Genomic DNA, 72,089 nt, shown 5'->3' with positions numbered 1-72,089 from the left:
ACACAGATGGGATCTCTCTAGCCACAGAGCCCTCACTACTCTGGCCAAACACACCAACTTTTACATCTATAGCTCTAAAGCCAGTACTGGCTTGTCTCCAACGCAGAACCAACACAATACGATGGCCAACAACAATCAGGACTCGACATCTGCTCCCAACAACGCTCCAATAGCTAGTCAAACTTAATGCAAGAATTCCAGTGATTAGAATCACTGCATGCCAGCACAGAGCTACCGCTTTTCTCTGCAAATACTGTCCACACCAAGTGATCAGGCACTCCGACGAATAGTACAACAGGCTCTCCTTCTGGTTGTGGGCGTGTGCCCCTCAATGGCCGACATAGCCTTATCCACACAGATCGTAAAGAATGCACTTTTCCTTTTACCTTTGACACAGCCAACAATCTCAATTTTCCCACTTTTGCCACATGTTCTTTCTTGTAGTCACTCTATTCACCCCTCACCTCAGAATTCAGCTTTATTTCCAAGCCACAACTGGTGTGACACCATTACACGCACAACAGCTCTTCAAGCCACACTGGCTCCTCACACGGTGGCTACCACAACGCTCCACCATTTAGATAACTCCTCATGCGTCCACATGTTCTTCACAGGCTTCAACCTTGTCAAACATCAGCCATAGCCGAAACCCTCGGCTCCGATACCATGACAGAAACAGAAACAGAAACAGAAACTTGAAGACTCTATGAAAAAGCTTAATATTTCATTACTAAATATAATTATTTATAGATACATACGCAGGAGAATCAATAATGATCTCAACAGATTTGAACTGATGTTTTAGCGAGTCTGGCCGTCTCACATTAAATTAGATGACATGGGAACAGTGGGCGGCGCCGTTTGCCACAGTCGAGATTAATGTTCTAACAGTAAGAATAGGAAATCGATAGCGTAGTTCTCACTTGCCATGGAAATAGATCATAAATCTGCGCATTGAAAATCACCGAGGTGTAACGAAAAGAACAGAGGAGAATTCCTTAGTGGTAGACAAAAATCACTATAAATCTAGAAGCCAAGGTGCCTCGTAGAGGCAGATAGCTTGCAAAGCAAAATGTGAAGAGACTCCCCTGGCCTTGGGCACAAAAGATTTAGAGTCGCAAATAACTCCCTCAATAAGGTGCTCAAAAAAATCAGATCAGTCTGAAGGGAGACCCCACGTTTGGAGAGAGCATTCGCCTTCAGGGTATGTTCCCGGAAAACGTGAAGAAAGGAAATGTCAGAGAAAGTGGACAGCAGTGTTGGTAATTGACAACAAATTAATGTAAATGTAAATTTGGATAAATTGTATTAGTTATTGACAAGTCAGTTTCATACCGAATCAACAATTATGTAACTGAGGAGGCTCATATAAAACTGATGAAGGCCCAAACCATTGTGATGGAGAATCATTTCATTGATTGAATAGAAATTCCAATTCCTTGCCTCGTGGATGTTTCCTTGACACTCTGTCAGGGTTTTACCACGTAAATCCTATGTTTTTACTTGTATGGTTATATTCAGTTTTCATTTTCTTTCTTGTTTTGTAACCTCCCGTAACTACAAATGGTATCAGAGCAAGGTTTTTTGAGTTGAGTTTGGAGTGTAGGAGTGTTGTCCATGGCCATGAGAGGCTGCGTGCGTGTGGCAACAAGGCAATGTCAAGGAGGGTTCAATACTCGTCGTGGAGTGCTGAAAGACAAATGTAAACGGTGGGTGCGTGAAGACCAGAGCCGGTGGGTGCGTGAAGCCAGAGCCCGTGTCTCTGCGTGGACTGGCGAGGAGGCCCTGTCCAGAACCGAAGTGGAGCCGTCATGGAGTGCTAAAAGACAAATGTCGAGGAGTGCTGCTGTGAATGCCGCCAGCCCTCTATGCTGCCAGACCACCGCCACTGTCTGCCTGTGAAGCCCCCTGCGAGCTGGTCAAGGAAGTCAGAGCTCATGTCTCTGCGTGGACTAGGGAGGAGGCCCTGTCCAGAATCAGAGCAGAGTGAGGAGCTGTTGTTGGCCCAACCGTCAAGCAGAACTGGAGCGAGCGTGCTGTGCGTCATTACTGGCTTGTCAAGGAGCCTGCCGCCAAAGGTAGAGCCGAGTTGAGAAGGCAACTCGCCTCGTGGGTTCAAATGCGAGTGACTCAGATACCGCTGGTCAAATTCCTAGGCTCTAGACAAGCTCGCAACGACCCCTTCTCGACACAGTGATGAGATATAGCATGAAATGGAGCTCCGGGCAATTGTTTTTTTTTTTTCAGTGAAATAATTTGAAAGCAATTTTTCCAGGAAAATTTTCTAGAAATTTGTTAAAGTTGATGGGAGAAGAGTAGGGTTTTTCATTAATTTGAAGGAAAGAAAAACAAGGGGTTTTCAATAATTTGAAGGAAAGAAAAACAAGGGGTTTTCAGTAATTTGAAGGAAAGAAAAACAAGTTTTTTTATTTTACTCTGTTGCAGGGTTTCTCTGTTTCAAAAAAAGGGGGCATTTTTTTAAAATAACAGAATCCAAAAAAAATTCTGAATAAGGGAAACCAAAAATAAACCCTAGTTGAAAAAAAGGAAACCCTAGGAGGAAGGATTTGTAGGAAAGAAATGGCCAAGATGTTGAATGCAAAGTTCGAGGTGGAGAAATTCATCGGCAAGGGCAACTTTGCTCTATGGAAACTAAAAGTTAGGAATTTGCTGGTGCAACAAGGGTTGCACAAAGCTTTGGATGGGACAAATAAGAAACCTGCTAGCATGAAAGATTTGGATTGGGAGGACTTGGATGTCCGAGCTCTCAGTACCATCAGGTTATGCCTGGCAGATGAAGTTCTCTTCAACATTGTTGAAGAGAGTACAGCGCCAGGTTTATGGGAAAAACTGGAAAAACTATATATGACAAAGTCGTTAACCAATATAGTTTATTTGAAAAGACAACTGTACAGTCTTTGAATGAAGGAGGGTTCAAAAGTTGCAGAACATTTGAATGTTTTTAATACACTTATATGCCAATTAGCAGATATGGAAGTTAAAATTCAGGAATAAGACAAAGCTATAACCTTGTTGTGTTCTCTGCCCGAATCATGGGACCACTTCGTAACTTCAATCAGTTTGAGCAATGCTGATTCTTTGAAATTTGAATCAGTTGTGGGAGCTCTCTTGTCTGAAGAAGTACGAAGAAAATCCAGTACTGAAACAGCAACATCAGAAGCCATGATAGCTAGAGGACGATCAAAGGAAAGAGGATAAAAAACAAGGGGGTATTCCAGATCTAAATCAAAGGGAAAGAAGTGTAAGGCAAAATGTTGGCATTGCAATAAAATTGGACACCTGAAGAAAGACTGTTGGAAATGAAAAGAGTTTGATAACCCAAAGAAGGAAGAAAATCAGGTTGATTTAGGTATGATAAACGAAGTTTTATCTGCTGAATAATTATGTATGATAGATGAAACTTCACCTGTATGTAATGTCTCTCAGGGTTTTGAAAGTTGGTTGTTAGACTTTGGTGCTTCTCATCACATGTGTCCACACAAAAATTGGTTTACTTCATATGAAGATGTAAATGGTAGTTCTGTGTTTATGGGTAATAATGTAACATGTCAGACTGTTGGGATGGGAAATATCAGGATTAAAATGTATGATAACACAGTTAGAACATTAACTAGTGTTAGACATGTACCTGAATTGAAGAAAAATTTGATTTCTTTAGGAGTGTTGGATTCATATGGTTATAAGTTTACAGGTCAGAATGGAGTGCTGAAAGTCTCTAAAGGCGCCCTAGTTGTTATGAAAGCAGAAAAGGTCGGAAATATTTACAGACTCAAAGGAAGTACTCAGGTTAGTGAAGTAGCGATTGTGTCAGAAAAAGAAGAAGAAGGTACTCGCCTTTAGCATTAGCGATTGTGTCACATGAGCAATAAAGGTCTTCAAATACTAATGAAACGTAAATCTCTTCCCGATCTGAAATATTTGAAGTTGGATTTCTGTAAACATTGTGTGTATGGAAAACAGTGTAAACAGAGATTTAAAACTGGAAATCATAATAGTAAAGATATTTTAGACTATATTCATTCTGATCTGTGGGGACCATCTCTTGTTGTATCATATGGAGGTGCTCTATATTTTTTAACGTTTATTGATGATTTCTCCCGTAAAGTTTGGGTCTTTATGCTGAAAAAGAAAGCTGATGTATTCAATATATTTAAACAATTTAAAGCAATGGTAGAGAAAAGAACATGCAAATCAATTAAATGTTTAAGAACTGACAATGGTGGTGAATTCACTTCAATAGAATTTGAACAATATTGTAAGGATGAAGGAATTGTTAGACACAAAACTACTGTTTATACTCCTCAGCAAAATGGTGTTGCTGAACATATGAATCAGACTCTTATGGAAAGAGTCAAAGGCATGATCAGTAATGCTAACTTGCAAAAGGAGTTGTGGGCAGACGCAATATCCGTTGCTTGTTATTTAGTTAACAGATCACCTTCAGTAGCAATTAATTGTAAAATTCCTGAAGAAGTTTGGTCAGGTCAGTCTTGTGATTATTCACATTTAAGGATATTTGGCTATGATGCTTATGCTCTTATTCCTAAAAATCAATGTTCAAAATTAGATCCAAAATCGAAATGTTATGTCTTTGTTGGGTATGACTATGCGGTGAAAGGATACAGGTTGTGGGATCCTACATCACGGAAGATAGTCATTAGTAGAGATGTAACATTTGATGAATCTTCTTTTTTAAAATCAAATGTTGAAAGAATTGAACAGGAACAAGTATCGCCAAATCAAAAATTTAGTTGGAGGCTAGACCTTTTGGTGACAGTCAAAAGGAAGAAGAGACTTCTGGAGAAAAAAGTGTTGAAGATACAAAGGAAATTGCTGAAGTTTCTGAACCAGTTCAGCAACCAGTCACTCTAAGAAGGTCTACAAGGGAAAGAAAAACTCCCAAAAGGTATGAAGATTCTGCTTCATCTTTTGCTTTGATTACTGAAGATGGGGAACCTTCTTGTTATTAGGAAGCAGTGGATGATACGGATAGCAAAAAATGGAAAACGACTATGGAAGAAGAAATGGATTCCTTAGCCAAGAACAATACCTGGGATCTTGTAGAACTTCCTGAAGGGAGAAGTGTTGTTGGATGCAAATGGGTCTTCAAACTGAAACGGAAAGTTGATGGAAGTATCGAAAGGTATAAGGCGAGACTGGTAGCAAAAGGGTATTCTCAGGTTGAAGGTATCGACTTTCATGAGATTTTTTCACCAGTTGTAAAACTTGTTTCTATTCGTACTATGTTGGCACTAACTGCATTACTTAACCTTGAGTTAGAACAGTTAGATGTTAAAACAGCTTTTCTACATGGTGATTTGAATGAGGAGTTATATATGGAACAACCAGAAGGTTTTGTACAAGGTCGCAACAGAAGATTAATTTGCAAGCTCAAGAAATCATTGTATGGTCTGAGGCAGTCTCCCAGACAGTGGTACAAGAAGTTTGACTCCTTCATGGTGAGCCAAAACTTTATTAGAAGTGAGTATGATCATTGTGTATACTTCAAAAGTTTCAATGGCATATTCATTATCTTAGCTTTGTATGTTGACGATATGCTTATTGCAAGCAAAAGCATGGAAGAGATCAACAGGTTAAATGCTGAACTCTCTAGGACGTTTGATATGAAGGATCTTGGAGCAGAAAAACATATCTTGGGCATGGAGATACACAGAGACAGGAAAAATGGTAAGCTTTGGTTATCATAGCAAAAGTATGTGGAGAAAGTACTTGAAAAGTTCTGTATGAACAATGTGAAACCTGTTAATGTTCCATTAGCTTCCCATTTTAAGCTTTCTTCGGTTTTGAGTCCTAGAACTGATGAAGAAAAGCAGTGTATGTCTCATATACCATATGCAAATGTTGTAGGCAACTTAATGTATGCGATGGTATCTAAAAGACCTGACAATTCACATGAAGTTGGAGTTGTCAGCAGGTTCATGGCAAATCCAGGTGAATAACATTGGCGAGCAATGAAATGGGTGCTTCGATATCTAAGAGGCACAAGTGACCATTGCATCATCTTTAATGGTAGTGAAGGATCAGTCTGTGGATATGTAGATGCTGATTATGCAAGTGATTTGGACAAAAGAAGATCTACTACAGGTTATGTCTTTACTCTTGTAGGTGGAGATATTAGTTGGATGTCAAAGCTTTAAGAAACAATTGCGTTGTCCACTACTGAAGCAAAATATATAGCTGCTTCAGATGATAGTAAAGAAGTAATCTGGTTAAAGGGTCTACTTGATGAGATTGGAAGGACGCAGGAGAAAGTGAATGTACTTTGTGACAGTCAGTGTGCTATTCACTTGGCTACAAATCATGCGTATCACAGCAGAACCAAGCACGTTGATGTAAGGTATCATTTTCTGAGACATGTGATCGATGGCGGAAAAGTAGCTCTTCAAAAGGTCCATACACGGGAGAATTGTGCAAACATATTCACAAAGCCAGTTACAGTAGAGAAGCTGCGATGGTGTTTAGCTTCTCTTGGCTTACAGAAAAGATGATGAATGGGCATGGGCAAGGGATTAGGAAAATTGTTGTCAAGGTGGAGTTTGTTGGTAATTGACATCAAATTAATGTAAATGTAAATTTGGATAAATTGTATTAGTTATTGACAAGTTAGTTTCATACCAAATCAACAGTTATGTAACTGAGGAGGCTCATATAAAGCTGATGAATGCCCGAACTATTGTGATGGAGAATCATTTCATTGATTGAATAGAAATTCCAATCCCTTGCCCCATGGATGTTTCCTTGACACTCTGTTAGGGTTTTACCACGTAAATCTTGTGTTTTTACTTGTATGGTTATATTCAGTTTCATTTTCTTTCTTGTTTTGTAACTACAAGTAGGGCTATGATATTTGGCATCCAATGGTTGAGGGAGAGATGGAGGGAACTTCAAGACAAAAATTCCCATGTACCGAATTGATGATAGTCTTAGAATCCTCAACAATCTTGACCTTATCAATGGCTAACCATATAACACATTGTAGAACTCCCTACAAAACTACAACTTCCGCTCCACAATTAGATCCGATCCCTCCATACAGAAGAATCAAATGTGCAAGCACCGCAAAGTTTGATGAGAGCTCCACGACCACATCAACCCTAGTAGAAGCCCCATCAAAGAAAACAATAGGGAACGAGTCCCTAGTTCCTTGAAGGTAACAAATCGGGCGAGAAAGTCTAGGAACCCAAAAGTCAATCTCATTAAAGAATACAACGATCTTGAGACAAGTTGCCAAAATATTTGGGGGCTTGTTTCAAAAATGCAGACATACTTGAACCACCAAATACCCCAAAATACATATAGTCGGAAGCTTATGTATGCTTTCAGCCGAAATGACCAGTATAGGAGATGCTCATAAGTGGGTTCTCTAGTATGGATCTAGCCATACTATGATGATTATTCATATTAAGAAAATGGTTAGATTCAACAACACCACCATCCCTAAAGCCTGTCAAAATTCAAGTACAATTCCCTAATTAAATTATTTAAATTGTAATTGCAATTAGATAATTTCAATCAACCAGAAATGTATGCTCTGTAACCAAAATGACAATGCCAATTTGTGGTCTTTGAAACTATTGCCCGACTCAAGATAAGCATGTTCTATTTGTGCAACGCATGCATAGTATGAATATCAAACTATGCATTAACTCAAGTTTCTATATATTTATAAAGTTTTTAAAACATCGACAATCGTTTGAAAACATGTTTCAAGAGAACCCATTGATAAATTAAAATATATGAAAATTTAAGCTATCATGTTTAAATGAATGAATTTCAAATGATATATAATATTTACAATAAGAATTAAGAAGGGGTATTATGACCATGATTATGATTATGATTTTTAAGTAGATTAATAGGTATATTTATTTTGGAATATAGTTTTTATTAATTTTAATTTAATTATTAATAATTATTAAATAAATGGAAAAATTTAACTTTTATATAATATTTTTAATTATAATTATATATTAAGGATTAAGATTTATTTTAAAAGTAGGTATCTCGTTTTTTTCATTTAATTAAACTAATTAATAAGTTGTAATTACATATTAAGGATTAAGATTTATCTTAAAAGTAGTTAATCTTTTTTTCTTTTTTTTTTAATTAATTAATTAAATATCATATCAACATGAATTACAGTTTTTTGGACCTATGATATTAATAAACGATGGACTCATAATATTGTAACAAATTTTATTTAAAAATTAAAAATATCCATAATCAAATAAATGAATTACCATAATTAAAAATATCTATATATATATAACTTTACAAAATATCATATAACATTTATCTATTCATGGATTTGTGACCAAATGTAGTATATAATGAGAGTCACATAATAATAATCTGTGTGACTTTTAAATTTAAGTATATGGAAGATAATAAAAACAAAAAATTTAAATAATTATTAATATAATTTATTATCGAATATATTATTTATTAATGTCTTTTAAAATAAAATAAATAAAATTATTTTATAATATTTTTAAATTTACGTAATGGGATATAATGAACGAGTCATCACCTTAATGAGGATGATTTTGTCGCATGTTATGTATTAAAATGGCAACGCGGTAAGGGCGGGATTAATGTTTTTAGGTGGATTATGTCAGGCTAGGGTAACTCCAGAATGAGCGGGAGAGAAAATTGATGATATTATTCATTAGCTAACTTATATTTATATACATAAATACAACAGATCAGTTCATCTTCTAGATGACTGTCTAGTTCACCCATCCGTTTCGGATTAGGTGTCAACATTCCCCCCTTAATCTGAAGGGATGTTGGTGAGTCCAAGCATCGTTCTGAATCTTTCAAGCTTTTCTCTTCCAAGCGCTTTGGTGAAGATGTCTGCAATTTGCTCGTTTGTGGAACAATGACGGAGATGGATTGTTTTGGCCTCAACATGATGTCGGATCAGATGATATTTAGTATTGATGTGCTTAGTACGATCATGGAACTTTGGGTTCTTGGCCAACTTTATTGCAGATGTGTTATCAATCATGAGTGGAGTTGATTGTATTTGTTTTACCTGCAAATCTTCAAGAATTTTCCTGAGCCACACAATTTCTTTCATTGCTTCAGCTGCTGCCACATATTCTGCTTCTGTTGTGGAATCTGCTAGTACTGATTATTTGCGTGATCTCCAGGAGACAGCTCCCGATCCAAGACTCATAGCATATCCTGAAGTAGATACCCCAGTTTCTTTGTCTCCATCGAAGTCTGAATCAGAGTATCCAATCAAGTTGAAGTCGTCCACCTGTGTATACTTGATTCCAAGGTCTTGAGTTCCTTTCAAGTACCTTAGAACTCTTTTTGCAGCAGACCAATGTCCCTCACAAGGCTTTTGCATAAACCTGGAGAGGATTCCAACAGCAAATGAAATTTCTGGTCTGGTAGTAGTGAGGTAGATGAGACTTCCTACAAGCTGTCTATACTTTGTTGCATCCTCAAATTCCTTTCCTTCAATAGATGTGAGCTTCAAGTTTTGTTCCATTGGAGTACAAAGGGGATTGCACTCTGTCATGCCAAATCTGTTTAACAAATCTCCAATGTATTTCTTTTGAGAAAGAAATATGGACTTTGGATGTTGGGTTACTTCAATGCCAAGATAGTAATGAACATAGCCCAAATCAGTCATTTCAAAAATTTTTCCTAATTCTTTCTTTATGGATGCAATATAGCTTTCATTGTTCCCTGTCATTAAAAGATCATCTACATATACCACAAGATATACAACTGTTTTGCCAACTTTCTTGACAAATAAAGTTGCATCATCAAGATCAAAATGATTGAAGTTGAGTTTCAGAAGATGTTCAGTTAGTTTTTCATACCAGGCTCGTGGTGCTTGTTTGAGGCCATATAAGGACTTCACAAGTTTGCATACTTTGTGTTCATGTCCTTTCACAGCAAATCCTTCAGGCTGGGACATAAAAACATTCTCTTTTAGATCTCCATTCAAGAATGCAGTTTTTACATCCATTTGATGGAGTTTCCAACCGTTCTGAGCAGCTAGTGCAAAGAGTGTCCGGATGGTGGCCCATTTTGCTGTGGGAGCAAAAGTTTCCTCATAATCGACCCCTTCCTTCTGTGCAAAACTTTTTTCCACAAGCCTAGCTTTGTGCTTGTCAAGTGAGCCATCAGCTTTGTACTTGTTCTTGTAGACCCACTTGCAGCCAATTGGTTTTGTTCCAAATGGAGGATCAACCAGCTTCCAAGTGCCATTCTTTATGAGGGCATCATACTCCTTCTGCATCGCTTCTTTCCATTCATCATGAGAAGCAGCTTCTTTGAAGGAAGTTGGTTCAAAATCTGTAGACAAGTTCAATTCACAATCATAAGTAACATCCATATCAACAGGTGAATTAGAGTTATCTACATCACCTCCATTTTGTCGGTTTGTATTTCTGGTTCTTGTTTTTCCAATTTCATCAGGATGAACACTTTCAAGTGTCTTTGTCAGCCATTTTGGGGGACCTTTCTGAGATCGTCCAGGCTGCTCTGTTGATTGAGTTGGGTCTGAATCAAGATTGAGTCTCCCAATTCTATCAATTACATCACTTAAAGCATCATCCGTTGTTGGAGTGTCATGCAGGGGAGATTGTTCTTCAGAAAAAGATTCCACATGTTGATCTAGTATAGGAATCCCCCCTTCAAGATTTGGAATCTGATTATCAAACCCTTGAAATGATTTCGGTTTTGTGAATTTATCCAAGCGATCAAGTTGCCGCTCAACAACACTGTTAGATTTGGATGATTCAAGAAAAATGAAATCTCTAGATAAAACAAACTTTTTATTTACTTCATCATAGAGGCGGTATGCTTTAGATGTGTTTGAATACCCCAAGAAGATACACTTACGACTTCTAGCACCAAGTTTGTTTCTATGTACCTTTGGTATTAAAGAATAACAGGTGGAACCAAATATCCTGAGATGTTTTACCGAAGGAACATGTCCATACCACAATTCATAAGGAGTCTTGTTTCTTATAGCACTAGATGGACATCTATTCTTTATATATGCAGCACATAGAATAGCATCAGCCCAAAACATTGTCTTTACATTTTTGAAGAAAAGCATGGATCGTACCATATTCAAAATTGTTCTGTTCATTCTTTCAGCTACACCATTCTGTTGAGGATTATAAGGCACAGTTGTTTGATGTTTAATCCCATGTTGGCGAAGATAGTGTTCAAATTCATTTGATGTATATTCTTTTCCATTATCAGTGCGAATAGACCCAATATGAGATTGTGCATCATTTTCAATCCACTTATGAAAATTCTTGAATGTTTGAAAAGCATAAGATTTGTTCTTCAATAAGTAAACCCAACACATTCTGTTGTAATCATCAATAAATGGCATGATATATTTATTTCCATTTGCAGAAGGAACAAGCATTGGACCACATAAATCTGAATGAATAAGTTCAAGCTTCCTATGTGCTCTTGAATGTGAATCATGAAAAGACTGTTTGCTATGCTTTCCTAGAATGCAAGCATCACATTGTTTATGTTTTCTAGGAATTGTAGGCAAACCAGCAACACCATTTTTCTTCAACAAACGGAGACTATCATAGTTTAAATGTCCAAATCTAGCATGCCATAATAAACTTGATGGAAGTGTACCTTCTTCATGATGAGAAATATATGAAAAATGTTGTGCATGAGCAGAGGTTCCTTGCAGTTTAAGAAGTCTTTCTTCTTCTATACCCCTCATGACAAGTGAGTGGTCAGATGCCTTTCTTACCTCAAGCTTGCCATCAAACATATGAATGGAGTGACCTTGCTGGCGGATGTGGACCAGGGACAACAAGTTTCTTTTGAGCTGTAAGAGATATAGAACATGATCCAGAAGAAAGTCTGGAAGACCAGGCAGTTTAAGCCTGATTGTGCCAAGCCCTGATGGCTTGATTTTTGACTGATCTGCAAAGTATACTGCTCCATCAACATTGTCAGTGAAATCTTCAAAAAAATCTTTCCTATGAGTCATATGACAGGTTGCTCCTGAATCAAGCAACCAGTCATTTTTCGAAGAAGCAAGTGAAGCATTAAACAAGTCTTCATTTACTCCAATGTTACATTGTGCCTCAATATAGTGAGCGGATTCAGGTGCTTTACCTTTGTGTGTGTCATCAGTTTTACCTTTCTGTTGATTTCTTCTCTGCTCAATCTTGTCCCATGGTAGCTTGCATGTAGAAGCATCATGTGATCCATTTCGTTTGCAGCGAATGCAATGGAGATCTACCTTTTCTGCTTGAGAATGTCTGCCCCCCCTGCCTTTGAAGTATCTTCCTCTTTCTCTTGAATGCATACTGTAACAAAAATTATTTCTGCTGATAGAAAAATAATTTTGCTGATAAAAAGAACTTCTGCTGATAAAAAAAACTTCTACTGATGTACAGTGAAAAGAGCAAATACTTTTACTGTTTCTTCAAAGCCCTCCAAAGATCCTCATAAATTCATAAAAAATTTCAATGTATTGTAAATACACCAGCATGCAATCAACGCACATACAATCTCAGTTGCAACGTATATAAATTCAACGCACAACATCATATACCATTCAAGCCAGCATAATCTATTACTGTAAACGCACTTGTTTTTCTACAAGGCCAAAAGAACTTCTCCACAGAACCGAATCACCACAGGATCAAAATCTGAAAGAGATCCTCGCAACACAGCCACATGTACAGTGTTAAGTTGACTTGACTTTTGTTGTCAACACACTGCATCTCTGCGCCATTCAACTGTTCTTGAACAAAAGCGACATCAATTCATTTACATGCACTCTACCCAATAACTATTTCTTCATAAAAAAAACGACTTCTCAAATTCTGCCAGCCTCAACTCGCAGATTCCATCACTCCACAAAATACAAATTGCACAAAATGCAAACTGCGTCTCAAATACAAATTGCACAAAATGCAAACTGCGTCTCAAATACAAATTGCACAAAATGCAAACTGCGTCTCAAATAGTTGGTAAACTCAAATCTGTAGCATAGCTTGGCTCCTTAACAAACTGCGCCACTGTCTCACATTAAAAGTCGTGCGGATGCAAAGAACGATGTATATACTAACTATATTTAATAAGAGTTTGTTTAATGCACACAGCATTGGCATTACAATGAACAAAAAATTGATAAAGGTTTTCTACCTTCATTTATATGCTGATCAGCATAACTCCATATTAAGTAATCGGTTTCACCTTCAGAGTTCAACCCAAACTACGCTTTCCAGATAGCAGGTAGCCTCCAGATTCGTCACAACGATTGATATGCAGTTCTGTCGGGCTTTGGGAGAAGAAAAGCGGCTATGGCATATGCCTTTTAGAGACAACTTCAAACTTTTAAGCAGTCAAAAACATCACAATGAGTTGGACAAAGAATGGTGACTTTAGAACCACAGTGGGCAACAACGAATTTCCTTTTAGTGCCCCGTTCCTCCATCACAACGGCAACATCTCTAACTTTTTGAAATAGTGCTGGCAAATTTTTCAACACTGTATCGACAAAGATACATCAAAGATCTCGATTACAAGGTATTTGGTGTTAAAGAACTTGAAGCGTCAGGTATTCATGCGCAGAGAGGGGCAACGTTGAATACCTGGTACCATGTATTCATGCGTAGAGAGGTAGCAAAAAAAAAGGTATAACAACGCTTATGCATTCAATATAAAAAAATGCATCAACGCTCAGGTGCATTGCACATTCAGCAGGGCAGAGGGCGCAGTGTCAGGATAGAGGCAGCGCTGGTGCGCCAGAGAACATTATGGGCAGATGCGTTGGCAGTGCTCAGGGCAGAGAATGAAACGCATGACAGAGGCAACGCTCAGGTATGAGCAGCTCTCAGGACAGCAGGAGTTACAACTATTTATGGGTGTTGGAAATAATACTGAGAGGGGGGATGAATCAGTATTATCAGATCAGATAAAACTTTTCAATTTCATACTCAGAAACATATACGCGACTTCAGTTAAGTGAACCCGCGTGTACACGCGACTGTGTCTAAAGCAACTAGCGTATATGCAGAGATCTTATGATTCAGTTAATCTTATCTTCAGTAAATGCATCAGGATATTATTAAGCATATTAACAGTAAACAGATGCAGTATAACAGAATAGATCATCACACAAAAGCCACACACATGAACACCATGATATAAGGTGGAAACCCAATGTGGGTGAAAACCACCTGCTGCAATTTGTCTCTTTCTTCTTTAAGGAGAAACTTCTTTTACAATGTACTGGTGCAGTCTTTTACCAGCACGCAGGCTACAACCTGCAGAGGGCTACAACCCTCTCTCGTTTTCCAACTACTTTTGGAAGGGAGCTACAACCCCCTCAGCTCTTGTACTAGCTGATCCATTTACTAGTACGTAGGTGCTGACCCTACAACCTTCAGGGACCACGTTTCATACATTTTCATACTGGATCCAAGAGTACAAAGCAAACATTACCGCAATACAATCATCAACTTATACTTGCATCATAATTCATTAAACAACCCAATACCGAATCACTGAAACCCTGTCATCAAGAACACAGAACCCAAACCAGAATCTAGAACTCTGCAACAACCACCAGAATCAGCAGCAACCTGAAATATTAACACTTATCATGCATACGCTACTTCACTGTACCAAAACCGCGTGTATACGCGCTTTCTCCAAAGGCAACCTGCGTGCAGATCTAGAAATGATTACTTCTGCCTTTGCTGTCAGATCCGACCCTTGCCAAGCGTCCCGAACAGATAACCAGCAATACCAGATCTTCTCACTGCGTCAGACACCCACAATCCATACTCCTTTGCCTAGTGATCTTCTCCTTATATAGCCTTAGGCCTTGTTCAATACCAAGAGCCAAAACCATAGAAACACAATACCATCAACCTCGAAACTAGGGATCAACACGTCCGTCGAGACATAATGGTCCGAAACCATAGGCACAACTTCCAAGGACTAACCGCCATGGACCAAAGGTACTTTTCCACATACACGCGCTTTTTCTGAAGCCAACCTGCGTGTACACGCGACTTGGTCTTAACAAACCTGCGTGTATGAACTTCCTTGGCAAGCTGTACTAGGATCTGTCTTCTGATTAAGTTGCCATCTCCTGTACCAACTTCTGAGCATCTGTACCAACCTCTGAGTGAGTTGCCATCAAGGACAACACTTGAATCATAATGCAAACAATCTCCCCCTTTGGACTTGATGGCAACCACCACACCAAGTCACTCTCCCCCTTTGACATCAAGGGCAAAGGGTGGACCAAGATATTCTCTTCTTTGGTATACCCTCTCCTGTCCATACTGCTGTCCATACTCCCCCTGAGTACATGCTAAAATCTCCAAATGTGCTCCCCCTTTGTGTATGCCAAAGTGTACCAATCTATCCATCCTGCTCTTGCTGAATTGTGTTGTTCATGCTCCCCTTGACTGTAGGCAAGATCTGCAAAAGATGTTCTTCAAGAAGAACAAAGACTTATACATCATAGAAGACCTTCCTATCACCAAAAGACTCAACATACATTCATCACCCAACCTAGTGGGGATATACCAATATTGACTCATCCACCTAACCATGTGAAGATACATGATAATACATGAACATTTCATCATTCATCCCAGGCATAGTGGGGAAACCAACATAGGCCGTTACATGACCTTGACATCATAAAAGAGATACATGACATAGTGATGAAATATCTAGACCAAGACTTATGAAAGCCACCAACAGCATCATGATCTGTACCATAAGCATCAGCCTGCAATACCATTCCTAAACAGTAAGATGTATCATTTAGCTTCATAGACTTTATCAACACCTTCTAACCATAATGCCAACAATGCATTATTTGAAGAATATTCTCCCCCTGAGTGTAAGCCAACCATGTCTGAACCATTTCCTGAGTCTGTTCTGCTCCCCCTGAGCCTGAGCCAACCATGACTGAACCTGGGTCTGTTCTGCTGCCCTTTCTCCATATACGCGACTTTGCAGCCTGTAACTCGCGTATATACGCGACTTGTCTTCATTATATAAGCGTATGCAGGATGGAATACTGAATTTCACTTTCAGATTCCCCTGTGTCTGTTATGTCAGCTGACTGAGTTATCCCACACCTTTCTGTCTCTGTCTTCTTCAATTCCTGCAACTGTGATGATGTATGGTCCTTTTGTCTTGAATTTTGAAATCTGCTCCTGCATTCCCTTGCTTTATGCCCATAGTTGTTGCATGTATAGCACCTTATATTTTTCATGTTCCTTCTATCACAATCAATTGCTTTGTGTCCATATGCATTGCAGGCAAAGCAATACCCTCTGAAGTACCTGGGATGCGATGATCTTTCTTGAACCATTCTACTTCTGCATCTGGCTGCAACATGTCCAAGATTATGACATACATAACATTCAACATTATTCAGCGGAGGAAATAATCGTCTATCACGTCCATAGTTAGGAGTAAAGGATCTTCCTTGAGGAATTTCTTTCCTTGGTTGTTCCTTGAGCATTTCAGATTTCTCATTAGAGTTTCTTGTCTCACCTTGTGAACTAGATTCACCTTCAACATATTCATGAAAACCAAGACCAGTCTTGATAGCAGGAGATCTTTGACTATTAAGAATATCATCCAAGACTTTAGAACTATCTTGAAATCGTAAAAGCTTATCCTTTTCTTCTAGTTTACCTTTCAAGATATTTACCTCAACTTGATGTTGTTCTTCCTTTTTCAGATACTTCTTCCTTAGGTCTTCTTCAACTTTTCTCCCTTCTTCCACTTGTCGCTTTAGTTTGATCACTTCATGTTCTTGATCTTCAAGATCTTCTTTTAGAGAGAGGATCTTTGATTCAAGTCTCTGAATAGTTGTGCTCTGATCTTTTGCTATATCCTGCAATTTCTCCCTTACCCTGGTTTCTGTCTCCAATAGTTCTTTTAGTTTGGCAACTTCTTCAGTTTCTGCATTCGTCTCTTCATGTGCCATGAGACTTTTAATATCCTCGCTATTATTGGATGAAGCATTCTTCTTCTTATGTGCCATGAGACTTCTAATATCCTCACTATCATTTAATGAACTTTTAATATGGGTATAATAGCTTCTACCATCTTCTTCATATATCTTTTCTTTGTTATGAGGACATCTAGCAGCATAGTGGCCAACTCTACCACATAGAAAACATTTGAAAGGTAGCTTATCTTTGAACCGTCCAGATCCCCGTTCAAGATTCTTGACAAAATTTACCTCATCTTCTTCCTCTGACACTTCGAATGTGGCCTCTGGTGGTACCTCTTGTCACATTTCAAAAGCAGTTAAGATCCCGTGAAGCTGTGACATGGTAATTTTCCGCACATTCTCCTTTTCTTCTATGGCAGATACTTTAGAATCAAATTTAGTAGACAGAGATCTCAAAACCTTTTGAACTAAGACAACTTCCTCAAATTCTTCACCCAGATCCCTCATACAATTCACAATCTCATCCATACGCAGGAAATAATTAGCTACGCTTTCATTACTTCGCATCTTAAGAGTTTCATATCGGATTCTGAGAGTTTGAAGCTTTGCTATTTTTACCTGATCATCTCCTTCGTAGCTTGTAACGATTTTGTCCCATATTTCCTTAGCTGATTTGAGATGCATGATCTTCATAAATTCTGATTGAGTCAAAGTACTCAATAGGACAGTAACTACTTTGGCATTGAGCTCATATTGCTTTTTCTCTGCTGGATCTGTAGGAGTTGCTGATGGGAATTTGTATCCTCCTTCTACGATTCCCCAAACTTCTGCTCCAAGCGACTGTAGATATGCAGTGGTTCTTATCTTCCAGGTGAGTAAAATTGTTCCCGTCAAAGACTGGTGGCCTGATGTGTGCCTCTCTTTCTGGATTAGCCATTTGATGGATCTTTTCCTTCAAGCGATCAAGCTTTCTTTGAAGGACCGGCTCCGATACCAATTGTTGGAAATAATACTGAGAGGGGGGGTGAATCAGTATTATCAGATCAGATAAAACTTTTCAATTTCATACTCAGAAACATATACGCGACTTCAGTTAAGTGAACCCGCGTGTACACGCGACTGTGTCTAAAGCAACTAGCGTATATGCAGAGATCTTATGATTCAGTTAATCTTATCTTCAGTAAATGCATCAGGATATTATTAAGCATATTAACAGTAAACAGATGCAGTATAACAGAATAGATCATCACACAAAAGCCACACACATGAACACCATGATATAAGGTGGAAACCCAATGTGGGTGAAAACCACCTGCTGCAATTTGTCTCTTTCTTCTTTAATGAGAAACTTCTTTTACAATGTACTGGTGCAGTCCTTTACCAGCACGCAGGCTACAACCTGCAGAGGGCTACAACCCTCTCTCGTTTTCCAACTACTTTTGGAAGGGAGCTACAACCCCCTCAGCTCTTGTACTAGCTGATCCATTTACTAGTACGTAGGTGCTGACCCTACAACCTTCAGGGACCACGTTTCATACATTTTCATACTGGATCCAAGAGTACAAAGCAAACATTACCGCAATACAATCATCAACTTATACTTGCATCATAATTCATTAAACAACCCAATACCGAATCACTGAAACCCTGTCATCAAGAACACAGAACCCAAACCAGAATCTAGAACTCTGCAACAACCACCAGAATCAGCAGCAACCTGAAATATTAACACTTATCATGCATACGCTACTTCACTGTACCAAAACCGCGTGTATACGCGCTTTCTCCAAAGGCAACCTGCGTGCAGATCTAGAAATGATTACTTCTGCCTTTGCTGTCAGATCCGACCCTTGCCAAGCGTCCCGAACAGATAACCAGCAATACCAGATCTTCTCACTGCGTCAGACACCCACAATCCATACTCCTTTGCCTAGTGATCTTCTCCTTATATAGCCTTAGGCCTTGTTCAATACCAAGAGCCAAAACCATAGAAACACAATACCATCAACCTCGAAACTAGGGATCAACACGTCCGTCGAGACATAATGGTCCGAAACCATAGGCACAACTTCCAAGGACTAACCGCCATGGACCAAAGGTACTTTTCCACATACACGCGCTTTTTCTGAAGCCAACCTGCGTGTACACGCGACTTGGTCTTAACAAACCTGCGTGTATGAACTTCCTTGGCAAGCTGTACTAGGATCTGTCTTCTGATTAAGTTGCCATCTCCTGTACCAACTTCTGAGCATCTGTACCAACCTCTGAGTGAGTTGCCATCAAGGACAACACTTGAATCATAATGCCAACAATCTCCCCCTTTGGACTTGATGGCAACCACCACACCAAGTCACTCTCCCCCTTTGACATCAAGGGCAAAGGGTGGACCAAGATATTCTCTTCTTTGGTATACCCTCTCCTGTCCATACTGCTGTCCATACTCCCCCTGAGTACATGCTGAAATCTCCAAATGTGCTCCCCCTTTGTGTATGCCAAAGTGTACCAATCTATCCATCCTGCTCTTGCTGAATTGTGCTGTTCATGCTCCCCTTGACTGTAGGCAAGATCTGCAAAAGATGTTCTTCAAGAAGAACAAAGACTTATACATCATAGAAGACCTTCCTATCACCAAAAGACTCAACATACATTCATCACCCAACCTAGTGGGGATATACCAATATTGACTCATCCACCTAACCATGTGAAGATACATGATAATACATGAACATTTCATCATTCATCCCAGGCATAGTGGGGAAACCAACATAGGCCGTTACATGACCTTGACATCATAAAAGAGATACATGACATAGTGATGAAATATCTAGACCAAGACTTATGAAAGCCACCAACAGCATCATGATCTGTACCATAAGCATCAGCCTGCAATACCATTCCTAAACAGTAAGATGTATCATTTAGCTTCATAGACTTTATCAACACCTTCTAACCATAATGCCAACAATGCATTATTTGAAGAATATTCTCCCCCTGAGTGTAAGCCAACCATGTCTGAACCATTTCCTGAGTCTGTTCTGCTCCCCCTGAGCCTGAGCCAACCATGACTGAACCTGGGTCTGTTCTGCTGCCCTTTCTCCATATACGCGACTTTGCAGCCTGTAACTCGCGTATATACGCGACTTGTCTTCATTATATAAGCGTATGCAGGATGGAATACTGAATTTCACTTTCAGATTCCCCTGTGTCTGTTATGTCAGCTGACTGAGTTATCCCACACCTTTCTGTCTCTGTCTTCTTCAATTCCTGCAACTGTGATGATGTATGGTCCTTTTGTCTTGAATTTTGAAATCTGCTCCTGCATTCCCTTGCTTTATGCCCATAGTTGTTGCATGTATAGCACCTTATATTTTTCATGTTCCTTCTATCACAATCAATTGCTTTGTGTCCATATGCATTGCAGGCAAAGCAATACCCTCTGAAGTACCTGGGATGCGATGATCTTTCTTGAACCATTCTACTTCTGCATCTGGCTGCAACATGTCCAAGATTATGACATACATAACATTCAACATTATTCAGCGGAGGAAATAATCGTCTATCACGTCCATAGTTAGGAGTAAAGGATCTTCCTTGAGGAATTTCTTTCCTTGGTTGTTCCTTGAGCATTTCAGATTTCTCATTAGAGTTTCTTGTCTCACCTTGTGAACTAGATTCACCTTCAACATATTCATGAAAACCAAGACCAGTCTTGATAGCAGGAGATCTTTGACTATTAAGAATATCATCCAAGACTTTAGAACTATCTTGAAATCGTAAAAGCTTATCCTTTTCTTCTAGTTTACCTTTCAAGATATTTACCTCAACTTGATGTTGTTCTTCCTTTTTCAGATACTTCTTCCTTAGGTCTTCTTCAACTTTTCTCCCTTCTTCCACTTGTCGCTTTAGTTTGATCACTTCATGTTCTTGATCTTCAAGATCTTCTTTTAGAGAGAGGATCTTTGATTCAAGTCTCTGAATAGTTGTGCTCTGATCTTTTGCTATATCCTGCAATTTCTCCCTTACCCTGGTTTCTGTCTCCAATAGTTCTTTTAGTTTGGCAACTTCTTCAGTTTCTGCATTCGTCTCTTCATGTGCCATGAGACTTTTAATATCCTCGCTATTATTGGATGAAGCATTCTTCTTCTTATGTGCCATGAGACTTCTAATATCCTCACTATCATTTAATGAACTTTTAATATGGGTATAATAGCTTCTACCATCTTCTTCATATATCTTTTCTTTGTTATGAGGACATCTAGCAGCATAGTGACCAACTCTACCACATAGAAAACATTTGAAAGGTAGCTTATCTTTGAACCGTCCAGATCCCCGTTCAAGATTCTTGACAAAATTTACCTCATCTTCTTCCTCTGACACTTCGAATGCGGCCTCTGGTGGTACCTCTTGTCGCATTTCAAAAGCAGTTAAGATCCCGTGAAGCTGTGACATGGTAATTTTCCGCACATTCTCCTTTTCTTCTATGGCAGATACTTTAGAATCAAATTTAGTAGACAGAGATCTCAAAACCTTTTGAACTAAGACAACTTCCTCAAATTCTTCACCCAGATCCCTCATACAATTCACAATCTCATCCATACGCAGGAAATAATTAGCTACGCTTTCATTACTTCGCATCTTAAGAGTTTCATATCGGATTCTGAGAGTTTGAAGCTTTGCTATTTTTACCTGATCATCTCCTTCGTAGCTTGTAACGATTTTGTCCCATATTTCCTTAGCTGATTTGAGATGCATGATCTTCATAAATTCTGATTGAGTCAAAGTACTCAATAGGACAATAACTACTTTGGCATTGAGCTCATATTGCTTTTTCTCTGCTGGATCTGTAGGAGTTGCTGATGGGAATTTGTATCCTCCTTCTACGATTCCCCAAACTTCTGCTCCAAGCGACTGTAGATATGCAGTGGTTCTTATCTTCCAGTGAGTAAAATTGTTCCCGTCAAAGACTGGTGGCCTGATGTGTGCCTCTCTTTCTGGATTAGCCATTTGATGGATCTTTTCCTTCAAGCGATCAAGCTTTCTTTGAAGGACCTGCTCCGATACCAATTGTTGGAAATAATACTGAGAGGGGGGGTGAATCAGTATTATCAGATCAGATAAAACTTTTCAATTTCATACTCAGAAACATATACGCGACTTCAGTTAAGTGAACCCGCGTGTACACGCGACTGTGTCTAAAGCAACTAGCGTATATGCAGAGATCTTATGATTCAGTTAATCTTATCTTCAGTAAATGCATCAGGATATTATTAAGCATATTAACAGTAAACAGGTGCAGTATAACAGAATAGATCATCACACAAAAGCCACACACATGAACACCATGATATAAGGTGGAAACCCAATGTGGGTGAAAACCACCTGCTGCAATTTGTCTCTTTCTTCTTTAATGAGAAACTTCTTTTACAATGTACTGGTGCAGTCCTTTACCAGCACGCAGGCTACAACCTGCAGAGGGCTACAACCCTCTCTCGTTTTCCAACTACTTTTGGAAGGGAGCTACAACCCCCTCAGCTCTTGTACTAGCTGATCCATTTACTAGTACGTAGGTGCTGACCCTACAACCTTCAGGGACCACGTTTCATACATTTTCATACTGGATCCAAGAGTACAAAGCAAACATTACCGCAATACAATCATCAACTTATACTTGCATCATAATTCATTAAACAACCCAATACCGAATCACTGAAACCCTGTCATCAAGAACACAGAACCCAAACCAGAATCTAGAACTCTGCAACAACCACCAGAATCAGCAGCAACCTGAAATATTAACACTTATCATGCATACGCTACTTCACTGTACCAAAACCGCGTGTATACGCGCTTTCTCCAAAGGCAACCCGCGTGCAGATCTAGAAATGATTACTTCTGCCTTTGCTGTCAGATCCGACCCTTGCCAAGCGTCCCGAACAGATAACCAGCAATACCAGATCTTCTCACTGCGTCAGACACCCACAATCCATACTCCTTTGCCTAGTGATCTTCTCCTTATATAGCCTTAGGCCTTGTTCAATACCAAGAGCCAAAACCATAGAAACACAATACCATCAACCTCGAAACTAGGGATCAACACGTCCGTCGAGACATAATGGTCCGAAACCATAGGCACAACTTCCAAGGACTAACCGCCATGGACCAAAGGTACTTTTCCACATACACGCGCTTTTTCTGAAGCCAACCTGCGTGTACACGCGACTTGGTCTTAACAAACCTGCGTGTATGAACTTCCTTGGCAAGCTGTACTAGGATCTGTCTTCTGATTAAGTTGCCATCTCCTGTACCAACTTCTGAGCATCTGTACCAACCTCTGAGTGAGTTGCCATCAAGGACAACACTTGAATCATAATGCCAACAATCTCCCCCTTTGGACTTGATGGCAACCACCACACCAAGTCACTCTCCCCCTTTGACATCAAGGGCAAAGGGTGGACCAAGATATTCTCTTCTTTGGTATACCCTCTCCTGTCCATACTGCTGTCCATACTCCCCCTGAGTACATGCTGAAATCTCCAAATGTGCTCCCCCTTTGTGTATGCCAAAGTGTACCAATCTATCCATCCTGCTCTTGCTGAATTGTGCTGTTCATGCTCCCCTTGACTGTAGGCAAGATCTGCAAAAGATGTTCTTCAAGAAGAACAAAGACTTATACATCATAGAAGACCTTCCTATCACCAAAAGACTCAACATACATTCATCACCCAACCTAGTGGGGATATACCAATATTGACTCATCCACCTAACCATGTGAAGATACATGATAATACATGAACATTTCATCATTCATCCCAGGCATAGTGGGGAAACCAACATAGGCCGTTACATGACCTTGACATCATAAAAGAGATACATGACATAGTGATGAAATATCTAGACCAAGACTTATGAAAGCCACCAACAGCATCATGATCTGTACCATAAGCATCAGCCTGCAATACCATTCCTAAACAGTAAGATGTATCATTTAGCTTCATAGACTTTATCAACACCTTCTAACCATAATGCCAACAATGCATTATTTGAAGAATATTCTCCCCCTGAGTGTAAGCCAACCATGTCTGAACCATTTCCTGAGTCTGTTCTGCTCCCCCTGAGCCTGAGCCAACCATGACTGAACCTGGGTCTGTTCTGCTGCCCTTTCTCCATATACGCGACTTTGCAGCCTGTAACTCGCGTATATACGCGACTTGTCTTCATTATATAAGCGTATGCAGGATGGAATACTGAATTTCACTTTCAGATTCCCCTGTGTCTGTTATGTCAGCTGACTGAGTTATCCCACACCTTTCTGTCTCTGTCTTCTTCAATTCCTGCAACTGTGATGATGTATGGTCCTTTTGTCTTGAATTTTGAAATCTGCTCCTGCATTCCCTTGCTTTATGCCCATAGTTGTTGCATGTATAGCACCTTATATTTTTCATGTTCCTTCTATCACAATCAATTGCTTTGTGTCCATATGCATTGCAGGCAAAGCAATACCCTCTGAAGTACCTGGGATGCGATGATCTTTCTTGAACCATTCTACTTCTGCATCTGGCTGCAACATGTCCAAGATTATGACATACATAACATTCAACATTATTCAGCGGAGGAAATAATCGTCTATCACGTCCATAGTTAGGAGTAAAGGATCTTCCTTGAGGAATTTCTTTCCTTGGTTGTTCCTTGAGCATTTCAGATTTCTCATTAGAGTTTCTTGTCTCACCTTGTGAACTAGATTCACCTTCAACATATTCATGAAAACCAAGACCAGTCTTGATAGCAGGAGATCTTTGACTATTAAGAATATCATCCAAGACTTTAGAACTATCTTGAAATCGTAAAAGCTTATCCTTTTCTTCTAGTTTACCTTTCAAGATATTTACCTCAACTTGATGTTGTTCTTCCTTTTTCAGATACTTCTTCCTTAGGTCTTCTTCAACTTTTCTCCCTTCTTCCACTTGTCGCTTTAGTTTGATCACTTCATGTTCTTGATCTTCAAGATCTTCTTTTAGAGAGAGGATCTTTGATTCAAGTCTCTGAATAGTTGTGCTCTGATCTTTTGCTATATCCTGCAATTTCTCCCTTACCCTGGTTTCTGTCTCCAATAGTTCTTTTAGTTTGGCAACTTCTTCAGTTTCTGCATTCGTCTCTTCATGTGCCATGAGACTTTTAATATCCTCGCTATTATTGGATGAAGCATTCTTCTTCTTATGTGCCATGAGACTTCTAATATCCTCACTATCATTTAATGAACTTTTAATATGGGTATAATAGCTTCTACCATCTTCTTCATATATCTTTTCTTTGTTATGAGGACATCTAGCAGCATAGTGACCAACTCTACCACATAGAAAACATTTGAAAGGTAGCTTATCTTTGAACCGTCCAGATCCCCGTTCAAGATTCTTGACAAAATTTACCTCATCTTCTTCCTCTGACACTTCGAATGCGGCCTCTGGTGGTACCTCTTGTCGCATTTCAAAAGCAGTTAAGATCCCGTGAAGCTGTGACATGGTAATTTTCCGCACATTCTCCTTTTCTTCTATGGCAGATACTTTAGAATCAAATTTAGTAGACAGAGATCTCAAAACCTTTTGAACTAAGACAACTTCCTCAAATTCTTCACCCAGATCCCTCATACAATTCACAATCTCATCCATACGCAGGAAATAATTAGCTACGCTTTCATTACTTCGCATCTTAAGAGTTTCATATCGGATTCTGAGAGTTTGAAGCTTTGCTATTTTTACCTGATCATCTCCTTCGTAGCTTGTAACGATTTTGTCCCATATTTCCTTAGCTGATTTGAGATGCATGATCTTCATAAATTCTGATTGAGTCAAAGTACTCAATAGGACAGTAACTACTTTGGCATTGAGCTCATATTGCTTTTTCTCTGCTGGATCTGTAGGAGTTGCTGATGGGAATTTGTATCCTCCTTCTACGATTCCCCAAACTTCTGCTCCAAGCGACTGTAGATATGCAGTGGTTCTTATCTTCCAGTGAGTAAAATTGTTCCCGTCAAAGACTGGTGGCCTGATGTGTGCCTCTCTTTCTGGATTAGCCATTTGATGGATCTTTTCCTTCAAGCGATCAAGCTTTCTTTGAAGGACCTGCTCCGATACCAATTGTTGGAAATAATACTGAGAGGGGGGGTGAATCAGTATTATCAGATCAGATAAAACTTTTCAATTTCATACTCAGAAACATATACGCGACTTCAGTTAAGTGAACCCGCGTGTACACGCGACTGTGTCTAAAGCAACTAGCGTATATGCAGAGATCTTATGATTCAGTTAATCTTATCTTCAGTAAATGCATCAGGATATTATTAAGCATATTAACAGTAAACAGATGCAGTATAACAGAATAGATCATCACACAAAAGCCACACACATGAACACCATGATATAAGGTGGAAACCCAATGTGGGTGAAAACCACCTGCTGCAATTTGTCTCTTTCTTCTTTAATGAGAAACTTCTTTTACAATGTACTGGTGCAGTCCTTTACCAGCACGCAGGCTACAACCTGCAGAGGGCTACAACCCTCTCTCGTTTTCCAACTACTTTTGGAAGGGAGCTACAACCCCCTCAGCTCTTGTACTAGCTGATCCATTTACTAGTACGTAGGTGCTGACCCTACAACCTTCAGGGACCACGTTTCATACATTTTCATACTGGATCCAAGAGTACAAAGCAAACATTACCGCAATACAATCATCAACTTATACTTGCATCATAATTCATTAAACAACCCAATACCGAATCACTGAAACCCTGTCATCAAGAACACAGAACCCAAACCAGAATCTAGAACTCTGCAACAACCACCAGAATCAGCAGCAACCTGAAATATTAACACTTATCATGCATACGCTACTTCACTGTACCAAAACCGCGTGTATACGCGCTTTCTCCAAAGGCAACCCGCGTGCAGATCTAGAAATGATTACTTCTGCCTTTGCTGTCAGATCCGACCCTTGCCAAGCGTCCCGAACAGATAACCAGCAATACCAGATCTTCTCACTGCGTCAGACACCCACAATCCATACTCCTTTGCCTAGTGATCTTCTCCTTATATAGCCTTAGGCCTTGTTCAATACCAAGAGCCAAAACCATAGAAACACAATACCATCAACCTCGAAACTAGGGATCAACACGTCCGTCGAGACATAATGGTCCGAAACCATAGGCACAACTTCCAAGGACTAACCGCCATGGACCAAAGGTACTTTTCCACATACACGCGCTTTTTCTGAAGCCAACCTGCGTGTACACGCGACTTGGTCTTAACAAACCTGCGTGTATGAACTTCCTTGGCAAGCTGTACTAGGATCTGTCTTCTGATTAAGTTGCCATCTCCTGTACCAACTTCTGAGCATCTGTACCAACCTCTGAGTGAGTTGCCATCAAGGACAACACTTGAATCATAATGCCAACAATCTCCCCCTTTGGACTTGATGGCAACCACCACACCAAGTCACTCTCCCCCTTTGACATCAAGGGCAAAGGGTGGACCAAGATATTCTCTTCTTTGGTATACCCTCTCCTGTCCATACTGCTGTCCATACTCCCCCTGAGTACATGCTGAAATCTCCAAATGTGCTCCCCCTTTGTGTATGCCAAAGTGTACCAATCTATCCATCCTGCTCTTGCTGAATTGTGCTGTTCATGCTCCCCTTGACTGTAGGCAAGATCTGCAAAAGATGTTCTTCAAGAAGAACAAAGACTTATACATCATAGAAGACCTTCCTATCACCAAAAGACTCAACATACATTCATCACCCAACCTAGTGGGGATATACCAATATTGACTCATCCACCTAACCATGTGAAGATACATGATAATACATGAACATTTCATCATTCATCCCAGGCATAGTGGGGAAACCAACATAGGCCGTTACATGACCTTGACATCATAAAAGAGATACATGACATAGTGATGAAATATCTAGACCAAGACTTATGAAAGCCACCAACAGCATCATGATCTGTACCATAAGCATCAGCCTGCAATACCATTCCTAAACAGTAAGATGTATCATTTAGCTTCATAGACTTTATCAACACCTTCTAACCATAATGCCAACAATGCATTATTTGAAGAATATTCTCCCCCTGAGTGTAAGCCAACCATGTCTGAACCATTTCCTGAGTCTGTTCTGCTCCCCCTGAGCCTGAGCCAACCATGACTGAACCTGGGTCTGTTCTGCTGCCCTTTCTCCATATACGCGACTTTGCAGCCTGTAACTCGCGTATATACGCGACTTGTCTTCATTATATAAGCGTATGCAGGATGGAATACTGAATTTCACTTTCAGATTCCCCTGTGTCTGTTATGTCAGCTGACTGAGTTATCCCACACCTTTCTGTCTCTGTCTTCTTCAATTCCTGCAACTGTGATGATGTATGGTCCTTTTGTCTTGAATTTTGAAATCTGCTCCTGCATTCCCTTGCTTTATGCCCATAGTTGTTGCATGTATAGCACCTTATATTTTTCATGTTCCTTCTATCACAATCAATTGCTTTGTGTCCATATGCATTGCAGGCAAAGCAATACCCTCTGAAGTACCTGGGATGCGATGATCTTTCTTGAACCATTCTACTTCTGCATCTGGCTGCAACATGTCCAAGATTATGACATACATAACATTCAACATTATTCAGCGGAGGAAATAATCGTCTATCACGTCCATAGTTAGGAGTAAAGGATCTTCCTTGAGGAATTTCTTTCCTTGGTTGTTCCTTGAGCATTTCAGATTTCTCATTAGAGTTTCTTGTCTCACCTTGTGAACTAGATTCACCTTCAACATATTCATGAAAACCAAGACCAGTCTTGATAGCAGGAGATCTTTGACTATTAAGAATATCATCCAAGACTTTAGAACTATCTTGAAATCGTAAAAGCTTATCCTTTTCTTCTAGTTTACCTTTCAAGATATTTACCTCAACTTGATGTTGTTCTTCCTTTTTCAGATACTTCTTCCTTAGGTCTTCTTCAACTTTTCTCCCTTCTTCCACTTGTCGCTTTAGTTTGATCACTTCATGTTCTTGATCTTCAAGATCTTCTTTTAGAGAGAGGATCTTTGATTCAAGTCTCTGAATAGTTGTGCTCTGATCTTTTGCTATATCCTGCAATTTCTCCCTTACCCTGGTTTCTGTCTCCAATAGTTCTTTTAGTTTGGCAACTTCTTCAGTTTCTGCATTCGTCTCTTCATGTGCCATGAGACTTTTAATATCCTCGCTATTATTGGATGAAGCATTCTTCTTCTTATGTGCCATGAGACTTCTAATATCCTCACTATCATTTAATGAACTTTTAATATGGGTATAATAGCTTCTACCATCTTCTTCATATATCTTTTCTTTGTTATGAGGACATCTAGCAGCATAGTGGCCAACTCTACCACATAGAAAACATTTGAAAGGTAGCTTATCTTTGAACCATCCAGATCCCCGTTCAAGATTCTTGACAAAATTTACCTCATCTTCTTCCTCTGACACTTCGAATGCGGCCTCTGGTGGTACCTCTTGTCGCATTTCAAAAGCAGTTAAGATCCCGTGAAGCTGTGACATGGTAATTTTCCGCACATTCTCCTTTTCTTCTATGGCAGATACTTTAGAATCAAATTTAGTAGACAGAGATCTCAAAACCTTTTGAACTAAGACAACTTCCTCAAATTCTTCACCCAGATCCCTCATACAATTCACAATCTCATCCATACGCAGGAAATAATTAGCTACGCTTTCATTACTTCGCATCTTAAGAGTTTCATATCGGATTCTGAGAGTTTGAAGCTTTGCTATTTTTACCTGATCATCTCCTTCGTAGCTTGTAACGATTTTGTCCCATATTTCCTTAGCTGATTTGAGATGCATGATCTTCATAAATTCTGATTGAGTCAAAGTACTCAATAGGACAGTAACTACTTTGGCATTGAGCTCATATTGCTTTTTCTCTGCTGGATCTGTAGGAGTTGCTGATGGGAATTTGTATCCTCCTTCTACGATTCCCCAAACTTCTGCTCCAAGCGACTGTAGATATGCAGTGGTTCTTATCTTCCAATGAGTAAAATTGTTCCCGTCAAAGACTGGTGGCCTGATGTGTGCCTCTCTTTCTGGATTAGCCATTTGATGGATCTTTTCCTTCAAGCGATCAAGCTTTCTTTGAAGGACCGGCTCCGATACCAATTGTTGGAAATAATACTGAGAGGGGGGGTGAATCAGTATTATCAGATCAGATAAAACTTTTCAATTTCATACTCAGAAACATATACGCGACTGCAGTTAAGTGAACCCGCGTGTACACGCGACTGTGTCTAAAGCAACTAGCGTATATGCAGAGATCTTATGATTCAGTTAATCTTATCTTCAGTAAATGCATCAGGATATTATTAAGCATATTAACAGTAAACAGATGCAGTATAACAGAATAGATCATCACACAAAAGCCACACACATGAACACCATGATATAAGGTGGAAACCCAATGTGGGTGAAAACCACCTGCTGCAATTTGTCTCTTTCTTCTTTAAGGAGAAACTTCTTTTACAATGTACTGGTGCAGTCCTTTACCAGCACGCAGGCTACAACCTGCAGAGGGCTACAACCCTCTCTCGTTTTCCAACTACTTTTGGAAGGGAGCTACAACCCCCTCAGCTCTTGTACTAGCTGATCCATTTACTAGTACGTAGGTGCTGACCCTACAACCTTCAGGGACCACGTTTCATACATTTTCATACTGGATCCAAGAGTACAAAGCAAATATTATCGCAATACAATCATCAACTTATACTTGCATCATAATTCATTAAACAACCCAATACCGAATCACTGAAACCCTGTCATCAAGAACACAGAACCCAAACCAGAATCTAGAACTCTGCAACAACCACCAGAATCAGCAGCAACCTGAAATATTAACACTTATCATGCATACGCTACTTCACTGTACCAAAACCGCGTGTATACGCGCTTTCTCCAAAGGCAACTTGCGTGCAGATCTAGAAATGATTACTTCTGCCTTTGCTATCAGATCCGACCCTTGCCAAGCGTCCCGAACAGATAACCAGCAATACCAGATCTTCTCACTGCGTCAGACACCCACAATCCATACTCCTTTGCCTAGTGATCTTCTCCTTATATAGCCTTAGGCCTTGTTCAATACCAAGAGCCAAAACCATAGAAACACAATACCATCAACCTCGAAACTAGGGATCAACACGTTCGTCGAGACATAATGGTCCAAAACCATAGGCACAACTTCCAAGGACTAACCGCCATGGACCAAAGGTACTTTTCCACATACACGCGCTTTTTCTGAAGCCAACCTGCGTGTACACGCGACTTGGTCTTAACAAACCTGCGTGTATGAACTTCCTTGGCAAGCTGTACTAGGATCTGTCTTCTGATTAAGTTGCCATCTCCTGTACCAACTTCTGAGCATCTGTACCAACCTCTGAGTGAGTTGCCATCAAGGACAACACTTGAATCATAATGCCAACACTGGGACCTGTGCTCTGATACCATGTCAGGCCAGGGTAACTCCAGAATGAGCGGGAGAGAAAATTGATGATATTATTCATTAGCTAACTTATATTTATATACATAAATACAACGGATCAGTTCATCTTCTAGATGACTATCCAGTTCACCCATCCGTTTCGGATTAGGTGTCAACAGATTGGAAGAGGTATGTGATTGGATCGTATTGAAGCTTTGTAGTTCACATAAATAGGAAGGGAAAATGGTAGTGGAAGTGATTTATTTTTTATTATTTTTGATGTTGGTTTGGGTTGTACCATTTAATTTTAGGATTTGATATCATTTTGGTCAGTTTTTTTTTTCCTTTTCCTTCATTATTGTTATTTTTGTGTAGGCTTTTTTTACATTGGTTGTTTATGTGTGAGTTTTTTCTATTTTGTTACTTTCATGGTGAGAGAGTGTGAGTTATTCGAGTTTTGATTTTTTTTTTTTATTTACAGATTCGTGTTATATTGTTCATTTAAGGTAAATTTTGGTCTGGTTGTATGGGTCTGGAAACATAGTCTAATAAAAAGCAAGATGCAAACAAGGTAACGATAATCATGGACTGTTGGGTTGTTCTCGTGCTCATTCTAGGGCCAAGGCTCTCTCTCGCATATTTCATGAGCAGATCCCCACAACAATGCAAGAAGAGCTCTCTGAGTTTGAGGTAGACATGGCGGTTGAACGAGGCTACCTTTCCGATTTAGAAATATTAGTGGGTATTTTTGAATGGGTGGCATAAGGGACACCCAAAGCAGACAAAACCAATACTTGTTGATAATTAACCTCTATTAGAGGATGAAAACACCGCTCAAAATGGTTATTGTGGAAAAGAATGAAGCAAAAGAGGAGGTTTTGATGATGTTGAACAAGATGGTGCCCGATCAAAAATACATGGAGGCTCATCTCTATAGGAATGGAGGCCAATTAGCTCTCACTCTAGAGCCAAGTGGTTGCATTCATCATCCAGGTGGATATTAGTGGCCACCCACATATTCCACTTGCACCCCCACCATTGTTTCTTTCAGTTTTTCAGTTTACTAAATTGTAGCACAGTTTACTATTTTTGGCAGTTTTTTGGGTCCTAATTTTTCGGAACCATTTTGAGGCCCTAAACGACGTTTTTTGGAAAACAGGAAAGTACGTAGTCAAAAGTTGTATTCCTCATATATATCTTTCTAACGAGTTATTGTGCGCGTCAAACGAAGATCGTATGCCAAAGTTACAACCTCGGGAAGTTGATGTACCAGTTTACTCAAATGAGGCCCATAGTTTTGGCGCTTCATCTCCTAGGGTTAGGTTTTGGGATGTTTAGGGTTTTCCATTGTTTCTTAATAAAAAATAGGCCTTTGAGTCTCATTATAACACATTTTAGAGACATGTAACTACCACATCTCTTCTCAAAGATAAGCTACCATTGTCTGAGCTACTTTATTTCCATTATGTTTGTAAGCATATTTCAGTTCTTTGATATTAATGAGGTGAAGTGTTATTTTTGTTGCATCTCTATATTTGTGGTTATATATGTATTTTGTTGCGTTCATGTTTAAGTTCAGATCAATTCAAGGGTACAACAACCCCATTGAAGTGGATGTCTTCACATTTAATGTTATGATGAATTTTAGTTTGATGTTTTTCTGGTTAGCTAGTTTTACTAGGGTGTGGTATGCTACTATAAATAATACAATTGATAGGAATTATGTAGTTTTTTATATGCACATCTCATAGTGCTTACTAGACCTCTCTAAACACTATAAGTTGTAGGTACACTAGTATGGTTTCAATGTTTATTTTTGCACTAGGCTTATCAAAAATTGATTTCTTTGTTGGTAGATATTGTGATGGAAACCTTATAGCCTTTGGTCATCGCCCTCTCTTTGGAGGATTTTCAAATTCAGTGATCTTCCTTTCCTATGGAGCTCCCTCATTGTGGTGCCATCGCTCCAGATCCGTTAAACCATGAGAATTTTTTTACAGCAGGGTTCTCCCCTCCTTTAAGGTGATGCAGTCACTTCAAATCACTTGAGTTTTTCGGTCTTCGTGAAGCCACTCAGAGGGTGTACCTTTTATCTAAAGGTTGGAGTTACTGACTCCATCTCTACATTTGGAGCTAGAATCGAAGATCGAATAGGAATCACTTCAGTGTCAATGCGGCTCCTACATGCGGATGGGAAACTTCAGGAAGGGATTTTTCTCAAAGATTATGCTATAGGAAAGGATGCATTAATCCTCTTAAAATCAAGATCAAATGGAGGAGCCAAAGGTTGGGGTGAACCCTCTTCCTCTTTAGCCACAATCCTTTAAGGATGTTCTAAAACGAGGGATTCGACAACTAATTATTTCTCTTGGCCAATCTTCATTGTAGAACAAGCAGAAGACATTCCAGAACTAGAGGTGGAAGACCCACAATCTAATATTTTCATCTTAACCTTTATGAGGAATGACATCATTTATTATTTTAATTGGATTTGGCCATTAGAATTTTCACTTCGAGAATGGGCGCATCAAACCTGATCCTCGAATACAAATCTATATTTTTTTTCGAAGGGTTTCTTTGTGTTTTATTTAAAAAATCCAAAGGATTCTCAAATATTTTTTGTTATCAAGGACCCTAGTTATGGGGTCGTTCTAAGCTCTCCTTTCAACCATGATTTCTTGAATTCAACTCTTTATTCATGACAACATTGCTCACTCTTGTTTGGCTAAGAATTTTTAATATGCCCATTCATTTTAGTAACTCTAGAAAGCTTAGCTTATGTAGGAAACTCCCCGGGTCATTTTATTAAGATAGATACAAATAATATTGTGAGGGGTATTGTAACATTTGCACACATTTTTTTAGAAATAGATCTTTGCAAGGGGTAGGCAAACAGGAGATTATGGAAAATAATGAAATCAAAGAGGAGATTTTGTTGATGTTGGACAAGGTGGTGCCCCACCAAAAAGACATGGGGTTCATCTTAGTTGGATTGAAATTGCTAATTAGCTCCTGCTCTAGGGATAAGTGGTTGCAGTTAGGGGTACACCAACCCTAATGAGGTGGATGTCTCCACTTTTACTTAATTTTATGATGAATTTCATTTTGATGTTTTTCTGGTTAGTCAAATCTACTAGAGTGTGGTATGCTAGTCTGAATGGTACAATTGATGGGAACTATGTAGATTTTTCTATGTACATCTCATAGTGCTTACTGGACCTCTCTAAACACTATAAATTTTGGGTACACTAGTATAATTTTAATGTTTATTTTTGAATTAGGCTTATCAAAACCTAATTCCTTTGTTGACGATTATTGTGATGGAAACCATATAGCCTTTGATTGCCGCCCAGTCTTTGGAGGTTCTCAACTTTAGGAATCTTCCCTTCATATGGAGTTCCCTCATTATGTCACCATGTTTCCAAATTTGTTAATTCGCGAGGAATTTTTTTGTAGCAGGATTCTCTCGTCCTCTAATGCGATGTTGTCACTTCAAATCACTTGATCTTTTTGGTCTTCGTGAGGCTTCCAATAGGGAGTACCTTCTGTCTATAGATGGGATCTACCAACTCTATATCTACATTTGGAGCTAAAATCAAAATCGAACAAGAATCCCTTCTATCTCAATGTGGCTCCTACATGGGTGTAGGAAACTTCAGGAAGGGATTTTTCTCAAAGATTATGGTATAGCCAAGGATGCATTAATCCTCTTACTCTCAAGATCGAATAGAGGAGCCAAAGGTTGGGGTTCACCCTCTTCCTCTTAGCGACAATCCTTTAAGGATGCTATAAAATGAGGGTTCTGGCAATTGACTCCCAAAAATCTCTCTCAACCAACCTTCATTGAAGAACAAGTGGAAGACATTCTAGAACTAAAGGTGGAGGACCCAAAATCCAATATTTTTAGCTTAACCTATATGAGGAATGCCATCATCTCTTATTTTAATGGGATTTCGCCATTAACATATGCACTCTCAGAATGGGTGCATCAAACTTGATCCCGGAATACGAATCTATTTTTTTGTTCAAAGGGTTTTCTTTGTTTTTTATTTCAAAAACGCAAAGGAATTTCAAAGAGTTTTTTTATCGAGGACCCTAGTTATGGGGTTGTTCTAAGCTCTCCTTTCAACCATGGTTTCTTGAATCTAATCCTTTATCCATGAAAACATTTCCCACTCCAGTTTGGATAAGACTTTCTAATATGCCAATTCATTTTTAACTCCATAAATCTTAGCTTATGTAGGAAACTCCCTAGGCCACTTTATTAAGATATATAGAAACAAGATTGTGAGGGGTACTATAAACTTTGCACACATTGTGTTGAAATAGATCTTAGCAAAAGGTTGACTAATAGGATCCTTGTTATAGATTTCCAGAAGGGAACTTTGTAATATATGTGATCCGTTAAACGTTTCGGATGGGAACTCCATCCATCATCTATAACAATATGAATCATTGTGGAATTCTCCAATCACTCATAATAGGATCCTTAACAATTGGAATGGCATAACCTTTTTGCAACCAATGGATTACGAAAACACATCTTTCCACTATAGGTCCTGTCAACAATCAGGTCATCTCCAAAATTCTTTTCTTTCTTCTCAAAGGAATTCTCCTTGATGCCAATAAAGTGAATCAAGGATGGCAAGACCCAAGAGGATATAAGAATTCCTTAGTTTACAAGCATGATATCAAGTAGCAACAACAAGCAATTGCAGCTAAAGCTAGTCCCTCGGTCTCAACTTAGCCCACCACAACACCAACTCATCCCATAAACTCTATGATCCCTCCTCCACCATATCGCCACCCTCACCTAGGTCCCTCAGATGAACAAGAGAGAGACACAACCATGATCTTTGCTTTGTCCACGAGAATACGCGAATGTATGAATGAATCAGATTACTCAGACAGTGATAAGGAAGGAACAACTATTGCAGATTCTTCAGAAATAGAAGTGCCTCAAGGAAATGTAGACATTGCCTCCATGTCATCTATGCCCAACAACTTCTTAGGATGGATTGAGATTGACAAGAAGAAAGGAAGAAAATACCTTTGAACAACTAAATAATCTGGTCCCGATGATGAACCACACTTGTTGGTTCGAAACGCGTCTGCAAAAAATTTCTCTTATGTGATTTCTACCGAAAGAATTTGCTTAATTCATTATGGATCGCAAAAGCTTGAATACAGAAAATCAATAATCCTTTATCTATGTATTGTGTGTCTTGTCTCTCTAGGAAACTTTTTGCTTTCTAGGTCCATTCTTGGATATGGTTTTCCTAATAAATGACCCATCTAAGATCTCCAACACTCTCATGTAACATCTTGTTTGGAAAACAATACAAATATTTGATTTAAAAAAACGTAAAAATTCTTACACTGATACCAACTCTTTGCTAATGAAGAACAAACTAATTGATATGATTTTTTTGAATTAATAAAATCTACACACACATAGTGTGTAACACACATAATGTGTAACCCTACAACTCATAATGTAAGGACCTGCGATCCTTGAGCGCTCCCGGCTTGAAGTGCAATGAAGAAAAGTTGAAGTGTGAGCTCTGGTTCATGTGCGATGGCGTAATGAGCACAAGGGAAGGGAGAGCGACGAGTTTATAAGGCGTGGGGAGCATGAACGCTCAACCCACGGCTGACCTACAAACATGGGCAAGCCGACATGCGTTTTGAATGAGATTGCGATGGTTTGTGGGTGTTGGGCAAGTCGGCTGGGCAGCCAAGACTTCGCCCTGACTTTGGTATAAACAAGTGGTGCGTGGAGTCATTTGGAACACATTCGCTCATCGCTCAACAAAGAGAAGTGTACAGAACAAGGTGTAGGCGCAGCAAAGGAAGAAAGGCGCAGTAGGAGATGCGCCCGTCCTTGGGCAAGGCCGCACGGAGTTAGTCGCTTGTCTTGGTTTTGGGTGAAGGGCGCGGGCAGGGTCGCCCACCGGTTGGAGTGAGGCGTGCACGGGTGTGTGGTGCCCGATTTGTGCGACGACTTGGCACGGGTTCTTGGGTGACTCGGGTGAGCGCCCGCCCGTCGTGCAAGTGTGCACGGTGACTTGGTGAAGTGTTGAGATTGTGGACAAAGGTGTGTCTCGGGTGGAGGCGCCCGTGTGTGGCGACTTGGAGGCGCACCCAAGTTGGGCAAACAACACGATCGTGCGACGAGGTGAACGAAGGGTTGGTGAGTCGTGCGGCGACCGTGCGGAGGCGCCGACAAGTTGGGCAACCGAGTTTGCCGAAGATTGTAAATTTGGCTAAGTATGAAACTTGGGGTTTCCAAGTATACTTGTAAAGCTTTGTAACTGTTGTAAAAGACTGTATAATATATTATTCGGGTAGACTCATTGTTCAGGGAGTTGCCCCTCCCTTTATACTGTGCAATTGTGTTCTTCATGTATAATTGCTGATGTTAATGAATGTGTATGGGTGTTCATTGGTATAAAGGAAACATTAATAATACTTGGTTGCGAAACACAAACTAAGTAGGAATAAGTGGTTAGGCGTAGTCCACGAACATAAGTATTGGTGAAAAGAAAGTGTTCGGTGGTGCTGCACCTCGCCTAGAGCGGTTGAAAGACTACCGTAGGCTTGGGGGCGTGACAGGTGGTATCAGAGCTCGGTTGGAGTTGGTGAGCAGGGTTGCTCGTGATGAAGTGCAGGTGTGTAAACACTTGGAAATTGAAGACAGTGAAGCAGGTACTTGCAGGTGAAAGAGGTTGGTGAACACTTCCTGATAAGTGTTGCATCAAGGATTTGGGTTGCAGGCATCTTGGTGAAGCTATTGGATGGTCGAAACTAGATTACAAAAGAGAAAGAAGCTGTTAGCAATGGCAGGTGAATCTCAGGTTGGATCTAGTCACAGTGCGAAGGATGCTACTATGGCATTCATGGAAAAAGTGTTGGAAAAGATGGAGGACTTAGAAGCTTTCTAGACTAAGAAGATGGACTTGTTTGATAAGGAGCAAGAGGCCAATTCGAAGATGAGGGAAGAGCTCGAGGAACTCCGGACTCAACACGAGTACACTGATCTTATGTGTACACAACTTGAAGTAAGGGTCAAAGAGGTTGAAGAGGCAAGAGACCAAGGTCTTGCAGAGATCGTGGACTTGTGAAAATCTCTTGACGAAGCCAGAGATGAGATCGCGGTGTTGAAGAAGGCCGTGAGGCATAACTCAGGTGGAGGAGTGCCTCATGTGAAAGTCAAGGAACCAGAATCTTACGATGGTACAAGGAGTGCAAAGACTCTTGGCAACTTTCTATGGGACATGGAGCAGTACTTGGAACGATTGGGTCTATCTGATGATGAGACGAAGGTCAAGGTAGCTGCTTAGTTCTTGACAAAGGATGCTAAGATGTGGTGGCGAAGACGGATGGATCAGATTTCCAATGGCAGTGTTGGTGACATTACTTCGTGGGATGACATGAAGAAAGCTTTGCAGACCCATTTCAGTCCTCAGGATGAAACGTGGGAAGCAAGGATGAAAATTAAGTTCATAAAGCAGACCGGGAACCTTCAGACATATCAGCGGGAGTTTGCAAGTGTGGTTCTGGAACTTCCTGACATGGCGGAGAGGGACAAGGTGTTCAATTTCATTATTGGGTTGAAGCCTTGGGCACGCAATGAAGTGAAGAGGTAGAGGATTAGAACACTTGAGGAAGCTTTTGCTGCTATGGACAAGTTGGTGGAGCATTATGATGAGACTTCTGATGATAGGAAGAAGAAGTCCGATAAGCCGAAAGAGAAGAAGAAGGATGATGCTTCGAAATCGGATGATAATTCGAAGACGAAGAAGGCCTTGAAGTGTTGGATATGTGTTGAACCACATACGGTGAAGAACTGTCCTTCTAGACCGAAAGTGGCTGCAATTGCACAATCTAATGCGAAGAATGAAGAAGCTTTTGTGGGGATGATGCAAATACTTGGTGGTGCTGCTGCTACAGAGGTGATCTCTTGGAGGGATCCTGAGAGGAACAGTTTGGAGTATGTTCGAATGAAGATTGGGAGTGCTGATATACTCACTATGGTGGATAGTGGGGCTTCTCACAACTTCATGGGAGAAGATACTGCGAGAAGAATTGGGTTGAAATTTGTACCGGTGAAGGCACAGATGAAGACAGTCAATTCTCCTCCTGATAATATTCTTGGTGTAGCTGAAAAGGTGGACACAACACTTGGTGAGTGGACACAGTAGGTCGACTTCACTATAGTGCGGATTGATGACTATGAAGCTGTGCTGGGAATGGAATTCATGAAACAGTTTGATGCTATGATTGTTCCACATTTGAGGAAGCTGTACATTTACGATGGAAGGGAGGATGTACCCATTGGTGTTCCAACCATTGGAGTGACAAGGCCTGATTGTAAGTTGGTAGTGATGCAAATGGAGGATGAGAAGCGGATGGAAGATATGAGTAAGCGGTTGTCTACGGTTGAGACAAAGCTTACCGAGCAGTCATTGGTCATCAGGACACTTTCAGATAGTATCTTGGATTTGTCAAGAAGGCTAGAAGTGGTCAAGAATGATGATGATGATGATGAGGCATATGTGAGGTCGAATGTCCGGGAGGAGATCGGGTCACTTATCTACAGAGGATGGAGATAGAAGATCCTGACAGGTGGATTGAAATTATTAGTGAGGGTGAGCCTTCAGACTCTACTCCCTCCACATCTTCTTAGATGACAAATAAGATGGGGTTCATTGTTAGCTGCTCATGGCAGTGAGTCCTTAAAACAGGTTGAGCAAGTATGACAGATGGTGCAGGGATGGCTTGGCATCAAGCATCATGACATGTTGCAGATGGGATGGAGTTTCCATGGACCTGAGCATGGGTGAGATTCTTGGTGAGTCCGGGATGTGGCAGAATCCAAGATAGACTAGTGAAGGCATAAGGATGTTCACTCTCTTGGCTTGAGCGTGACAATTGGATTAGTTACCCAACTAGTTCAAACATGGGGTCCAGAAATGCACGGAGAGATGCTGGCATCAGGTAGACAAGGAGGACAGTTCACAGGATGAGGATGACACATGATGGAGATGGGAGTTCTACATATGTTGCAGGGGTGTTTGCAGTATGTGGAAGAGTTGACATCATGGACCAAGGATGAGACAGATATTGATGTTAATCTTGGTGGATGGCTACCAGGATGGTATGTTGTCGAGGACGACAATGATTTCAGGTGGAGGAGGATGTAAGGACCTGCGATCCTTGAGCGCTCCTGGCTTGAAGTGCGACGAAGAAAAGTTGAAGTGCGAGCTCCGGTTCATGTGCGATGGCATAATGCGCACAAGGGAAGGGAGAGCGACGAGTTTATAAGGCGTGGGGAGCATGAACGCTCAACCCACGTCTGACCTACAAACATGGGCAAGCCGACATGCATTTTGAATGAGATAGCGATGGTTTATGGGCGTTGGGCAAGTCGGCTGGGCAGCCAAGACTTCGTCCTGACTTTGGTATAAACAAGTGGTGCGTGGAGTCATTTGGAACACATTCGCTCATCGCTCAGCTAAGAGAAGTGCATAGAACAAGGTGTAGGCGCAACAAAGGAAGAAAGGCGCAGTTGGAGATGCACCCGTCCTTGGGCAAGGCCGCACGGAGTTAGTCGCTTGTCTTGGTTTTGGGTGAAGGGCGCGGGCAGGGTCGCCCGCCGGTTGGAGTGAGGCGTGCACGGGTGTGTGGCGCCCGGTTTGTGCGACGACTTGGCACGGGTTCTTGGGTGACTCGGGTGAGCGCCCGCCTGTCGTGCAAGTGTGCACAGTGACTTGGTGAAGTGTTGAGATTGTGGACAAAGGTGTGTCTCGGGTGGAGGCGCCCGTGTGTGGTGACTTGGAGGCACGCCCAAGTTGGGAAAACAACACGATCGTGCGACGAGGTGAACGAAGGGTTGGTGAGTCGTGCGGCGACCATGTGGAGGCGCCGACGAGGTGGGCAACTGAGTTTGCCGAAGATTGTAAATTTGACTAAGTATGAAACTTGGGGTTTCCAAGTATACTTGTAAAGCTTTGTAACTGTTGTAAAAGACTATATAATATATTATTCAAGCAAACTCATTGTTCAGGGAGTTGCCCCTCCCTTTATACTGTGCAATTGTGTTCTTCATGTATAATTGTTGATGTTAATGAATGTGTATGGGTGTTCATTGGTATAAAGGAAACATTAATAATACTTGGTTGCGAAACACAAACTAAGTAGGAATAAGTGGTTAGGCGTAGTCCATGAATATAAGTATTGGTGAAAAGAAAGTGTTCGGTGGTGCTGCACCTCGCCTAAAGTGGTTGGAAGACTACCGCAGGCTTGGGGGCGTGACAGATAATGATGTGTAACCTTGTTCATCTATCATCAAAGTTGAAATTTTACTGATGTCTACTAAAATAAAAATTTTAAAAATTATAAAAAAAAATATAAAATATAAATAACTGTACAAAACATTTAAATAATATCTTCTCATAAATTCAATTTGTAAACTAAAAATTTAAACCCCTCTCAACTCATGTTAAATCAATATTTAAAATAAACCTATACTAATTCTAAATAAATTTATTGAAAATTTATGTTTCCTCACCTCTTTAAATCATATACTCCAAATTTAAGAATTTAAAAAATTACAAAATTAACGGGAAAATATATATATATTCAGAAGAAAAGTTCATTAAAAACCTTAAATATCATTTACAGATCAGTTACAAACATTTTTGTTTGGGTTGATTCGCCAATTACAACATAAATTATGTTTAGTCGCAGATTACGATATAATTTAGTCGCAGATTACGATATAATTTACGATATAAAGATAGCAAGCTACAACTACTTGCTCTTTATGTGGTTCGAGCCTTTAATTTCTCCCCACTTGGCAGCACCTCCAATGCTTTTATGAACTGAAAAAGCTTCCTCGCTTTCAGAAGCCGAGAAATGCCGCGTTTGTTTCGACGGATTGACGATGAGGGTCGTGATAAAAAGGTCACTCTGGATTAGCCACGCAAATTTCCAAAGTCTTCGGCCGATTGGAGATTCTTGGAATATTTGGAAATCTGATGGACATTAGCGCGGTCAATTTTTTGACCGTGCAATATCTCTTGGATTTCCAAATATTCCAGCAATCTACAATCGACTTAAGCTCACCGATTTCCAAGAACCTGCGTTTGCAAAAGTCTTCAATTTTCCAATGCTTTTAGAGTTGACTAAAAGAAATAGGGCCATCCGCGTAGTTCGGAGTCCGGGTACGCTGTTTCCGTGTTGACATCATTGAATAGATAGGTCGTAACGTTCGTCCAACGAAAATGCCGTGCTTTGGACGGCCCTGGCCGGATCTGGGAAGGAACCAGCTGGGAATTTTCTCCCTTCTGTACCTGAAGATTCAACGGAACGATATTGTTAATGAAATGTAGAAAGAAATACAGTGGTGTGGGAAGGAACCAGCTGGGAATTTTCTCCCTTCTGTACCTGAAGATTCAACGGAATGTTTTGTTAATGAAATGTAGAAAGAAATACAGTGGTGTGCGGTGAGATGGATTGGTTGGTTGGGTGAAATTTATTAGGCTAGGGTTTTATTCACATTGAGTATGTTGTTTTGTTTCAAGGAGTAGATTCCTTATTAGCTGGAGTCTCCACTCTTGCCAAAATCATAAGAAATTATATCTGCAGGTTGTTAGATGTACTCTTGGTGTTATAGTGGGTCTTCCATAAATTAAGTTTACCCATTGAAAGTGATTGAAGGTGAATTCCAAATCATAAGAAATTATATCTGCTTGCAGGTTGTTAGATGTACCCTTGGTGTTATAGTGGGTCTTCCATAGATTAAGTTTACCCATTGAAAGTGATTGAAGGTGAATTCCATAGATTAGGTTTACCCATTGAAGGTGATTTGATTGAAGCTGATTTCCATAGATTATGTTTATCCATTGAAGGTGATTGTTCGACTTAGTTTAACTAATTGTTTTATATTTTTAGGCTTTGAAGGTTTTTCGTATTTTTTCTCGTTCTATAAATTTTGTTTGAAATTTGGTAAGAATTTAATAAATTTATAAATTTGATATATAAACTTTGTATAATCCAAGTGTTTCAAGGATTTTTCATTGGGCTAAATTTATTTATGCATTAGTTTAAACACCATATAAACACAATTTTAATCAAAAACTCTAAAAAGAAATAGTTGACAACATTTTATTAAATTATATTGGAGAGTTATTAATTCACATGTGATATTAATAAGCCATGGTATTGACTCATAATATTGTAACAAATCTTATTTAAAAATTAAAAATATCCATAATTAAATGAGTGAATCTCCATAGTTGAGAATTGTGTTATCTTTCTTTTTTTAGTTAATATATGTTTAACTCATATAATAATTCATTTCATAATTATTAATAATAATAAATTAAAATAAAGTTATAATTTAGTTAATTTTTATAATAAGCTATACAAAATGACTTGACAAAATATCACATAACATTTGCCTATTCATTAATTTGTCACCAAATATATGATATAATAAGTCACATAACAATAATATATGGCTTTTAAATTTAAATATATAGAAGTTAATAAAAATAAAATTTTTAAATAAATTTTAATATAATTTATTAATATCTTTAAAAATATAAATAATAATAAAAAATTTATTTCATATTACTTTTAAATTTAGTGAATGGGACACGATGAGGGAGTCATCACTTCATATAATAAATAATAATAAAGAAAAATATTTTATATTATTTTTAAATTTAGTGAATGGGACACGATGAGGGAGTCATCACTTCATATAATTAATGAGGATGACTTCTCACCCACTAGACTTTTCTAAACACTATAAGTTTTGGGTACATTAGTATGATTTTAATATTTATTTTTGCACTAGACTTATTAAACTTAAATTCTTTGTTGGTAGATATTGTGATGGAAATTTTATAGATTGTGGTCATCGCTTTTTCTTTGGAGGATTTTCAACTTTAGTAATCTTCCCTTCGTATGGAGCTCTCTCATTGTGGCGTCATCGCTCCAGATCAATTAAACCATGAGAATTTTTTTTTTAAGCAGGGTTTTCCCCTCCTTTAAGGTGATGCAATCCCTTCAAATCACTTAAGCTTTTTGGTCTTCGTGAGGTCACTCAAAGGGGTACCTTATGTGTACAGGCGGGAGTTGCTGACTCTATCTCTACATTTGGAGCTAGAATCCAAGATCGAATAAGAATCACTTCAGGCTCAATGCGGCTCCTACATGTAGATGGGAAACTTCAGGAAGGGATTTTTCTCAAAGATTATGCTATAGAGAAGGATGCATTAATCCTCTTAATCAAAAGATCAAATGGAGGAGCCAAAGGTTGGGGTGCACCCTCTTCCTCTTAGCCACAATCCTTTAAGGATGTTCTAAACCGAGGGCTTCAACAACCGACTATCTCTCTTGACCAACCTTCAACGTAGAATAAGCATAAGACATTCCAGAGCTAGAGGTGGAAGACCCACAATCTAATATTTTCATCTTAACCTATATGAGTAATGGAACCATCTATTGTCTTAATTGGATTTGGCCATTAGCATTTGCACTTCGAGAATGGGTGCATCAAACCTGATCCCCAATTACAAATTTATATTTTTGTTCGAAGGGTTTCTTTGTGTTCTATTTAAAAAATCCAAAGGATTGTCAAATATTTTTTGATTAAGGACCCTAGTTATGGGGTTGTTCTAGGCTCTCCTTTCAACCATGGTTTCCTAATTCAACCCTTTATCCATGACAACATTGCCCACTCCAGCTTGGGTAAAACTTTCTAATATTCCCATTCATTTTAGTAAATCTAGAAAGCTTAGCTTCTGTAGGAAATTCCCTAGGTCATTTTATTAAGACATATACAAACAAGACAGTGAGGGGTATTGTAACCTTTGCACACATTTTTTTCGAAATATATCTTTGCAAAGGGTTGGCAAATAGGAAACTATGGAAAAGAATGAAATCAAAGAGGAGATTTTGTTGATGTTGGACAAGGTGGTGCCCCAACAAAAAGATATGGGGGCTCGTCTTAGTTGGATTGAACTTGCTAATTAGCTCCCGCTCTAGGGCAAAGTGGTTGCAATCAGGGTCACACCAACCCTAATGAGGTGGACCTCTCCACTTTTACTTAATTTTATGATGAATTTGATTTTGATTTTTTTTGTTTAGCCAGTTCTACTAGTGTGGTATGCTAGTCTAAATGGTACAATTGATAGGAAATATATATCTTTTTCAATGGACATTTCATAGTGCTTGCTTGGCCTCTATAAAGGTTATAAATCTTGGGTACACTAGTCTGATTTTAATGTTTATTTTTGCATTGGGCTTATCAAAACTTGATTCCTTCGTTGGCGGTTATTGTGATGGAAACCTTATAGCCTTCGATTGTCGCCCTGTCTTTGGAGGATTTTCAACTCTAGGAATCTTCCCTTCATATGGAGCTCCCTCCATTATGGGAATTTTGATGTCTAAAATGGGCCTCCTAGGGAAATTATAAAATAATAGTGGAAACAATAAAATAAGATTAGATTGTATCATCAAATTTTAGAGGGAAAAAAGAAAAAAACTATTTTTTCAACTTTTATTTTTAACTTATCTCCTTGTGGGTTTATTCAAATTTCAAGCGGCAACACTCGTTGGATGAAAAATTTGGTTCCTCATCCAAGGAGTACACATGTTGCATACTTTTTATGGACCCTACTACACGAAAAATGAGAAATACATGAAAACGTGATTGCAATCACGTTTTTTCATGTATTTCTCGTTTTTCGTGTAGCAGGGTCCATCGAAAGTGTGCAACATGGGTACTCCTTGGATGAGGAATTAAATTTTTCATCCAACGAGTACTCCAACTCGAAATTTGATTAAAACCTTAAGGAGATAAGTTGAAAATATGAGTTGAAAAAGTAGTTTTATTATGTTATTATTTTTTAATCTTTTTACTTTTTTACTCCAAAAATGGTGAATCATCCCCCATGGTGGACATCATCATCTTGAATCCTATTGGTCCTTATAAAGTTTATTTTGTTTGTACATTTTTTTAGGATGCTCATTTTAGACCTAAAAATTCCCCTGATGCATTGTGTCACCATCGCTCCAGATTTATTAAATCATGAGGAAATTTTTTGTAGTAGGATTCTCCCCTCCTCTAATGTCATGTCTTCGCTTCAAATCACTTGATCTTTTTGATCTTCGTGAGGATGCCCACAGGGGGTTCCTTATTTCTACAAGTGGGAGCTACCAACTCTATATTTACGTTTGGAGCTAGAATCAAAGATCAAACAATAATCCCTTCTATCTCAATGTGGCTCCTACATGGGAGTAGGAAACTTCAGGAAGGGATTTTGCTCAAAGATTATGGTATAGCCAAGGATGCATTAATCCTCTTACTCTCAAGATCGAATAGATGAGTGTAAGGTTGGGGTGCACCCTCTTTCTCTTAGCCACAATCCTTTAAGGATGTTATAAAATGAGGGTTCTGGAAATTGACTCCCAAAGATCTCTCTCGACCAACCTTAATTGAAGAACAAGCGAAAGAAATTCTAGAACTAGGAGTGGAGGACCCACAATCTAATATTTTCAACTTAACCTATATGAGGAATGCCATCATCTCTTGTTTTAATGGGATTTCACCATTAACAGTTTCACTCCGAGAATGGGTGCATCAAACCCGATCCTCGAATATGAATCTATATTTTTCTCCAAAGGGTTTCTTTGTTTTTCAATTCAAAAACAAGAGGAATTTCAAAGAGTTTTTTTTATCAAGGACCCTAGTTATGGGGTTGTTCTAATCTCTCCTTTCAACCATGGTTTCTTGAATTTAACCCTTTATCCATGAACACATTTCCCACTCCAGTTTGGATAAGACTTTCTAATATGCCAATTCATTTATTAACTCCATAAATCTTAGCTTATGTAGGAAATTCCCTAGGCCACTTTATTAAGGTTGATATAAACAAGATTGTGAGGGGTATTGTAACCTTTACACACACTTGTGTCAAAATAGATATTAGAAAAGGGTTGACTAATAGGATCCTTATCAATTGGAATGGCATAATCTTTTTGCAACCGATGGATTACTAGAATACAACTTTCCACTATAAGTCCTGTCAATAATTAGGTCATTTCCAAAATGCTTTCCTTTCTTCTCAAAGGAATTCTCCTTGATGCCAATAAAAAGAATAAGGATGGCAAGACCCAAGAGGATATAAGAATTCCTCAGTTCACAAGCATGATATCAAGTAGCAACAACAATTAACTTCAACTAAATTTAGTCCCTCAGCCTCAACTCAGCCCACTGCAACACCAATTCATCCCATAAACTCTATGATCCCTCCTCCTCCACCATATCACCACACTCACCTAGATCCCTCAGATGGAGAAGAGAGAGACACAACCATTATCTTCGCTTTGTCCACGAGAAGACACAAATATATTCATGAATCAAATTACTCAGATAGTGATAAGGAAGCAATAATTAATGCAGATTCTTCAAAAATAGAAGTGCCTCAAGGAAATGTAGACATTGTCTCCATGTCATCTATGCCCAATAACTTTTTAGAATGGATTGAGATTAACAAGGAAAAAAAAGAAGAAAAAACCTTTGAGGAACTCAATAATCATTTATCTATGTATTGTGTCTAAACTCTTTACGCAACTTTTTGCTTTATTCTTAGATATGTTCAAGCATCTAGTTTGGAAAGCAATACAAATAATTAATTCAAAAAACATTATATTTATTCTCACACTAATACCCACTCTTTTGCCAATAAACAACCAATTAAGTAGTATAATTTTTTTGAATTAATAAAATCTTAACTTACCCCATATATATATATTCATTTTATAATTTAATAATTCAATAATTTTATTTTATTGTTATCTAATTTATATAAATTAAAACATGTTTCTTAATGAAAAATGTTTATTTTTCTCTTGAACAAAATAAATTAAAAGATAAAAAGGTATTTACCTAAATTAAAAGATAAAAAAAAAATTCACGTTATAGATTTTAAAAAAATAGGTTTTTTGGTGTTTTAATGGTTTTATTGTTTGGGTTTTCAATTGGATTTTGGTGATAAATTTTTGATAACATTGGGATTTTTATTTATTTTACTTGTATAGATAGACTTATTAAAAATTTATGTTCTTCGCATTCTATAAATTATATATTCCAAATTCTGTAATTTAAAAAGATATCCATCAGATTTAAAACAAAATTACCAGGAAAATATATATATATGGAAAAGAAAAGTTCATCAAAAAGTTGATTAAAAACTACAAATATAATTTACAGATCATATAGAAATATTTTTGTTTGGATTTATTCGCCAATTACAACATAAATTATGTATTCAAGCTTCTGTGATCCATAATGAATTAAGCAAAGTTTTTGGGTAGAAATAACATAAAAATAAATTTTTGTTTATGAGAGATTTTTCGACATAAATCACAAGATATTTCATTTTTCCATGCATTTGGAACCAACTAGTGTGGTTCATCATTTTTATAACTAACTAACTATTAATGTAAATGAATTTATGTTATAATTTATTTATAATTATAAGTGGGTAAAAGGGGTCCTTTTACTTTTGTTTTAATAAGAATTTAATTAAATATTGGTGATATCCCTAATCATGTCCCAACTAACTAGTCAAATCTAGCCGTTGTCAATATAGCCATTAGCCGTTGGAGTTTCTGCTCTATCTATTTAACATGCAAACCCTGATCTACTCATTCAACTTGTAAACGTGTGGACAAATGAAATATCTTGTGATTTATGCCGAAAAATCTCTCATAAACTTAATATGGATCACAGAAGCCTCAATTCAATAAATTTTTCACTGACCGTTTTTGAACCAACAAGTGTGGATCATCATCCTTTACACTGTTTGGTTCGAAAAGCCTCCGACAAAATTCTCATTTATAATTTCTATCGAAAAACTTTACTTTAATCGGAAATTAGGATATAATTTACATCAATGGCATCTGTCTCTTGTTTCCACCAGTAACCACAACACAAAATTCAATGCATGGGAGGTGCTCTGCACCAGGGAAGGGACACAGACTACTTCAATTCCCACTTTCTGTGTTGCGTTTAGTAGGATGATCGGATGGAAAGACCTGACTCCTCTCTATGTCTCTGCTCACCATTCGCGTAAGCGAATGAAGGCGAGTAATGGGAGATCGCGAAGACAAGTGCAAACCATTTGGTGAAACGCGTTGATGGCCTTCCCCAGGAGACGAGAAGCCATCAGGTCTCTTGGGTATTTCAATGGCAATCTCAGGCATTAACGCTCTTCCACCAGAAGTTCCCTCATCCATGTCTGGTTTTCTCTGCTTCTGCCGATTCGAAGTGAATATATTTGTTGGCTTCAGCAGATTGTACTCTTCTCCATAGCTTACACTCTGCTCTTGCTGCAAATTCAGATTGTCTTGGAAGCCTGAAGTAATTGGTCCCGCCATTGTAACCGAAACCTGCTCGACTCTAGCGGATTCTGAAACGGGCTGTTCCGGCTGGGCACCGGTTCTGAAAATGGGACAAGTCGAATGCGAATGGAACCACTTGTCTATACACTCAACATGAAAACTATGCCTGCAATTTGGCAGAACATGACCTTTCTCATTTTCCTCGAATTCGCACAGACACACTGTGCACTCCAGCCCATCTGTGAAGTTCTCTGATTTATAGAGAAACATGGGCAGAGTTTCTAATATCGCAGAATCCAACCCCATGTTCCACAACCTCTCCGGTTCTTCTCCCGTAATATAAAATTGAGGACCGCTAGAAGCTGATCTCCGTCGGGTCCATCCGAAAAATCTGGCAGGCGATACCGAACTTCATTGGGCATAAAGGTGTAACAAAATGACTAGCAAAGCCAGAAGTAGGAGACATATTCTAGCCAATATCACGATATCGTCATAGACGAAATATCTGGCCTCACCATTTTACTGAGGTAGGTAATGATGATCACTTCCCGAGCTCATCGTATATCAAATTGAAAACACAGAACCAAAATTTTGTTTCAATTTGGGTGATCTCGAACCACAAGCTACTTAGATAGCCTGCCCTGCAAAGATAGCAAGCTATAACTACTGGCTCTTTATGTGGTTCGAGCCTTCAGTTTGTCCCCACTTGGCAGCACCACCAATGCTTCTATAAACCAAAAACGGCTTCCTCGCTTTTAGAAGCCGAGAAATGTCGCGTTTGTTCCGACGGATTGTCGATGAGGGCCGTGATAAAAGGCAAGAGCTAATGACTCTGCCATAGGGCATTAAATTCCCGCTTAGTTGCATACTCGATAACGCGATAACACACGTGTGCGGTGACTAGATAAATAAAAAATAATGGCGATGTGTTATCAGGTTATGGAGTATGCAGCTAAGCGGGCATTTAATGCCCTATGGCAGTGTCGTTAGCTCTTGCCGTGATAAAAAAGTCATTCGAGAGGCCCATTCTCAGCCATGCAACTTCCAAGAACCTGTGTTTGTAAAAGATTTCAACCATGCAACTTCCAAGAACCTGTGTTTTCAATAGTCTTCAATTTTCCAATGCTTTTATAGTTGACTGCAGAAATATGGCCATCCGGGTCGCCCGGAGCGCCGAGCTTATCTCGATTGCAAATTGTCCAAACTTATCTACGTGGGTTAGGTTAAAAATTGTGGTTCACGTTAAAATTATTCTGTTAATAAGATAATTTGTTAAATACAAGTTGGTAGTTGGAAAAAGATAAATACCTTTCACTGGATTCATCATAAGTATCCAGTGTTTTATGTGTGAATTTATGCTTTGTCTCTTCAACTTTTCCAACAAGTCACTGCTACCTCTATCTTCCTTACGGTCTCTCTTTATAAACCATCATGATGAAATTTTTGATTTAGAGTTTATTATTTAAAGTAGATTTGGATATTAAAATTCTTTTTTTCATAGTCTATTAAATTTGAAATTAGACTAATAGTAGTGTTATTGCTTGTGTGTTTTGCAGTTTCTACCACACTTGTCTTAAAGGTAGCAAAGTTTTCTCTAAAGATTAGGATAAAGTTATTTATTAGTGGGGTTGTAGCTCTCCATAGCATATTTGGTTCACCTAGTTACCATAATAATGAATAGATGACTATGAAGAGAAACGAGCACATCAAATAAAAATATTTCTAATACAACCAATAGTCACATTTTCACCTATTAGTAAATTTGGATGAAAATAACTTTTATGTAAATACCATTTAAATTTGTGACTTTTAGCTTCTCTGATTCAAACGTGGCACCCAACAATTGGAATATAGCATACCCAAAAAGTGACCTCCAAATTCAGAAACACTCCTCATGTAATTTTAGAGAAACCACATTGTCTGAAGCAACAGAAATGGAAACCACAAAGAAATTTCTTTCGCTTCAAAAGATGTGGTTTCGCTGGATATATAACTTTGAAATTCAAATTTCAGGCTATTTTCAAGATGTAAAGTTTAAAGATGTTAATATGTGAATAAAAATAGGCAAAAAGTAAAATTATAGATTTTTCACTGAATATGATAATAAACATGATACATTGTTGGAATTTGATACCCTTATAGTGTTTTAAGTATAAAACTCATTGACTTTTCCAATGACACATATTATTATTTTTTTGAAAATTTATGAGAAACTAACTTGAGTTATATATCTTGTAGAGATGTTCAAAATGGAAACAACTTCTAGCTCTTGAAGTGCAAGATCCACAAAAAGAAATCTTTTCCTCTTTTGATTTGGATTGGAGTATGATTGGAGGTAACAATGTGGCTTGGATCAATTCAAATAGATATAATGAGTTTGTTATTGAGGAGAGAAATGATAATCAACATGATACATTATTGGAATTTGATACCCTTATAGTGTTTTAAGTATAAAACTCATTGACTTTTCCAATGGCACATAATTTTTTTTTTTTTGAAAATTTATGAGAAACTAACTTGAGTTATATATCTTGTATAGATGTTCAAAATGGAAACAACTTCTAGCTCTTGAAGTGTAATATCCACAAAAAGAAATCTTTTCCTCTTTTGATTTGGATTGGAATATGATTAGAGGTAACAATGTGGCTTGGATCAAATCAAATACATATAAATCAAATACATATAATGAGTTTGTTATTGGGGAGAGAAAAATCCCATTGTATCCAACAAGCTTTCAAATTTTTTTTAGCAGAAAATCAAAAGAAGAAAATACTAGAAAAAAAAATATAGAGTTCACACCCCAGTGGAATATATAATGTAAGAATTTTGCTACTACTTGTTTTTTCTTAAAATAATTTTGTTTTAAATTTAATTTTTGTCATGTTAATATATTGTTGTTTCTTGCAGGTTTTGATATTCATATGGGCCATAAGACTATCAATACATTGATGCATTGTTTTATGATATATCAAAAGTGCCTAAAAAGGGGATAGGGAGTCATCCAAGGTGTAAGTAGCTAAGACGTGATTGCTGTAGATTTTTATTCTAGATTCAAACTGCTTATGTGATATGCTAAAACAAAAGACATGAATCTACTCTACTCATCAGCAGAAACAAAAATTGATCAATGAAATCATGAAGCAGAAAAGGAAGAATTTCAATTGCACATAACACAATATTTTTCTGGGGAAAGCAACTGCTCAAAACCCCGACTATCTATATTGCATTAACCAGAAGATTTGAGAAGAACATACAATGGTTGTTCAACACGAACAATCTCCGCACAAGTACAAATTGTTTCACTGCTTCACAAACCAGCTCAAGCCAACACTTTGCCAAATCTACTACCTGCCAAGCCTCTACTTCCTTGCGCAATCCCTAAGGGAATTAGCCCATATTTAATTGGGAAAATTCCTCACCACAACCGCACAATCTATCATAGGCCTTCTACTGATTGCATGCACCATCTATACAACTCAGAAAATTATACAACTAATAGTACATTGTTCCTGAACACTAATGCCAACTGGGTCTTCCTCCTGAATTGACATCCATGAGATATTAATGAGTGAATTATTAGTTATCTAATTGATCACTACATGTGAATTAAATATAATTTAATTCACTTAACCACTCACTAGTTCCTCCAATAGTTAGAACTAGTTTAACTGAATTTGACTTAGTTAAATTGAATTAGATAACTACAACTCAACCTACAACCCTAAAATTTAGGGATCACTCTACATGAATCTAGATAGACTTCCAACCCGAACTTACTGACCAAACTAAGTCAACTTAAGTTAGTTAACTGCTACAAGCTTCTATGAGAATAGAATTACAATTTAATTCAAAGACAAATTAAATTAGGATTTTCTTGTTGCGGTTTTTAACACTCCCTCTCAATAAGAAAGGGATTATCTGCTACCCTCATCCTGCCTTTGTGAAACTCGAATTTTCATCTTGACAATGCCTTTGTCAAAATATATGCATCCTGCTCCTCTGTAGGAATGTACTCTAGCAACATGATTTTCCTCTACACACAATCTCGAAGATGGTGATACCAGATGTCAATATGCTTGGACTGATCATGAAAAACTGGATTCTCAGAGAGTTTGTGATGCCGTCAATTACCTGCGTGCACTAATCTCCAAACCTTATTGGTTATGACCTCTTTAAATAGTCTCTGCGGAATGTTTTAAGTCAGTAACCCAGCCTTTTCCTTTCACTGATTCTTCCTATCGGAACTCTACAACCCCTTTATAACCCTTGAAGTCCTCAAGCCCGCATACATATAACTACACCAATTTAAGCTTGGGTATATTGGATTTATCATAGGAATCCTTCAAATTGGCGCTATAATGGTTGTAAAACCTTTATAAAGGAATTACACATAAAACATGCTTAACACACCATTTCCCCGCTCATTCCATAGTTTTGGCATAGTTTCCTAGGGCTTCCCTTTACGCAATCGGGTATCAGCTCCTCCGTGGGTCACATTACCCACTCCTTCCACTTCCCCGATATGCGATCACACTATCGGGACTCTTTAGTGGCGCTTTTTACACTAAAAACCCGCACCCTTCGTTATATCGGAAATTATGGGAAACATAGGAATACAAAGAAAAATCCGCTCCGATCACATAGGTCGGATCTCAAATTTTATGCACCGGGACTTATAAATATCGTCAAGTCTACCTTATCGCCTGCATCCATACTCCTCCGCCGATAGCCACCTTTCAAATGTTGTGATGCGATCACTTCGATGATTGCGTCGAAATTTGCCGATTAAATCTCCTCCGTTGATCTTTCCTATAGATCCAACTGTCCTCGCTCAATCGCAATCAGCGATCGCCCGAGGTCGGGGTTATTCCACTCGCTGATTCAATCCAACCGATTCAATCTCTACCGTTGATCTTCCCACAAATCCAACGGTCCTTATTCTATCGCTTGATCTCAATCGACAATTGCCCGAGGTCGGGGTTATTCCATTCGCCGATTCAATCTTCGTCGTTGATCTGTTGGATCCAACGGTCCCTGAGCGTCGCTTCCTCAATCTTTCGCTCTTTTATTGTTTGGTCTTATAATGCTTTCCGCTAGGCCGCGAGCAATTTTTCTCTATGTATTCGTTCTCCTCTTTGAGTCCGCCGAATTCACCTGCATACATATATGTAGTACAAAAGCTATGAATCACTTTGAATTCATCATTCAATCATTTTTTTTTGTTTGTGTAAATCAGCAATTTGTATTAAGACAAAAGATACATAGTGTACAAAAAGGTCTGCTCGTGCAGACTAAAGATCGACTCCCTTGCCTGCTTCCAACATTTCATAACCATCCAGACTGTCAAAAATCCCCAAGGCTCACCACGCAGGGTGGCACAGAGAGGGCTGGGGACACCAAAACCAGTAATCCATCTGAGTATATGGCAAAATAGAGACCAAACAGACCTAAGTTCCTCCGAGACAAGCAAGGAAACTACGAAAAGGACTGTTAAGAAGAGAAATAGAGTACTGAAACATAACAAGTAAACTCGCGTAACCGAAACAGAAAAGTGCTGACCCAAGACCCATGAAAGCACACCGAGACTTCCAAAGAATCCCATTATAGCCCTAGGACGATATAATCCTTGGTGGAGGAATCCTGGCCGGCCAAAGTTGTAGCTTTGCCAAACTGAGGTGGATGTTGGGAGGAATGCTTCCCCTGACTGGTCCCCATGGTCTCCTTTGCCCCTTCCCCCACAGCAATGGCATCTTGGCAAATGGAATGCCTCAGAAGGTTAGTCAACACTATCAACTTTCTAGATATGATATCAAATTTTTGCTCCAGTGCACTAATTTTGAATTCTAGTGCTTCCAAAACCGCTGTGTGATCCGCAGATAAGACAGAAATAGCCTGGTGAGCCTAATTGAGATACTCCCCTTGCATGCTGATAGCTTTTGCTAACATCGTTTTCATTCGCCACATCTCTGCCTAAGTGCGGACATATTGAGTTGCCCGTGTTGTTGCCATGCCGGGATCCTGAACCCATTCCATTTCCTTTTCCAGTACATTCTCCTCCAGGTTTTCTTCCTCTTCCACAGCAATTGCTTCCAACTCCTCTATTTTGCGTTTTTCCTTCTGCGAGGTTCTCGTTTTGTAAGCCTCCTGAGCTTGCTGCAGGTCTTTGTTGGCCGAAGCGTTTCTGCTGCCTTCTCGCGCCATCCTCCTATGACAAAGAATAGAGAAAAGCCACCTTCTGAGAGCACAAATGATATGATGCTGGTATCCTTTGTAGAGCAGAGCATTGCTTTTGTAATTGGGAACTGTAATTATAGAAGAGGGAGACCCTGAGTCGCTTGAGGCTCCCCATCTCGTCAACTTATGCTCACACATCCCTTCATAATTAATTCTACTCTGAGGATCACATTTTTGTTGATGGGCCAGATCCCTGTTATTAAATCTGCCCCGCTTGAACCATTCCGGTGAGTGCCAAGTGGCTTTTATTTTGTTTTGATGCCAGCGGAGTCCATAATTTTTGTTCATGGAACTCCTCGGTACTGACCCGGCCTGCTTGTACATTGAATGCCTCTTCCATCCGTGTACTCCTTTCGCCTGCTGACCCTTTATCCTTACTTCCCTTCGATTGGATGGCGTCATTCTCCACTAACGGTGAAGATCTTCGTACCCCTAGCCTTATCTTTCGTTAAAAATGTCCTGCCTCGAAAGCAGTGTGCACCTATTTCTCAACTCCGTGCAAGTGATGTCCTGCCAACAGCTGTCCAAGTTGACAGTGGGATTATCGATGCCATAATTTGCCAAGTGATCTGCTACGGTATTAGCTTTGCGTCTAACTGCCTGAAAGATTAAGCCGTTTAGCCAAGAAAGATGTTCAACAATGCTCTCTGTTACCTTGGCCAGTCTCCAGTGCCGAGTGACTTTACTTGTTTTGGCTCCCGAATACAGTTTCCTCGCTGCCGTAATCACCAGCTGAGAGTCCCCTTCCACCACAGCTGCTCCAGCTTTTAGTTTCTTGAGAATTCTCAAACCTTGTTCCAACGCTGCAAATTCCATTTCGTTATTAGTCCCTTCACCTAGAGCTCGACTATAGATATACTGAATTCTGCCTTCACTGTCCCTTAGAACCCCTCCGATGCTAGCAGATCCCGGATTACCCCTGGAAGCTCCATCGAAATTGAGTTTGAGGAATCCTAAAGGTGGCCGCTTCCATGTATTCACACTGGTATTTAACTCCTGCCGACGATTCGAGGAGGAAGCGAAGTTTCCCTTGTCAAGGTTAAAAGCTTTCAAAATCTGTAAGTCTGCACTCGAGATGTTTGTGTCTTGTTCTATCCTTCCTTTGACGAGAACCGATTGTTTGACATTTTGGAGAATTGTATCTTTTAAGTGGTTTATATTTCTAATTTCATTTAGGAAGACTCTCTGGTTCCTTTCTTTCCAAATTGACCATACAATGAACCCTGGTATGAGTTTCCAAATGGTGTTAACCATTTGATTATTGGAGAAATTACCCCTCCAGATCTCGATAGTTTCTTGAATAGAATTCCTGACCCTGTCCGTCCTTTGAAGTATGCTTTCTGCCCAAATCCATAAACTTTCTGCCCAGTCACAGGTGTTGAAGAGGTGATTCATGGTTTCCTCTTCCGTTCCACACATGGGGCAGCGTGAAGGGCCTGTGAATCCTTTTTTCTGGAGATTCTCCCAGGTTAGCGTTTTCCTGTGCATTAGGAGCCATAGGAAAGTTTTGATTTTTGGCCAAAGCTGGGCATCCCAGACTTTGTTGTGCCATTTGACCTTTTCTTCATGCTCTAAGTCTTCTATGTGAGTTCTGGCTTCTCTGAGCATGAAGTTGCCTCCTTCTAGCTTTCCCCATCGTAATTGGTCACTATCTCCTGCTATCCTTATCCTTCTCTTGTCTAGTTGTGTTCTCAGGTTCCTCATACCGTTGTTTACTTCGGTCAGGTGCTCTGTCTCATTGAATATCCAGGTTCTCCACACCTGGTCCCTTTCATTAGGCTTCCAATATTGATTCACTGTAGTTCTCCCTAGCTCTTGGTTGTTTCTTTTGACATCTGCGAACTCAGGCCTTTCCAACTTGGGGAGTTGTTGCCATGCATCCTCCCAAAAAAGGGCTGTTTTACCATCACGAATTTCCCAAAAGCTATGCTCCTGGATAATTTGCCGGTTGTTTCTCACTAGGTTCCAGATTGGTGAGCCTTTTGGGTTTTCTTGCATTCTGATTAAGTTTTGTAAACTATGATTTGGAGCGTACTTTTCCTTCCAATGTTTGGCCCATGGTAATTTAGGTTCTTTCAGCCATTTCCACCATAATTTAGCACCACAGGCTCGGTTAATCGTGGAAGGGTCTTGCAAGTTCAACCCTCCCAGATGTTTAGGTTTGCACAGTTTGTTCCGCGTCATCAGTGACCATTTCTTCTTCTCCAAATTACTCGACCAAAGAAAGGTCCTTTGGATGGCTCTTATCTCTTGCAGTACTCCATTAGGTGTCGGAATAATGGAGAGCATATATTGCGGAATGGCGTGGAGGACTGCTTTGGTTAATACCAATCTCTCTGCAAAGTTTAGGGCCCTGTGGGTCCAATGATGACATCTTTTTTCCAGGTTGGCCAAAATCTTTTCCCAGTGCGTTTTTTGCCACGGTTTGTCAGTTAACGGAGGCCCTAGATATTTCGAGGGGAGGCTACTTCTTCAGAAGCCTAGAACGGAGGAAAGATTTTTCTGCACAGCTAAATGAGTATTGAAAAAGAAGATAGAAGATTTTGATAGATTTAGATCCATACCTGAGGCCTTGCTAAAGAGATTGAGAATCCTTTTGTAGCCCAAGGCTTCTTTGACTAAGGGAGTACCATGCAACATCGTATTGTCAACAAATTGTTGGTGGGTAGTTGCTGGAATTTAGGGCAGGGGCTGCAGTCCTTTAATAACTCCTTCCTCTTTAGCTTTATGAATAAGTCTACTTAAACCTTCCATCAAAATCATGAAAAGGAAGGGGGATAATGGATCACCTTGTCTAAGACCTCGCGAAAGATAGAATTGGGCAGAGGGGGCTCCATTCACCAAGATTGAAAATCTAGTAGATTTGACCAAAGCTAGAATCCAAACTATCCATTGTTCAGCAAAGCCAAAGGCTCTCAATATCGCTTCCAGATACTGCCAGTTAACCTTGTCATACGCCTTTGACAGATCTAGTTGCATCATCATACCTGCTTTCTTTCGAGTTTGAAGTGTGTGAATCATTTCTTGTGCCAGTAAGACATTATCCAGAATCTGTCTCCCCTCTACATAGCCTGATTTCTCTTCTGAGATAATGCCCAGAAGTATGGGTTTCATTCTATTGGCTATTACTTTGGAAATAATATTGTATACGACATTACATAGTGTTATTGGCCGAAACTTTGTAGGTGTGTTAGCTTCCTCCTCCTTTGGAATCAGGGCAAGGAAGGTGGAATTGAGGGACTTGAGGATTGAGGCAGATCACCGGGAATCCTCCACTACCTCCCAAACTTCTGTTTTGACTATTTCCCAACAAGCTTTGTAGAAGTTAATGGTAAAACCATCAGGCCCAGGTGCTTTATCATTAGGCATTTCTTTCACGGCCTCTTCCACCTCTTCCATGGAAATTTCCCGAGTTAGAGCCAAGTTCTGCTTCGCCGTAATTAGCTTGGGGATTAAGGAAATAAGTTCATCAATGGCCTCCGTTCTGTCAACTTCAGGTTCTTGAGCTATTCTGCTGAAATGCATAGTAAGAAGGTTAGAGATCTCTTGATGTGTCTGTATAGTGGCTCCTTGTTCATCTTTAAGGCTAAGGATTTTATTAGCTCCTCTGTGGTCAATAGCTGATCTGTGGAAGAATTTTGTATTCTGTTCTCCTTCCTTAAGCCACTGAACTCGAGATTTTTGCTTCCAAAGAGTTTCCTCCTGTTGGCAACGTAGTTGCCAATCTTACATCAACATCTTTTCCTTGTTCTCAGTTTCTGGGTTTATGTTCCCTTGAATCCATCCTTCATGTATTTGCTCTAATTGCTCCTCTAGTTTCTTTTTTTCTTTGAATATGTTCCCAAAGACTACACGATTCCAGATTTTGATCTTGTCTTTAATGTATTTCAGCTTACCCTGTAACCTATACATTTTAGTGCCTTTAATGCCCACAGGTTCTTTCCACCATTGTTCAATTTGCTGTATGAAATCAGGATGGGTGAGCCAGAATTTTTCGAATCTAAAAGGTTTATTCCTTGGAGTACCCTGGATTGCAGCAGTCAATGTGATGGGCCAGTGGTCCGACCCTCCACTAGGAAGAATATCCGATTCCACTATAATTCCTTCCAGCAGTATTCCTTCTGTTACTAGAAATCTATCCAGTCGAGAAGCTATTTGCCTTTCACCTCCCCTTTTGTTGTTCCATGTGAAAGCACCACTTCTGGGGAAAACATCCACTAGATTAGCCTTCTTGATGAAGTCTAGGAAAGCTTCAGAGTCTCTATTGAGTTTCCTTATACCTCCTTTCTTTTCCATGAGGGTGGTTATCATGTTGAAATCCCCTCCTATGATCGCCTTTGCTAGGGGATACCTTAACTTCAGGTTAAGCAGAGTTCTCAAGAAAAGAAGCTTGTCCTCTAGCTTCTGAGGTCCATAGACATTAGTACAAAGATAGGTCTCAGAGTTTCCTACGACTTGAGCTTCTACAACTATGAAGGATCTGGCCACCTCAGAGGAAAGGATCTTGATTACTTGTGGATTCCACAGAGTGATTAAGCCTCCCTCCCATCCATTACTGGCTGTCTCCAAGTATTCCATACGCTTACCTAGTTTTTTGCTGATATTGATTACCGTGCTGCTTGAACATTTAGTTTCCTGCACAAACACTATGTCTGGTTGTTCCTTTTGGACTTTCTTCTTTAAAAGACGTTGTTTTGTTTGGCTGTTTAGCCCTCTAGCATTCCAAGAAAGAATTTTCATTTTAAACAGAGTTTAGGAGATTAGAGAAAAAGCCTCTAGGGCTTTCATCTTACCAGAGTTTAAGAGCATTTGTCCCAGTTCTTGCAATGCCTCATTGTTGGTTCTGCGTCCTCTCTTTTTACGGTATTTGGAACTTGTGGAGGTTTGATGTAGACCCTGTGTCCGGACCCCAAGTCCTTTAGCTGTACCCAAGCTTTTGCTTTGTAGTTCCATCTCTGCTCTTTGCCGTGCTATGAGTATGTCATTAATTCTTTTTACTTCCTCTTCCGATATATGTTCCATTCCTTTCTTTTTCTAGTTTTCAACCATGTTTGGTAGATCCACACCCTCTTGCTCTAGTATATCATTGAGTTCCATATCTTCGCTTCCGATTTCACTAGTGAGCATTTCTGAGTCTTCTTCGACCCCCTCTGTTGTTTCTTGAACCTGGAGCACTATGCTCAAAGGGTTCACCTCCGGTTCTTTTATGTCTTGCCCTGTTGTAGATTTGCTAATTGTTGTGGTTTTTTGTTCTTTAATGTTGTCCTCTGATTCCATTTCAGTTTCCAAGATTTCAAAAGCATTGCTCATGTTACCTTGTGAAGTGCTTGCCCTGGTTTGGCGTTTCCTATTTGCTCTCTGTTTAGCTTTCGGTTTGGTGAAGATTTCCTTGTTCTTCTCTTCTTTGCCATCCTTGTGATCTCCTGCTACTTTGTTCAGTGGGAATTCTCTGATTAAATGACCATGCTCATGACATTTTCTATAGCGGAACGGGATTTGCTCATAATCTATGGCTTGGAAATAATCCTCGTCCCTGTATTCCAGCCATAGGCCCTCATGCAAAGCTCTCGACACATCCATTTCCACACAGATTCTGGCACAGGAGGTGTACCTTTTTTGCAAAGTCGCTTCTGAGGCCTTGATGAAGGTCCCTAGCTTATTACCTATTTGTTCTAGAGCTGCATGTCCCCAATAATCAATTGGTAGGGAAAAAAGGCATGTACATACTGGCACCCGCTTGAAGGTTTCCTTTTCTGGTACAAAGTTGGGTTTCCATGGCCTTATGTAAAGGCCCGCAGAGGCAAAGAAATAAGGCCCTCCATCGAATATTCTATCCTTATCTTCTAAATTTGAGAAAACAACAGTAAAAAAGCCTTTAGCTCCTAAGTGCAGTCTAACATCACCTCTGGGTTTCCACTGTTGCTTTATCCACTGACACAACGCCCGTTCTGTTGGCCAGAACCCCATGAACCTGCAGATCACTGCATATTCAACCATGTGATCCCGATATGCCTGAATCTCCGGGTCAGATATCACAACCCTTAGGGTTTCTGCAGCTTTGGGTTTACACGGACCCTGGTTCTTCTTTCTGTTGAGTGTTGACGTCATTCCTCCTTGTTCCTCTTTATCCTGATTCAGAACCTCTTCCTCTGCTCCTGCTTGCTCCTTTTCCTGTTTGTTTTCATGAGCGAAATGTGCTTGTGTTGGATTCTCTCTGGCTCTGCTTTCTATTCTTTTACTGTCATCCTTTTCTTTCAGTTTTTGAGTGTTATTACCTTCATTGCCTATATTTCCTTTCCTCCCCTTGCTGGTCATATCTTCCTTATTTGATTTTTCGTAACCTGCTATCTGCACCCCATCCCGTGCTGTCGGCTTGTTCATCATTATTTGTTTGTAAGATGGGGTCCCAATGGACCCTGCGTTTTCCATTTGTCGGGTCAGAGTCTGTCCCCTTCTGTGGAGCTCTGCCGCTCTGGCCCTGTTCTTCTCCAGACTTGAAACCTCGATCTGATGAGTCCGTGAGCTTCAAACCCTCGTTTCCACCAGAGCTCTCTCCGCAAAAACCTCCCAACCAAGCATCCATCATTCAATCATTTGAAACACACATTTATATGGATTTAAATTTGTCTTTGCACATAACAAATAAACAAAAGATATAGTTTTAGGCTCCATCTCTCTCTATGGTTTGCTTTCTAACACCAGTGGCCCCTCTTATATTCTGCGCGTATGCTTACAATCATACTCAATTCAGCTAACCTCCTACTCTTTTTTCTTGTCTTATTTTTAATACATAATTAGCAGTTTCTTTTACAGTTCGAGGAACTGTTCTTCAGTTATGAAACAATTTATTCAAAATAATTCCTATCTAATCCTATTTTGTCTAATTCAAAATCTAACAATGGCTGAGTCAGCCTTAATTCAAAATGAAACAAAATAAAATAGAAACAAACATATCTCCCAGCTATCGCCTCCTCATTCGGATGCCCCTGCATCAGGCTCCCGGGGTAAATTAAATTCATGGCTCCTGTCCATGAGCTCTTCAATAGAGTACTCGATGCTTTGAATCTGGTGAGCATCTAACCAAGAACTATCTTCAATAGGGTGACCCTTCCACTTGACTAGGTACTGCAAATATTCCTTCCTTTGAGTCCCTCTGGCCACCTGGGTATCTAGGATCTATTCGATCTCTAGAGGCTTTGCTGGGGGAATTTGTTTAATCCATGAATCATTCTCTTTCTGGGTGTCTCGTGTTCGTCTTTTCGAACTGTCTTCGTCATCTGCCGCAATGTAGGGATACAGATCTGCCACATTGAAAATGGGTGAAATTCCAATACCTGGGGGTAACTGCAATTCGTAAGAATTTGCAGAAAATTTCCGAAGAATCCTGCAAGGCCCAATCTTTTTCCATTTCAACTTGTTGTACTCGCCTTTAGGAAACCTCTCTTTGTGTAGGTGTGCTAATACCAGGTCTCCTACGTTGAATTGCACCTCTCGCCTTTTCAAATCTGCCTTCTGCTTGTATCTTTGGCTGTTGTTCTGTAATTTTAATTTCACCTGTTCATGAAGATCGCTGATTGCCTTTGCGAAGTCTTCACCATCAGCACTCCTGCGCTCCAACTGTCCCAAATCCCGTAACTCATGTACTCCATGTGGGTGCATTCCGTATAGGATTTGGAAAGGACTACTGCCTATGCTCCGGTTGGGCGAATCGTTATAAGCAAATTCTTCTTGTGCAAGCACACGATCCCATTGTCGAGAATTTTCTCCAACCAAACTCCTCAATAAATTTCCCAGACTCCGGTTCACCACTTCGGTTTGACCATTGGTCTATGGATGATAAGCTGAATTGAAGTTTAGTTTGGTGTCTAATTTCTTCCATAAGGTTCGCCAAAAATGTCCTGTAAATTTAATGTCTCGATCTGAAATAATAGACTTTGGCAAGCCATGTAATCTAACTATCTTCGTAAAGAACAAATGCGCTACATGTGTGGCATCACTAGTTTTCCTGCATGGAATGAAATGTGCCATTTTGGTGAAACGATCCACCACCACCATGATGGAATCGAATCCCTGTTGTGTCTTCGGCAGACCTAAGACAAAGTCTAAACTGACTGAGTCCCATGGTCTGTTCGGAATGGGTAAGGGCGTATACAACCCTGTGTTTTGGCTGTGTCCCTTTGCAAGTTGACACATTTTGCATCTAGTTACAAACCTTTGTACATCTCTGTGCATCTTCGGCCAATAGTAAAAGTGGCTCAACTGATCCAAGGTCTTGTCTATGCCAAAATGCCCGGCTAAACCTCCACTATGCTTTTCCTAGATTAAGTTCTCTCTCATAGAACATTCCGGAATACACAACTGCCTCCTTTGAACAACAATCCTTCCTGTATGTTATAGTCCAGCCATGAACTGTTATCTCTCAATAATGGATTTTGGAAAGCTTCATAAGCTTCCTTAAAATCTGCATCTGCCTCATACAAGTCCTTAAGATGTTCAAATCCTAACACTTGTATGGTACTTTCCTGCAGGATCAGATTCCTCCTGCTTAATGCATTTGCCACTTTGTTGGCTTGACCGCTGATATGTTTCAACACAAACGTAAAACTCTGCAAGTACTCCACCCACTTCGCATGTTTATGGTTTAGCTTATGTTGCTGCATAATGTACTGCAATGCAGAATTGTCTGAAAATAAGACAAATTCATTGGCCAGTAGATAATGTCTCCAATGCTTTAGTGCTTGAACCACCGCATAAAATTCCTTATCATAGAACGTGTATTTTTGTCTACTTTCATTTAGTTTCTCACTGAAATAGGCTACCGGCTTATCCTCTTGGCTAAGTATTGCACCAATGGCTGTCCCACTGGCATCACAACAAACGTAGAAAAGTTGGTTAAAGTCTGGTAATCTCAAAATCAGTTTTTCGGTAATTTTCCTTTTGAGTAGCTAAAAACTCTTTTCTACCACTTCTGTCCAATGGAAAGGCTAATTTGTTTTCTTAATGGTGTCCAGCATAGGTGCACAAATCCCACTGAAATTTTTAATAAATTTCCAATAAAAACTCGCCAATCCATGAAAACTCTGTACCTCAAACAAATTTTTGGGGGATGGCCAACTAACTATAGTTGCAACCTTTTCCGGATCCATTTTTAGTTCATTCTTAGAAATCACAAATCCTAAATAAGTTAACTCTTTCTTGAAAAAAGAACATTTCTTCAAATTTATCAGTATTTTATTCTGCTGCAATTTTTCCAATACATACCTCACGTGTCGAAAATGTTCTTCCTTCGTCTTACTGTATATAAGTATATCATCCAGATACACAATCACAAATTTTGCAATGAATTCCTTGAGCATCTCGTTCATCAACTGCATGAACGTGCTAGGGGCATTGCTTAACCCAAATGGCATAACCAGCCATTCATACAAGCCTTCATTAGTCTTGAAAGCTGTCTTCCACTCGTCACCTTCTCGAATTCTGATTTGGTGGTAGCCGCTTTTCAGGTCTATCCTTGAAAAGTACATTGCTCCACTCAAACAATCCATCATATCATCCATCTGAGGTAATGGGAATTTGTATCTGATAGTAATCTTGTTAATGGCCTGGGAATCCGTGCACATTCTCCACTCACCTCCTTTCTTGGGAGCTAAAACAGTTGGCACCGCACAAGGGCTTAAACTCTCCCGAATCAGTCCTGTTAGTGTCGGTATCTTCATCCCTCCATCAGTGATCAAAATTCTCTTGTTGCATGCATTTTTAGGTGTCTCATTTGATCAGCTGCATTCCATTAGGATCATGGATTATCTGATGGTAGTGGCTCATTATCAATTTGCCCTCATGGTCTTTACCTGCTGGCCTATTTTCACAAATTCAGGTCATTTACAGTCATCTTTTGTCTTTACATTTGAAAAATCCATTTTTAGGGTTTTAGGTCTCATTAGGTCTAGGATTTGTCATCATAATCTTGTAAAAGCTCACTAATGGTTAGCAGGCACATGAAGAGATCTAATAAGGTCTCAGGATCAAAAAATTTGAATAATGACATACTCAGTGATTGATTTTTCCTCAAAACCCTGTTTTGAGGAAAAATAGAGTTTTTATGTTTTATGTATAAAATTTCATGTAATTTTAATTTTCCTATATGTAATAAGTCCGGAAATGCAGCCCTGGGTCACCTTGCCAAACTCCTGCACTCCAGCTCCTACAAAAGAGAGAATAAAGTCAAAGCATTAGTCCATCAAAAGTAAAAAAAAGAGCCAAACTGCAAAACAGAGTTTTAAAGGATAAAGTGAAAAAGCAAACATTAGAAAGTGGGTTTTCTTTAAATGAAAAATTAAATTCACTTGTATATAAAGTGCCCATTGTATTGAAGACTTCATTTTTCATGCTAAAGAGAGAGTGAACAAGAGAAAATCGTGTTTTTGAGGTAAAGGGAGAAAAATCGTAGTAAGAGTTTGAAATCTTCTGGGCGCGGCGCACCTGGGTAGTGGCATGGCGCACCTGCTTGGCGTGGTGCATAGAGCACAAAAATTACACTGAAGGTTCAACTGGCGTGGCGCACTTGTGTTGGCGCGGCGCACCTGCCCTCCAAGCCTAAATTTCACTCAAATCAACTTGCCCAAGCTCCAAAATCTTGCAGTCTTCATTCCTCCAAGTAAGTAAGGCTTCCTAAGTGCCATTGCAAGAGATTTGATCAGCTTTGATGGTATTTTAATAGGTGAAAAAACAAACCCTAGTTTGCTGCATAGTTACATTACAAAGACTGTCTAGGGTTTGCAATTTTGTCATTATTGCTGTTTTACCCCCTGCATCATTTTCACATTCCCCTCCACTACATTTCCCAAATTTCATTTCCCTTTCCCCTCTCTCACCTACAATCATCCTACCCCCCTATCCCCAAAACCCTAAAACCCTAACAAATTTCCACTATTCCCCAAACCATAATCTGCATACCCAAACCCTATCACTCCATAAAAACCCTACATCCAGCATCAGAATCCCTCATTCACAGTCCCACTCATCAGTCCCATTCATCAAACAACAATCACCTATTCTTGATATAAAATCTCTTCATACTCATCATTGAACACCATACAGTGGCAAATATGGAAACGGATTCAGCTTATGAAAGATATAAGGAAACTGTGAGTGATTCCTCCCAAGAAATTCATGTACCAAGAAAACCACATAAGGGAGGAAAACACATCCGGGAGGAGCCCACTACACTCATAGAGCTATTGGCTTGTCCTCTTGCAGTAGCATGTTTCAAACATCAGTCTTGCTACTAGTTTTGTGAGATGGTGGAAAGAGTGAAATACCACCATGAGCTTGCTAGACTATTTGTTCTCCATCTTCACAATGTCTAGGTCAATTTAGCAGGTGTTACCTTCACTTTGACACCTAAAACTATAGCTGAAGCAACAGGTATTCCGAATGTGGGTGAACAGTGGAACAAAGGACAACTGGTGGACAAAGAGCATTATGAGCCTTATATCAAGGCTAGTTATCAGAAGCAAATCAGTAGGGTCTTTCCTTTCAGATACCTACAGGACACATATGCTCCACTCATGAAGCTCATTATCAAATACTTCAGCTGTGAAGGGAGATTTTCTCGCTTATACACTTATCATGTTAGACTATTGATGCATTTCACTAGAGTGAGGATGATGAACCTCCCTTATTTTATATGCAGAAATATTGAGAAAATGACCACATTGGTGCAAAGAAAACCTCCTCATAAACTGTTATGAAACCAGCTCACAAAAAGATAGAAAAGAGAGATCCACGACTTAGAATTCAGCCTCTTCGAGGGGGCAACCTCCTTTACATGACATAAATGAACAATTCTTGGATGATACAAATGAAAATACCTCCTTTCTATATATAGGAGTCTAAGTGGTCCCAATACAATCAAAGCCTACATAACAATAATATTGTAGGGCACAACAATAACAATAGTGGGCTTCTATGGGGCACAATAGTAACAATATGGGCACTACATGGGTACGTCAATATAATAAGTGGGTTATACTAATAACAATAAGGGGTTACACTAGTAGTATAGGGGCCTAACATGCCCCTCTCCTTCAAAAAGCGTTGTCCTCAACGCTTGAGTAGTTCTTGATGCTTCTGTATAAAATTCTTGTCCTCCCATGTGGAATATTCAGCGGGTAAGTTCTTCCACTTGATGAGATACTCTGAAATTGATCGATTTCGTAGCTGTCGGGTTCTTGTTTCTGTGACTGCTCCAGGTTCCAATATGATTTTTCCTTCCTCTTCAATTTCTGGCAATATTGCTTGAATTGGGATCTTTTGCAACTTTTGAATTAGTGGCCATACTTCTTCGTCCTTCTTCCATTCATCCCTTGCTTCATTTATCCAATTTGGTTGGATAATATAAATAGCACAAAACAATGCTTCCACATCCTCATCCTTGAAGAGTCTTGCCATTCGGTAAGGTCGCCATTTTTTAAGTGCATGTAGTATTGCCAATATTTCCTTCTCATAAATAGCTTGCTTGAGATGTAGCAGTAAAAATACCCAATCACCTACATCAAAACATTTTTCACTACGATGTTGATCTACCTATTGTTTCGTTTGATTTTGCACTGAAGTGGCATTATCCTTTAAAAGTTGGAGAACTTGTTGTTGATGCTCGATGTGATCTTTCTTTGCTAGAACCTTTTTCTTCTTGATATGTCCTTCTATCTTTTGAGGAGTGGTAATTTCTTCCAGTCCTTTACAAGATATGGTCGGATTCATTTCTTGATGCTCAATGCGATTTTTCACTTCTTGAACATTTTTCTTCTTGATATGTCCTTCTATCTTGATAGTTTGAGGAGTGGTAATTTCGACCAATGAATTACAAGATATGGTTGGATTCATTTCTTCTTTCTCTGGGATGGGGTCCTGGCGCATATCTTCTTCTTTTGATGTTTCTTGATCATTTTCTTCCTCCTCTTCATATTCTATGTAAAATAATTTCTTTTCAGCACACTTATGACCTTTAATGCATTTTCTATCACAATTGTAACAAAGCCCTTTTTCTCTTTTTTCTTCCAATTGTTGTGGTGTAACCCTTGTAGGTTGTGGAAGGCTAGGAGAAACAATACTTCCATCTTTATAGTTGTGAGGGGTATGCTTCCTGGTTTCCATAATTTTGCTTTCCACTATGTCACAAAGCCCTTTTACACTTTCCAATTGTTGTGGTGTTGCTCTAAAGAAGGTGTTGCTCTTTGTATCCTCATAATGTGCTATCATTTCCTCCGTGAAAATTGACCACGTAACAAGTTTTTTACGAGAACAAAGCCCTTTGTACCATAAAAATTGATCTGGTTCTAAATATGAAGATGCAATACATACCTTTTGTAACAGTTGTACACCATGTATATCAAAATATTGCTCCATCTGAAGTATCCAATTTACCGGATCCTTGCCATCAAACTTCCTCATCTTGCTTTTTCTTGATTTTAGGAGCTCTACCTTGAAACGACTGTAACTCTATGCTTGCAGATCTTTAAGTTCTGAAATTCTGCCCTGTAGTAGCCCTATGTGTCCTCTTTCCAATGCCACCAATCTGATCCAAATTGGATTCTCCAAGAAAGAGTTATGCACAATCTCCCAAGATGACCTGATTATAGACTAGTTCAGTAGAGTGAACTTTTACGACGTACCACGAGTCACTGTTTCAACCTTTGACTCTAAAAAATATATAAAATAAAACTACAGTCCGTCCTCTTTCTGTACCCTCTTACGAAATTTCAATCTGATGCTCAGAAAGAAAGTTATGACGATTTCCCCCAGGTCACCTGTTTTGAATGTAATTCAGGAGTCTGCAAAAAGACCAACTTCCTCAGATCATATCTCCGAAAATATCGTGCGAAAAGCTCTGAAATTCAGACCCAGGGTTCAGCGCCAATTTTTCTCAAATGGGTTTTTTTGCGACTTCTGAAACGTCACAGAAAAAAAGTTATAGCGAAAATGCCACGATGACCTGTTTGGAGCAGCGAAACCCTAGAATCCAAAGCTCTGATACCAAATGTTATGGAACCAGCTCACAAAAAGATAGAAAAGAGAGATCCACGACTTAGAATTCAGCCTCTTCGAGGGGGCAACCTCCTTTACATGACATAAATGAACAATTCTTGGATGATACAAATGAAAATACCTCCTTTCTATATATAGGAGTCTAAGTGGTCCCAATACAATCAAAGCCTACATAACAATAATATTGTAGGGCACAACAATAACAATAGTGGGCTTCTATGGGGCACAATAGTAACAATATGGGCACTACATGGGTACGTCAATATAATAAGTGGGTTATACTAATAACAATAAGGGGTTGCACTAGTAGTATAGGGGCCTAACATAAACAGTACAACATCATTTATCACTTTGCATTGATCAAGATTATTGTTTTGCATCAGCTGAGTTTACTGAATGTTTCATGGGATGATTTCATTTCACATGAGGTTTTCACAAACCCTCAAGTGACCCCATCAGTATTTCAAGAGGTAGGAGGGCCTTCAAATCAGCAAGAAGTGCATGAGACTCAAACTACCAGTGTGTCAGTATTTGTCACTTATCAAAAGGGCACAAGGAGATTATTTGCAGTTGCCAAACGAGTACTATCTCCACCTGGGATGGAAGGGGTCTCGTTTCCTTCATCAGACCATAGGCAAATGTTATCTTCACCCGGGGTGAAAGGGGCTTTGCCTTATTCTTCAGCAAAGCAAGTACATGACAAAGGGAAACAACCATTGCATGATGAAGGACCTTTTGAAGGTCAGCAGAAAGATTTCATTTTGATTCAGGATGAGGATACTGATTTGGGCTCCCAAAGCTCAAAACTCAAGGAGATCATCAAAGAATAAGAAGCTGACATTCATGAATTATCTCTTAACCTTGAAAGAGCTAAGTGGATCATAAATTACCTTGAGCAATGAAACAATCAGTTGGAGGACAAGTAGACAATCATGGAGCTACAAAACATAAGAGAAAATCGGCAAGCAACAAAGAGGAGGAAAGTCAAGTTGACACCGCTTGAGCAAGAGGTTGATGCTGATCGGGAATCTTGGCTAGAGAGGGAAAATATGCACTTGGAGAAGCTGCTTGAGAAGGCCAACAAGGAGAAAAATATGTTGAGGCACATGGCTTTTCATTATTTGGCAAGAAACAAGATTTGCAAAGCGAGGATAAGGAGCCTAAAAGCCAAGTTGAGGAAAACTTTGAGGAGCAAGAAAGAGCAATATAAGCTCAAGATCTTGGCTGAAGCTTCATTGGCCCAACATAGTACTTGATGCAGGTCACTCATCCCAAATTTCAAGAAATTTGGCACACTTTTTGGCAATTTTGAAATTTTGAAGGAAAAAATAGGTTTTTCTACTTGGTGCATAGCGCCACCCGGCGCTCGCTTTTTCTAGCGATCTTTTCTGGAGGAAAAATCTACATTTTTTGATTCCTTATGAAAAATCATGCATACCCAGAAATTACTAGAAAATTTTGACAAGTTTTGAGCCTTCAAAATGGTCAAAAACACCTCAAAAATGCCCTCTCTGCCCCTTTTTGGCCACACAGGAAGCAGTGTTGGTAGAACTGATTTTTTGAGGGGCAAATGGACACCAAATTTAAAAGTTCCATTTGTTCTAGAAAGTAGATAGATAGAAATTTCCAACAAGCCCACTTGGAGCAAATTTTGTGAAGGGGAAGGCCTCCAAAATTAGCTGGAAAAAAGTGCTACGCACAGGAAAAGTGGCGCTACGCACAGGATGGAAAAGTGTCATTTTTGCCTTAAAAACTCTGTTTTTCGCCTAGTTTTTTCTCAGTTTGAATTTTTCTCTCTCATGGTCAAACTCATGATGTAAATTGATGGACTTTGATGTAAAAATGATGAAAATTCACTCATGGAGATAGATACATCA

The 72,089-nt window shown here is 39.4% G+C and overlaps 1 pseudogene; it reads right to left on the bottom strand.

Annotated features, from left to right (window-relative positions):
• Positions 1–49,575: 49,575 nt before the first annotated feature.
• Positions 49,576–50,490, bottom strand: LOC149161677 (RING-H2 finger protein ATL40-like; annotated as a pseudogene).
• Between the last annotated feature and the right edge of the window lie 21,599 nt (positions 50,491–72,089).

Source organism: Pinus tabuliformis, chromosome 5_2 (genome assembly GCF_031772625.1).
Source record: "Pinus tabuliformis cultivar Carrire ecotype Pingquan chromosome 5_2, CPIR1, whole genome shotgun sequence".
In the NCBI taxonomy this organism is placed as follows: domain Eukaryota; kingdom Viridiplantae; phylum Streptophyta; class Pinopsida; order Pinales; family Pinaceae; genus Pinus; species Pinus tabuliformis.
Note: the sequence above shows the minus strand (reverse complement) of the source record. Positions and strands in the feature narration are given on the sequence as shown.